Here is a 72,089-nt window from a genome sequence, read left to right on the forward strand (position 1 = left end):
AAGAGAAAGCATTTCTTTGACAAAGGTACTGGTGTCACCGCTAAGATGAACTCACAGTATGGCTCCCACTGAATAGCCCATTCAGACATCACTTCAGCTGACATCACCAACAAGTCACAGCTTTTAGTGCTCAGCTTCTACTCCCCTGGTATCAAGTAGGCAAAATAAAATGGCTGCAAAAAAAATGTTTTTCCTGGGGAGTATGAGCAAAAAGCAACAAAAACAGAGAATGAAGAACCAAGAGATACTGATTGAAGAGCAAAAGAAGCAGAAAGGCCAAAATCAGATTTGTCCTGGCGTTGCTCGTGCCACTTCAAATCATAGTCCAGATTTCCTTCACACAGAGTATCTACAGTTGTTATCTCTTACTCTGTTCCCCAAGATTATTCTCCAAGATAGCTAGGAGTATTTCAGAATAAAAACTGAAACTTGAACTCTCTCTCTTCACAAGCTAGCATTTATCCTCACAGACTGACAGATTGCCTAGAAATGTAGATGTTCTGTACAAAGCCAACTCATGTAAAAATTAACATGCTATGCATAACCCAAAGGGACATGTCATAACATCACCCATAACCAACAGTCAGAAGAATAATGCATTAGTTGTAATGTTTTATGGAAGAAGTGACTAGTAAGATACTGAGGGAGCACTGTGTATGGTAATGTAAGAATATGTATTTCAGTGCAATGTTTGGTGTAGGGAAGAAAAAAGCATGGGCGCAAAGCGACACCCTTGCATCCCTCTCACTTCAGGAAAATTCAAGTTTAAAACAATATTCTGTGTTGAATACCAAGTAGATGAGCCTCTGAACTGGAAAAACATTCTTTCTGCATATAAGATTTCAAAATAGTTATAGGAAGCAATACAGATTTTTGATGCTCATTTCACAATTTGTACTGCCAGGGCCTCGAAGGTCTTTTAGTTGTTTGTTTCTAAACTAAAAACTAATCCACTTTTTATATATAGTCAGTTTATATATATATATATATATATATATATATATATAATATATATTAAAATATATATATATTACATATATATATAATATATATAATCCACTAAATATATATAGTCAGTGAATTCTCCTCCTGACTTAAGTCAATTTCCTTTAGAGTCAGATATTATTTCCTGTAGATGTCTCTGGGAGCCAGCTGTATGCTTTAGGAAATAGCATCAGGGGTTACCTGATATCTCAAGAGACAAAGCAGCCGAGTGATAAATCTCTACAAATGGAGACAGTTGCTCTACTGCAGAAGCAAAGGCCAAGTTTAACACTAAAAATGCAGTCAGCAGCCACATTATTTTCTATTCTGCAATCCCACAGCCTTGCTATCTTTCTTCCCAAACATGTAAGACCACTGAAGAACAGAACAAAAAAGTCATGTATATCATCTTTGCAACTGCGACTTAGGGATGCTACTTTCACCTTTCTGACTTTCAATTTACTCACTTGGAAAAAAGTAGGAGAAATAAACACTTACTAAACAACCAGTTCATAACAGAAATAGACATTTATGAGAGCTTCTAAAACTGTGTGATTTTCTAACTTGAAACTTAGATCAAATTTGACCTGAACTAAGCTGAGTTACAGGCAATGCCATAAACCTACTTGTTCAGAATGCCACTGCTGCTAGTATCACTACAAGTGAAAAGATTAAAAAAAGGTTTTATTTTTTCTCCCTGGAATTAGCTCATGAGTAGCTCATGTTAGACCACAGGTCTTAGATAAAACTGAAATTAGGGCCCATGAATCAGTGAAAAGCTCTTTTGCTAAATCTTGAAAAGTAGTGTTTTCTCTATTGAAAGAAAAGCCTTTGTCATCACTACATGGTAATTTACATCCAGACAGCCTGAAATGTTAATTGCTCTAAACACTTCAATAAGAAACAAGTACTTCATGCAATGGCTTATTTAAGAAGAATTTACTTAAATTCCTCAGGCACTATAGTGCATGAACATCAGTTTCTCACCTATGGCAGTTATTTTACTTTGTTTCATTCTAATAGATGGCTGGTTTCTCCTAGAAGAAAGGTCTTTTTTGGTGTTGCTTTTTTTTCTTAATTCACTTTGGAACTATTTATCTCTCCTTTAATTCACATACAGATACTGGCCATTTCTTGAAATACAATTTATCTGATTTTGTTGAATTATCAGTAACTCATGTAGCCATCCCAGTAATCTGTGAAATGGGTGATCTTCATTGAAAATGAGGACAGCTAGGGGGAAGGGAGACTTTTACCACCTAGGTAAACAGGAAACTAGCAACGCCATGGAATCATTTTACAGTGTAGCTTTGAGTAGATTGATCTACTTTGGAAACAATAACTGTTCCTTTGTGAAGAGAGTACTGAAACTCCCTTTTGAAAAATATTACTTCCAGAGAAAATTGGACTACAATGCTTACAGTGAAATATTTTATGAATGGGTCAAAAAAAATTCTTGACTTTAAAAATCAGTCCTAGAAGTACAGTTAAGTTAAAAGGGATTCTTTGGGGAGTTATTCTGAGCATTTCCCCCCCCCCCCCCAGTCATTCCAGCGTAAACATGGCATTATGAGTGGATTAGGTGAGTTTGTTTTTGCAGTTAAATAAATAAGCATAACAATGTCCAGTTGCCTTTAGACAGAAGACAAACTCTTCTGTATCAGGTTCGTACATACACAGGAAGTGATTAGGTCCCCACCTATGCCATCTTTCACCCTAAGCTCTAGCTGGTAGACCATTCTAAAGCTTGTTTATTGCAGAAAAAGGCAGTGAAGCAAATATGTGATTAACTAGATCCATAGCATGAGAGGTATCATAAGGACATACTTAAGTTACATGCTGAAAACCTAAAGAATATTGTTCATTGAAAGAAAATAAAGCATATTAAATAAAGACATTTCTAATCCATCCCTTTTTTAATAGAAACGACCAAGATTTCCAGGAAGCCAGACCTTTTCACAATGACACCAAAGCCAAAAGTCTTATATTAGTCAATAAAAGCAAGACCAGATGCAATTATGTAATTTGTAGCTGGTATGTTACACCACAGTCTGGTAACCTTTGGCTGTTACCTAAATAAAACATTGCTTTGGTTCCATGAGATTCAGGCTTCAGGGAACATCCTGTGAACAGGTCCAATATGCATAAATCTAACCAACAAGTAATACTAAACTCTAAAAAGGAGTGTCAAAACCTTAAACTATGAAATTCTAAACCTTACTTAATTCTATTGACACTATCGTTGCTATAGACTATGAATCAAATCTTTTGTGGCCACAATATTTACAAAACAGGCAACTGAATGAAAGGCTGAGGGACACCTGGAAAACAAGTTTCCTTTCTCAGTTGAAGGGAAAAATCCTTACAACAGATGTTGTGCCTTTTAATACTGGCCAGTGAAATAAAGTGTAAAATATTGTATGCACCAAAATATTTTCAACATTTGTGGCATGATACTAACAAAAATACAACTTAATATTTCATAGAAGACATTTTCTAAAGATTTGAGCTACAACTTCTTACAGGATCAGAATAATGGTTCAGGACTAGGCTGATTGCAAAAAAAATGACTCCAACTATTTTAGAAGCCGTTTGGGATACATTCTGTATCTATAAAAGAAAGCTAAGGAGATTCACACATCTTACATCAAGTGTGTGTTCATGTCGAACCAGAGCAAATAAACAGATGCCTCCCTTAATTTAATCCACTTTAAGAAGCATGTGGTATGGTAGGGGCTGTGTTTTTTCCCCCATAACTACTTCAGTTACAATATTTGAATAAGTAATGTATTGCTCCTGCTCTAGCATAACAATTGCCTTTAGTTTTGTGTCAGTATTTATCAAACATATCTTTTGGTGATCTAACTATATTGATGGATTCAAACCAAGTGGGTAAATTTAAAACCTGGATGATGTCCCAGTGTGGTGTTCTTTGGTGTTGTCCATGTCCTTTATCAGCATTGAGGCATATACTTCTACATCTTTCTCATGTACTCTCATGTTAACTAATAATAATGATTTTCTCCTTAGGTAATCCACTGAGGTAACCTGATATAGCAAATCATTTTTCCATCCCTTTAAACTGAACAAGAATTTGAGGAGGAAGAGAAACAAACCCTAAAACCATCATCAACATTATCATTACCAACTCCCACCTACATCTGACTTTGACCTTGCACCTTATCTTCCTGTGGGCAGATAAGGATCACCAAGACTTTTTGTGAGCTCCTTTACATGCAAGCTCTAAATCTTCCTCTATAACATCCTTAAAACCATTCTGGAATATTTCTATATTCTGTAAGCACAAATTCTGAAGTCACACAGCTATGAGGATAATATACTAAAGTATATCGTTTCCTCAGTAGGCAAGCCCCATTGACCTCATTGTTCCCTATCTCCTTTTGAATCCTTCAATCTGAGGATAGGTCTGTCAGTGCTACTGAAATCTGGAACTATTTCTGCTCAACACAAAGTTAAATGAGACCATTCCCTGGGTGAATGAAAATATGCTTCACATAATAAAGTTCTTGGGTAAACTGAAAACCCTTGTTACAAATCAATTAAGAAACACCAAACACTTGGGGCTACTGAGTGTAGGGGCATATACACGTTATTGCTAAGCCCAGATTTAAAACTCTAATAATATTAATAAAATAATTTTGTTTCTTCTGCAAAATAAGAATATATGACTAAAAACAAATAGACCTGAAGGCATTATCCTATTTTAGATGTCTGATAGTCCTAAATAATTGTGTCCCTTGCAATATTATTGTGTGGCAGTAAAATGCAAAAAATAAAATCAGTGAAAGTGGGAGACACTACAGATTGCTAATGTTCAGGATTAAAGGAATCCTGCTGTAATAAATGCATCCCCATATTCAATGAGTAACAAGCACAACAGAGTTAAAACTGCCCTACGTTGATTCTACCCTGAAGATAAACCAACTACATTGCAATGCTATAAATGCCTGCCTGGAAACAATTGCTGTCTGGAAGCCAAAGCCACTGTATTCTAGGGACTAGAATTCAGTTTAGCTTGAAGAGACAAAGGCTGAATACAAATTTTACGCTGCTGGAGATCAGTACTGAGTAGAGACAGCCATGTGCACTTTCGTTAATACAAAAAGAGGAGGGAGGAACTGTGAAGGCTTGTAGAAAACCTTACATCTATTACAGGATATACAACATGAAAAGAAAAAAAATCCGTAAGCCACCACATGATATTTGTCAGTTGAAAATAAAAATCCTGGACTTGTTTTGATATTTGCCCAGAAACATGATGTCTTAGGTGACCTAAAACATCTGTGTATTCTGTATCTTCCCTATGCCAAATTGCCCCAGATTATCACTGTCTTGTCTCTTCAAAACCCAACAACGTGGGAAATGAACTTTTGTGCACTACCTGGGATTTATTGAGGGGAGGTGCACTGTGTCCCTTTAAAAAGGGAATGGACATGAGGCTCTGTCCACTTTCTGAGTCACAACCCAGAAAGCTGCATTTCGCATTCCAAATTACTTTGGGGCGGATTTCACAATACCTTCACTGCCTGCTGGGGGAACCGACTCCACAAGTTTTTCCAGCTGCTGCCTGCAGCCACAGAGCCATGCCAGAAAAGTCGGACCCTCTGTCCACGAGTTCCAGCTGCTGCCACAGTTCCAGCTGCCTGCCATTCTTGCCAAGGAAAGCTTGGACCTGCAACTTGCTGGGAAGTCTCTTCCAGCAATATCAGCAGCATTGGAGCCTTTTGGAGTTTTTCCCCGGTTTTGTTTTGTCCCTATCCCCCACTGGTTGTTGCTTGCAGGAGGAGAGGGTCATGTAACCCGAAAGGCTCAGCTGCTGTGTTGTTTTTCCTTTCTCTCTCTCTACCACATGGTCCAGAGAAGGGGCTTCTCTGCCATATTGTGTTTGTCTTCTGGTCCACGCAGTCTGCTATGGCTGCTGCCATGCTGGGAGGAGGGAGCTTCTGCGCCATGTCGTTTTCTTTGGTCCCAGGGTGACCACAGGACTCCTTGGGATCTAATTGTGATTTTAAACAGAAATCAGACCCCTGTCTAAAGGAGTTTTCTTGTGGCTCAGATAGTATATTATCATATCATATCAATGGTCCTTCTCTGCAGAACTGCTCTCCAGTAGGTCAGTACCCAGCCTGTGCCGATATTTGGGGTTATTCCTCCCCATGTGCAGTACCCTGCACTTGCCTTTGTTGAACTCCGTTAGGTTTCTCTCTGCCCAACTCTCCAGCCGAAATATATCAGTGCAAATTTCTGTATCTATATCAACATTCTTACTCTCAATTCAGCAGATCTTAAACTGAGCTAATCTGATATGATGATAGAAATGCTTCCAGATGGAATTGCCCACACACCTTTAAGACTGTAACTGCATCAGCAGAGTAGTACCAGTCCATTTCCAGAGGAGACAAACAATAACATCTGTTAAACAAATCTAGGTCCATGGAATGTCTCAAGAATGAGACTTTAATCTTAATCTTGTCAAGCCTGCTGAGGGGCTGTGTAGGGCTTTCCTTCACTGCTGTAGACTTCTGGGAAGACAGTCAAGTTCCTATTTTCTTAACAAGAAAAAAACCCCCCAGAGGATACTGTGTTTTCTACATGCACTTTACTCTTCATTTATCTTTCCAGAAGATAATCGTATCTTTGTCTTGTTTTGGAATGGGAATTAAAACAAATATCAGATGTTTATCTTAGAAGAGTATCTTTTAAAAAAGTTAGATTTGAAGTACTAGTGATATCCCAGCAAAATATTATTACAAAGGTAATAAGGTATGTTATAGTTATAGTACATTAAGTTACAGTATTATTTAAATAAATCAAATATATTTTTCATTGGACATATGGCATGTATATTGTTGAATAAGAAACAGTTCTTCACCTGGGGAGCTATTCAGCAAATCAGAAAGTTTCAGCTTTTTTTTAATCCAGTTTTAGATAATATATGTGCATGCCTGCTGAAAGGAACTAAATCATAAATGGTTCCTCCAAGGTAGAGGGTTTTTTCTGTAAATTGCCTGTATTTTCTAAAATTCCCCATTAGTTTCCATTGTTTTGGTAAACCACTTAGGACACAAGTCTGCAAATAGAAAGTCAAACATAAAATTTTAAATAATGTAGTGTCTGCATTACATGCAGACTTAAACAGCATTAATACCACCAATCTCGTTAGAATATTTAAAGCAATTTGTAGCAATAAAAATTAAAGTGAGAAAGAAATTAACCAGCTTAGCAGTGAGTTCTGTAAGAAGGAATAATATTGCAACAATAATCTCTTCAAGATAAAGGTTAAATATTAATAACAATAGCTACCCCAATGACTATGTATTTCCTCATTAGTACAGTATGAAGGTAGCTGCCAAATTCCAAAACTAGAAGCTTCACATGGGATTTGGCAGGTGAATCTTGACAGAATGTCACATTTAATGCTAATCAATAAACATTTGCTTTCAAATTTAACCATTAAGGACCACTTAAAAGCTCAAGAACTTTGAAATCAACATTACTAGAGGTTTCAATTAATGACACCAAAAAGAATTCTGCAATAAACATTGCCAATGCAGAAGAAGAAAGTCTTCAAATATTTAAATTATTTTCAGGTTCTGAAATCTCAAACAGTAGAGGAAGTAGAGATCAGAGTATTTTACTGATCTGAAAAAAAATCTGACATAATAAAAACATAATCTTCTGCCTTAAGGTCCAAAGTCAATTCATGTCACTGGCAGCTTTCCCTTATGATTTTGGGGATCTTTGGAACAGATCTGAATGAGGCTAAATCCTTCTTTTTCTAACATCATCTATGGAGACCACCACAACACAAAGCTAACTGGACACAGAGGACATTATGTGAGTGTAAATGATGAATATACAACAGTTAAAAAAAAAAAAAAAGTTTTAACCTAAATGAAAGTTTGGAGCAATCTTCCTAGAACAGCTCTAAGCAGTTTTACTTCAGGAAAAGAAGGTACCAGCATATGCTGTAAAAATAGGAAAGAACAAAAAATAGGAAGGCAGAAAATAAAAAGAAGAGGCACATGTTTCTGTGAATGTATTTGGGTGAAAGAGGTGGCACTGCACAGTATGTATTTGTAGATTAGGTTATTAGAAGCATATGAAATATTTAGAAGCAATGAATTTAAATGCTATTTCTATATTAGGGCAAATTAAATGTTGAATTTTTGAGACAGTTTAATGAAGTTGTATCTAGTTCTTTGTCATATTCATTTTTCAGAATACTTTTTTCTCATCTCCTTGCAGTCTAGATGTTATGCTGAATGAACACTGTCCTGACCAAAGAAATTAGCTATAAAATTTAGTTATGAATCACAGGTATCAATTACCACTGTGCTCAAACCCAGCAGCTAGCTCACTTTTATCATACTGCAAAAATTCCTACAGTGCCAGGAATGTCATATGTTTATTATCCTAATGATGAACTATTAACAAGATTATTCACATCATCTAATATTTTATGTGAGGTTCCTAACTTAATCAAAATACCCACATAGTCTTCCAAGATTAATTCTCTCATTATTGCAGAAATAATCCAGCTTGGGTACCCTGGACAAGCTGATTTTCACTTCCAACTTGGGAGAGCCAAGACAACACATTCATCTGTTTTTGTGTTGGGTGGAGTGACTCCCATCCACTAGCCCAGATCTGATGTTCCATTTATAAATTGAAACACCAGAGTGTGAATGAGGCATACATATCAGCAGCTAGAAGTGAAATTCACTTTGTTGAGCCAGAACAAAGCCTTTAAGAACTTGACTCTGGTTCCAAACAAGTGTTTTATTAACAAGTAACTGATCACAGCATTGTGCTTGTCTTCTGCATATCAAGCTGACTTCTTACTGTTGTGTCAATAAGTATTTTAGAGTCACTGTAAAAGAGATTTTTCATTTGTCCAAAATCAATTTCTTATTATTAAGCAGTGCCTTTTGCAGGCTTACTGGTAAGTGTTAGTTAACATCCTTTTACTCTAGGGAAAGATGCTAAATTACTTTTCAATTAGAAGCTATGACTTACTCCTTATACCAATGTCAGGTGAGAGCTCAGAGATCCTGTGCCAGAATTCTTCCTCTCATTTTGCTTGATAAATATGTCTCAATCCTTGTTGAAAATGGCTGACTGAAGAGTCCTTCTCCAATTCTAGTGAGGACTATTGTATGGCTATATTGACAGTGCTAGTGCTGCCTTGCTTATTAAAGGCTCATCCTGAAAAACCCAAGACAGTCTGCACCATACTGGACGTCAACAGAAGCTGAGAGAGACGTATCTTGGAGCAGAAGTTATAGAAATGACCCTCAAACAAGGTCCAAGGTTGGTATTGCATTTGAAAGCATGAGTAACTTCAATCAGTGAAGAAAGTTTGCAGGATTACGCAAATAGGGACATGGGATGAAATACCTGGAGCAGCTGATATATAGTCAATGTGATGTTTATGAAATCACTCTTTCATTGTTCAAAGAAAAGCATATGTGCCGAAAAAGCTTCCTGAGCTGGTTTCCAGAACAGACCATTTCACTACTTACACAAGTGAAGGCTACAGCATATAACAAAGCACACTTTTACACAGTATATGTCACTTCTCCAAAAGGGATGGAAGTACCGTACACTGCATAAGATTGAATCAACTGTAAAATAGTATCTATATACAACTTTGCATTTTCAGAAATCAAATTGTTTAACGAATTCTTCAATAAATATGTATTGTCTCCAAGGTGTTTAAAATGATATCAAAACTTGTCTCTTTGGGGAAGAAGTGTCAAGAGTTCTTAAAAAGAAAACCACAACAGAAAAATAACATTTTTAAAGAAGAAGAATGGGGGACTCTACACTCTACAACCCTAAGCCATGCTGCATCATGTTTTTTGAACTTCTTATTTTCCCCTGCTTCCATGTGCCTTTAATTTTATGTCCCTTACACGTGGTTTTGAATAATCCAAAATATCAGGCCCAGACTATGAGCAAACTTTTCCAATGCCAAGAGGGAAAGAACTATTCTCTGGTTTCAGCTGAATTCAAAACAAACAAAAACACACACTAAAAATCTATCTTGATTTGTCAAAAAAAAAAAAAGTCAACTAAAAAAGGAGAAAAGCAAGATTACTTTGGATCCATAAATGAAGATGTCTGAGCTCTTAAAAAGATTCCTCAAGTTTACTAAGACTTGGATTCAGAGATGAGTCATGTCAGGTTTGATTTTTAAAACAAACTATCAAATATATGGTTCTATAAAATACAGCAATTTTTCCAAAGCAATTTCACCTTAGCTTTGGGGTTGTTCAGCCTGAAGAAGAGAAGGCTCAAGGGAAACCTTATAGCAACATTCCAATACCTAAAGACGGCCTAAAAGAAAGCTGGAGAGGGACTTTTCAGAAGGACATCTAGCAATAGGACAAGTTGGAATGGCTTTAGACAGTAAGAGGATAGGTTTGGATTACATATTAGGAAGAAATTCTTTCATGTGAGGGGGGTGGGACACAGTAACAAGTTTCTCAGAGAAGCTGTGGATGCACCATCCCTGGTAGCATTCAACGACAGGTTAGATGGGGGCTTGAGCAACCTGCTCCAGTGGAAAGTGTCCCTGACCACGGCTGGGGGCTTGAAGCTAGGTAATCCTTGAGGCACCTTCCAACCCAAATCATTCTATGATCCTGTGAAGTAAAAGTGAAGAAAAGAATGAATACATTTCTGTATGGCACACTAACAAAATTTCCAATGACTCAAGACATTTACATTTAATATCTTCCCCACTGCATAAGTCAAAAGAACAGAATTATAGAACCACATACATATGTGACACGTGACAATTTGCAAAATAAGATTTTATCTTACTTTCAGTAGATGCACTACACAAATTCAAAGGAGAGTCAACACACGCACATTCAAGAAAAAGCCGGAAACACATTGACTCATTTTAACATATTGTCTTTTTGAGAATGTTATTAGTAGTGAAGACTCAACTGCTGGTGATGATCCTGGAACACAGGATCCACATACGTTATAACATATTGGACAAGGGTGCTACTAGTTAATCAGATGGAGATTCACTAATAAATTAGTTCATGCTGTTGCTTATTGTTTATGATTAAAGTGATTATAGTTGCACTTCTTAAAGATAAATACAAATAAGCTGCATGAACATTGTATATAGTTACAAGGTCCCAGCAAAAATGTTTCTTTTATTCTTAGGTTTCTAATACCCAATAAGCTCGAGTTCAGTATTGTTCTGCAGCTATTGTAAGAGATTATCACATCTTCTGTTCAATTATCGACACTTTTATTGTTTTGTTCACTAAACCAACTTGTCCTGCACATACTTCTTTGGAGTCAGATCCCCAGAAGGCATTCCTGCATTAATGGGACTATCACAGTCTACAAACCTGCAAAAGATTCTGCCTTTCCTATATAAATTAAATCTGCTCGTCCACTCTCCACCATAATAGTCATAGATATTCCATACCAGACCTATAGTTGCCTTCCATTTAAACTGAAAAAGGGTGAAAGTGACAAATTTTAAATACCTATCCTACACTGACAGCCTTTAGAGCAAATTCTCCGCAGAGCTTTAAGAGGCTACTCAGTAAACTCTTCTGCAAGAAAAAAAAGAAAAAAAAAAATTGTTCCCTGTGATGGATTTCCTTCCCCCTCCTCTACTGTAATTCTAGTGGAAGTGAGATGTGAGTAGAGTTTACTCACACCTTTTCTTTCATTAAAATACAATGTTGCATTTCCTACAGAAGAAATGTGTCCTTGGTCTCTTTTCATTTCATGTATATGCCATGGGCACCGCTTTTATTAAAAGTTTAAAAAAACAAAACAACCCCAAATATGCAAAATTGCATCATGTTTCCTACTGAAGCAGCCTACTGAAGTAAGCCACTCCTCATTGGAAAGATATAAGTTCAGCTAGAAATAGTTAAAGTTAGGTATTTATTAGCTGGGTGAGTTACCAATTGTGTCTCAATTTTGTGTTAAAATTTACTTCTGCAGAACTGTTAAGATCAGCCATGGTAAAAAAAGTACCTTTGGACTTTCTGGGACCATAAACATATCTGAAAACACCATGGATTTTTCTTTTATTGTCCCTTAACTTTGAAGAATGCCTTCTTTGTGATGACAGCATTATGTGCAGAATTCAGGAGAGGAAGTTGGAGTGGGGCATCTTTCAGTGCTTTTTTTCATTGCATCAGGGAACTGCTACTCACTCTTTCCTATGGACTCCATCCTTTTTCTCAACACAAGCTGATTTTTACTCACAAGCTGATTTTTAGTAGCTCATTAGCTATTTCAAGAATGAAGGCAATCAGCCAATCATTCAGAGTATTTAATCTCTCCAACAAGCTGTACTATACTACCACAGACATTTCATGTACTAGTGTTTCATAAATCAAACTTCCTGGATATGAAAGCTGTCAGTAAGAACTTTATTTACATCATAACTGTGACAGAGCAGTGCCATATTACATAACTTAAAATATATATTAAAAAATTCATAAAATATAAAGCTTCTTGGTTACCAAAGTTACCATTTTATATTTCTAATTACTTTAGAGACATTATATTACAGGCAAAGATTTCCCACCCAGTTGTCATCTTTACCTTTTTAAAGCCTACACAATGGAAAAGTGTGCTTGCATCTTGCTGCAATTTTTGCTGGAATTTACTAATTTTCTTTAGCTTACCCATTCAATTGGGGTAATCCAACCATTGGATAAACCAAAATAATTGATAATGCTTTATGCCAGAAATTCTCTTGAATACTCTCTTCTTTTTATATCCACTGATTCCCAGTTGACTACTGTAGATGATGTTAAGTGTCACTAGTTCACTTACTGAAATTCAGTATACGCTTGGGGATCTGTGGCCCTAATACTTCCAGTACTTGCTTTCAGCCCCAGGGGAAATTAACTGTTCTTTGGCTGTTCCTCAAACTTTCCCCATTGGCAAGTGTTCCTTCCTATATGTTCTTATCTGTTTCTTGTCTGTTATACTGATAAATATTCATCTCAAAACTCTGCATTAGCACTGATTTTATATTACTAATTTTAAATCTCTCTTTTGTTATTTTAAGAAATACTTGGACTTTAAAATACTGTTGCATTTAGCAAATACTTTGGACACCTTACCTAATCATTGCATCATTACTTTTTGAGATCTGCAGAGGGTAGCAACATGCAAAAAAATACAGAAGCATCCCGTTCTCTTCTTTCATCCTCTCCCCTCTGCAGTTTAGTTTATTTCCTATAATGGGCGTAATCAGCAGAGATTCGATACTTCAGATATTCTGACTGCCCTTCCACTGCTGGTACTACAAGCATATTTCCTCATTTCTCGTTCTGTGGCAATACCAAACACTACCAGAGAGAAACATAGTCGAGTTTCATTTCAGTGAGGGCCCACATTGAGCTATTCTGCTCCATGATTCTCCTTCCATATTTACACATGGCCATGATTATTAAAATCTTAGCAAAATCTCTGCAAATCCAGACACCTGGCACAGGATCCACAATGTTGGCTGTGAAATTGCATTTCTAGACTTACAAACTTTTTTACAATGAGGGAGCTAAAATACTGGACCAGGTTTCCTAGTGAGGTGACAGATGTCACATCCTGGAAACATTCAAGGTCAGACTGGAGGGGGCTCTGAGCTACCTGACCTAGTTGAAGATGTCCCTGCTCATTGCAGAGCGGTTGGATTAGATGACATTTTTAGGTGTCCTCCAACCCAAAATATTTTATGGTTCTAAGAAGCTCACCTTCTGTCTTCTTCTGTGAAGGTTCCTCACGCAGCTACCTTTTCCATTAAGAAGTTGTTGTACATAATTGATTCTTCCTTTAAGTTTTGCCCACATTGTCCCAGCCTTTTTTCCCATCAGCAAGAAAGAAATGGTCAACATGGACTTTTTCAATTCTACAGTCCAGTAGTTCAGCAATAAAACCATTGTCATCATGTTGATGAGATTTCAGATAAGGGAGCCAGCATGTGAAAGTAGAAGTGGAAGAAAAGATGTACAACAGTGAGTAGGAAGAAATGTAAATATTTATATTAGCACAATAATTATTTTTATTTCTTGCTTCCCACCAACCCTAGCATTAAAAAAAAAAAAAAAAAAGGAAAAAAAAATCTAAAACCTCCCAAGCCTTTTCATTTGAAAAAGTTGCCAAGCAAAGAGCAGACCTCATTTGGTTCCATTTTGAGAAGTTGTATTTAACCCTGCCCCCAGGTTGCCTCAGGCTTGGCCATGCTGTTTCTCAGATGGCTTCTTTGAGGCCCTTCACACCCACACATGGATTCTGAGTCACTGTCAGCACACAATTCATCCATTTGCCCCAAAACACTGAGGTCTTCCCCACCACCATCCCTGCCTCTGCAAAAGAGACACCGGTGGCCTGATAGTTCTTATAGCTCTGCTCTGGAATCCAGCCATCTTGCTTGCTTGTGTGACACTTACTGGTTATCCAAGTCTTTGAGCCGCCGCATAAAAATGGCTCAGAATGGACACGTTTTTCTGGTCTTAATATTAAGGCAGGCATTTTTACATACTTGGCTGTTTAGATGGCTAGGTTTCTATCATGTCTTAGCTTTTCAAATACTGACAAACATATTCCATCAAAGCCTTCCTTGACTTCCAGATACTAGCATTGGGCAGCTATTAGGTAAGAATAGAAGAAAGACGAGACTAACATCACGAGTGAGAATCATTCAGGTTACAACTCTGTCTAGGTGAATGGAGACACACATTCTGGAGATGGAAAACTAGAAAAAAAAAAAAAGAAGAAAAAGAAATCTATTACTCTCCAAATCTGGCACTTCTGTGTCTGAAACTATGATGTAATACCAAAAGTTGAATTAAAAGACACAGCACTCAGAAGAAAATATAAACTATTTCCATTACTACATACCCCACAAGATACATAAGCATTTACATTTGAATAATAATGTTAATATTAGGACAACTATAGCATAATCAGTTGTGCTTCATTGCACAATTTTATTGTAGCTGCAGCAGTATTTCTTTTTGATACAACTACAGAGACTCTTAGCACTTTGAAGCAACAAAACAATTTTTCAGTTTATGTGCAAAACCATTTTTTAATTCCTTGTTGGCCATGCTATTGCAAATATTAAATCTCAAACCAGTCATGTACAGTAAAAGATCTGAGCAAGACAATTAAAAAACCCATTTTAAACATCTGTCCATAGAACAGTATTCAATAATTCAATTTTTTTAACAACTCAAGGTTAATAAGTGGGCACTGTTGAACAGACCAAACTTCCCTAGAAACACACTTCACACTAATATATATTCGATCATAAAATGCCCTGAATTGGAAGGGATGCACAAGGATCATTGAAGTCAAACTCCTAAGGTCAATCATGCTTATGAAAGCGAATTTATTAGCAGTATCACAAATACTTTCATACTCATTTTGTCCTTCAGTAAAGCAATATGACAATTCTCAGAGATATTCTGGCTCCCGTATAGTCCACAGAGAAGGTTGGTTGGGGTTTACTTTTGTTTTTTGTTGGTTTGGGGGGTTTTTTTGGCCTTTTTTTTTCTCTTTGTTTGAGTCTAGATGCACCTAAAAAACCAACAAACCAAAGCCAAACACAAATATAAATTTTTCCCTACCACCCTCAACATTGATCTTCCCTTTGTAACTCCTTTCCTATTGAATAAACACAAGATTAGTTTATTAAGCTAAAACTAGCCTCTGTGACTACTTTGCAGTTTTTTGTATTTCTTAAATGTCGTATTTTGAAGTTCCTTATATACAAAACCATGTGAAATTTTCAGGAATAATTTTCAAAAATTGACTTATAATGAACAAATATAAAAATAGCACAGATGTAGATTTTCAAAAGGTGCAGATACCTCCTTGACTGTTTTCAGTTGCCTTAGAAAAAATGCCTTTTTGGCTAAATTTTATCTGAGAAGAATATTTTTTGTCCCCTATTATTTACCGATTGTATCAACATCAGAAGTTTTACGCTGGTGAAAATTATTATATAGGGTGCAAATAAAACCCACATGTTGTTACAATGGACTTCTTGGAAAGAGCAAATTTTAAGAAATAGAATTGGCAAAAGTAGCATTTTGTGCTCTTTGGTGAATATACTTTCCCAAATTTAACTTGAACTTGAGCCACCATTCTGGATATACTGACTGATGGTGTACAAATAGAAACAGGACACGTGTGCTGCAGAAAGGAGGCCTTCTGTCTTTAATCTTGCATTAGTAGGAGCTGCTGTGATGCAGTTGCCACTGAGAAGTCTCAGTTCAAAAGCAGGGAAGAGGCAGGGGACTGGAAGAAAAGCACTTTGTGAATATCTCTCCTGCCAGGACCAATCATCCATCCTTTATTTTATAGAACATGTCATACGGTGATGAGAAGAGTATGTCCTGTGTCAAATCAATGAAGCAAGGACTTTGTCCTGTGCTTCAGCAACCATCATGAAAGATTAATGTGCACAGCACGTTCCCACACTTCAGTACAATTATATACCCTGGGAGCAGATTCTTGATTGCCTCAACTCCAGGCAGCGCAGACAGGGGGCACCTCCAGGCAAGCTAGGGACAGCTGGGATGCTGTAGCTCCAAACAGAGTTCAAAACAAGGCTTACCGACTATCCCACCTTCACACAGAATTCTACAATGTCTCAACAGGTTTATTCTTTGAGAAATTGTAGTATTAGTTAGGCCTTCAAAACCGAATTAAATAGCTATTATTGTAAACATTCCTAATTGTTCTTGCTACATTTGTCTACAAAGTATTCATTAGTGGTGAAGGTGTGGTACAGGTATCAATTCACAATTATGTCATCTTCAGCCACTTACTATGACAGTTGAATGTATTTTTTTTAATAAAATTGATTTACTAGATAATTGCACAGTACCTTTTCCATCAAGTATGTGACGTGCAAATTCAGAGGTTGATAGCACATAAAATTGGTATTTCATTGTTTTTGAAGGGGACAGAAGACACAGTTTTCTAGTCTGGACTTAGAATCAGTGCTTGAAAAAATAGAAAGAAACTTTGAACGCTTCTACTTACCTTCTCTGTTTCTTTATATATTAGTTTTCAAATCCAAAGAAAACTGCAGTATTTTAAATTTTGTTTCAGTGGTGAAATCTAATAAGCTATTTTCCTCCCAATGCTTCATTAACCACTGGAATTTAAAGGGCAGAAAGTTATAAAATCTTAATTTAGGTGTCAAAAATAGTCTTGGGCAGAAAAATGATGGTTCACATAAGCAACTTGGAGAGAACACTGCAAAATAAAACAGTATATCTATAATCTGTTTGCATTCTACTGTCTATCAGATGTGGTTTGGGTTGTCTATATACTCACCATATCCATTTGTAATGAGCTGCCCATTACTGACAGCTAATGACTGCTGCTAGAGCAGTAAAGTGTCACTGTACAAAGCCTGCTCCTAAACTATACTACTGTATATTTTCTGATGATGTTAATGTATTTATATATTAGCATGATATATAGTTTGCATATTTACAATACATATTTACAATACCATATTTACAATACCATAATAATAATAATAATATAATACAATACAATAACAGTAATACCATACTCGAGGTTAGCATTATATACAGTTTGTAGTTTTTCTCTCGTAATCTTCACATCCAGGGTAAACCTGATCCTCATTAATATGAGCTATCTGCCTCCTTGATTTCTCCAACTGCTCTGCTACTGTCAACTTTGGATTGCTTTTCTAGCACTACAGGGAAAGATAAGATGCCAATGCTTTTATAAAACTTACTCAAAGTATTTGAGGAGTAAGAAATAAAAAGGTATACAATGTGTGTTAACAACTGATTGTTGATTCTGAAAATTTAATGAGGCAAGTGTGAGATTGCTTATTAAATCTTTCAGGGAAATTGACCAAATCTCTGGATTTTTTGGACCATGTTATTTAAAATGTTCATCTACCTTCTATGCTTGGTTGAATTATTCTGTACTTCGTTCCATTTCTTTTGTCATCTTTCCTTAAAATGCATTACCTTGCCACACTGTAATCCTATGTGAAGACTCTAAATGCTTGCTAAAATAGCTGACTAGCAAAGATGGGACCCTTCAGGTAAGTCTCCAGTTTGTCTCTGACCTTCCAAAGAGAAACACCAACAAAACCTAGGTGAGAATAATTCTGTTTCATGACTTCAAAACCACCAAAGCCCATTACTTCAGTGAAATATGTTCATCTGTTATTGTAGCATGCCAGGGTTAATTCTGGTGAGGGCCCATTTCAGAAACAATAAGTGGAATGGAAATTTGGGTTCTTTTCATTGAATGTACATGAGATGCTGTGCATAATTGGAGAACCAAATAAAACAGCTGGGGCTGAATCCTTCCGTGTATTTACAACTTTAATTAGAGGTGATATTCCAAAAGATCTTCACTTTAATGTTCGAATTATCACTAATAAAGGAAGACAACAGTGTAATGCAAACTGTTCATTTACAGAAACTTCTAGTCAGGTTAGAGTGGAACTTGCATTAATTAGCATTTTCATCAAAAAAGAATGTTGGATCCTGTCTGTATACAAATCTGTGTTCACCATCGCTCCTTCCAGGAATAAGACTCTCACTTCTGGAGATACTCCCACAAGTGGAAACCAAACCAGCTGTTTTGCAGACAGAGATACAACACTGTTTATGCATGTAGCCATCATCAGGTCAGCATTTATATGCTATATACGTGAGTTCTACTACCCCTCCAAAGCATATGCAATTATAGTTCTCTTGACTGGGACACATAAAGCAAAGATATTGTTGCTCAGTACCACAAACTCCAGATGGTTGTTATCAAAGGGCTTCTGCTTAGTTCATAAATGATGACAAAATAATAAGGCCGCACCATGTTTTGAATATTTTTTTTGTTCTGAAAGATTCTCAGGGCACAGCTCCTCTTCTACATATAAGTAAGAACTACCTACCAAAACTCGTATGAAAAAATCAACAAGAGAATATTCTAGAAATGACAGAAAGCCGTCAGCATATAATCTAGGAGTTCAACTACTGCTAGCAGTTCATCCAAGGCAAACTGATGAGTGCTCACACTACTACTCTCTTGCTCTGAGGGTACTTACACAACAGCTGCTTTGTTGTCTCCCTCTGTCTCCCTCATTACTTGTGGTTGCGTCTCTGAATACACCCAAGTTTGACTGCTGCATGCCTATTGATAAGCAGATCCAGGCTCATTTAAGTCCACATTTAAGTGGACTTACATTTAAATACAACTTTAAATAAAATTTTTTTTAAAAGTCTCTTCACTTCCTAATTCCTCAATGGAGTCAAAACAGTACCAAAGACAGAGCAGAACAGATCTCCACAGCCACAGAAAGCCAGAGGGGAAATTACAGACACAGGGTCACCACCTACGTTTAACTTCCTTCCTGAAAAGGCTTGAGTGCAAATCAGACAGAACAAGTAAAACTGTTATTTTATGACACTCTTCTGGAACCAGTCACCTGCAAAAGAGGTTTCTAAGTTATAACTTTCAACTACCAGAACCATATGCTTGCCTACAAACTCTGAGTAAAACAGAAGAGGGCTGAAGATTACCCAGTACTGCAGCCCTTGTGATTAGATGGGTCTGCTACAGGTGACCCACGGGTTCCAGGTCCTTTCTGTCACCTCACCTTCCTGAGTGAGCAGTTCCTCCTTTAATTTCTGTTAACCTCTTTATCAAAAGGAAACCTTTTCTATTTAGTGCTGTAGCATGGCTGCAATCTTAATCTTCCTGGAAAAACTAGCTATTCCATTCCTGCAGCAGCTACCGAATACTTATTTTTACACCTCCTGGCACTGCTTCCTGGCAGGAACTGCTGACTTTAGCAATATAATCTGAAGCCAGAAGTGGGGTCGGAAAAGAGCAGAAATCTAGTGTCTCCAGTTGTGATGCTAATTAGAAAACAGAAAGAATTGTCTTTCTTTGTAGGCCATGCCATATTTTAGACTCAAATGTAGCAAGCTGATGGATGTGAGCAGATCCCCCTGTGACTTCCCAGAACTATAGGAAAAAAAAGGAAACAACTGTGCAGAACAGTTTGAGTAATTAGGGGCCTTAATTAGAAAGTGGAACTATGCTTCTGGCATCCATAAAATTTTGCCTGGTTTCCAGTAGGAAATGTGTCTTCTAGTTTTTCCTCCAAGTAGTCTTCCAACAAAGCTTTCTGCTTTTGAATATGACTATTAAATTAAATTGCTGTGTATTTAAGACTTAAAGCTTAATTCAATACATTATTTAAGTATGTGTTAATTCTAATCACATGGCTTGTCTCGTTTGAAAATGCATTAATGGCATATTTCACCTGGTCACAGTTAAATTCTCTTTAAGTGCTTACCTTAAACCTTCAGGTCAGGCATAAGATGAGACCCAATCCTTATGTCTTCTCATCATATTTTTGTTTCATTTTCTCTCTTTACCTCAGAAAAAAAAAAATACAGTAGCAGTAGCTCATTGGCTGTCAAAAAATTCCTATTCCCGTTTCTTTTTAGATCCTTTTTATTTCTATTTCCCTCTGATTATTTGCATGCCCTTTTTTAAAATTCTTTTAAAAATTATTTTTCATTCAAAACATAGCAATGAGTTATAAATACACATTTTAAAATAATTGTCTGGGTAGGTAGGGTATTTACAAACTCTTGTGACATAATAACATACCCCCTTAAGGTCAATATAAGACATTTACTAAAGGAAATGGATATGTGCTAAGCTCTTGCTGTGCATTTGCCTATGTTCTGATTCTTTAATGTCTGAAAAGCAGGAGAAAATAAAACAAGCACTCTGAGATAACCTCCTGATCTACTGAAACTGCTGTGTATTTGTTGTGATACTCCAGTGATAGAAATGTCCAGAGTCCTTTCATTAATTGAGATAATTGTAAAAATATCCTGTTTGCTTCTTTCTTGAATTTGAACAGTGACATCTATCACTGAAAAAAGTTTGCTGGTTGTACATAAGGAAGCTATCTGAAAATTAAGCTAGTAAATATTTTATGCTGTAGCTTCGAGTGCCTTTCAAATTCTCAGACAAGCACAAAATCAAAGTAACAACCTATCCAAATGGGAGCAAAATATGTTTTTAAGCATTGCTCATACTTTCAGAAAGAGCATTGCTCAAGGCTGTTTCTGAATCTATGTTCACACACATACACACACACCTCTACCACGGGTCATGCAAGAACTCCAACTGGATGGAGTTAAAGCAGCTTAAATTAATCTGGCTAAGAAAACTTCTGCGAATAACTAGTGGCTTTAATGATGCTTTATTTTAAGGTGAGCATTGCCAATACATCTGTGGGATAAGAAAAAAATCCCTTCATGAATACTTTCTCTTACTTTAGAAAACTATTAAATGTGAAATCTTTCACTGAATCAGAAAAACGATAAGACTCATGTAATTGCTAAAAGGATTGTCACCTAAAGCTACTTTAAAAGAGCTGGATGAAATTAAAACAGAATAAGATACCGTTTCCTATAACCTAAAGTCTCCTTTGAAAAATCTGGAGCATTTCTTTTTCAAATTGTGTTTAGGCCTAAATCCTGATTTTCTGTCTTCTATGTTGCTGAGAATAAAAGATGGAAAAAAGATAAAATAGTGACTTTAAGAACCTGCAGATAATGTTGACTCAAGAGTTTCAGTATCTGAAGTGTCCTATTTTTAACTAATGGTGTTCATGGAAAAGAAAAAAAAGATAGAAAATAACTGTCCATAGCAACCGATGTTAATTAAACAGAGTGACTATAGTACTCTGTCAAAAGCTTTTATATTTAAAAAGAGTTTGATAATTTACTGTAGACTGGAAGTCAATACCACAACCAAAAAAATCTTTTTCTTCATCTCTACATGAAAATTGGCCTCTCAAGAAAAACTATGTTTCTCAATACTATAATTTCTCAATACAATGTAAAGTGAAGCAAAAAAACCAGATCATACTAAAACTCGGCCTATGATATATACACATATACTTTATGTATTGCATCAGAATAGTCATTATCTTTCCTTCTATTGGAACATTTATGTTTTGAAATATGCCCAGTAAGTTTAGAAACACTTTCCCCCTAATGCATTATTGACACACCAGTACTGGTAATTAGTTAGTGATAGGATTTGTGTTGGAAATAAGACAAATAAAAAACCTCTAATGTAGTAACAAACTGGGATGCAGAGTCTAAGAAATGAATACTTAATAGTAGTTATATTGCAGTGGGAAAGGAAGAATTTATTTTGAGGCTACAATGTTTGCTTGCAACTCTTCTCTATCTCCATCTAGCATGTTGACAAGTAAAAGCAACTTTTTGCATTTTGTCACTGCATCACCACTAAGGCTTAGTCCATAGACAGTGGACCACACAGAAGTAACATTCTTTGCAATCTTCCAAGAGTGCAAATTACCCTGAAGCTGCTAGGAAGAGCAACCAGTGTGTATTTTGCACCTTCCCAAGCCAGCAGAGATACTGAGTTGTGAAGCAGGAACCTTTACTCTGTCTTATATGAAGTGTTTTATATAAATGATAAAACAGAGGCACATGGGAAGCAAACCCTTGGTGTTCTCCTTCAAGTTCATATTAATGAAAACTAATGATTGAAGTATAGCTTGAAACTTCCACCACTTAAATGTTACTATGTCAGCTGAGCCAGAGAGTTTTTTGTTCTGCCACTAGGGCAAAGCCTGGTAAGACTTAGCTCGACTGCCTTTTGTCACAGGGCACAACAAGTGCCATTACCCTCAATTTCCCCTGAGCTAAGAATGCAGTTACTGTGGCCCAGTTGATGCATGGTAACTAACTGAAAGCAGCAGCTTGAATATGAACTTGACCTATCAGAATTTCCTTTTAATGCCCTTCTTCACAGTTATTGCTCTGGGATTATTTTAGTTTTCTGCAGGGGAGAAGAAGAGTTGTGCCATTTTCTTGTTTCTATTTTCACAGTAATAAAAATGCACAGCTATTCTGTACAGCAGCTGTGACATATGTGCCACACTATTTTAACTAGCAGCAGAAGGACTGTTACTTTAGAGGGGAGAATATGTTCACACTGTGCACTGGATTCAGAAGAAATGCAGCACAGGACTCTTGGGTCTGCAGGCTTAGAGAGGATATGTCCCAGATTTTCTTATCCAGACAAAATAGCAGGCAGTGCTGGGGAAGTGCCATGTGCAGGGCTCTAGTGAGGGCAGCCCTCAGGCTCTGCTTTCTCCTACCTCCTTTCTCCAACCTCAGCTCCACGTGTGATTCTTCACCACAAAGAAGAGGTAGGTCAGCCTGCAGAACTCGGATGCCCACTCTGTCTGCCCTGTCAGAACAGCAAAATTTATGAGCCCTGAAGGCTGTTCTGTAAAAGGTCATGGCTGTCTGATGTGGAGCCAGACCATTCTGCACACCTGTGCCTGCCGTTTGCATTGTGGTTTTTTTCTCACTAATGCATAAGACAGAGGGGACAGCTACATAGCTTGGATGGAAAGGAATTTCATGTGACATGTCAAAACAACCCAAAGGGTTGTGGCCATCACTGGAAAAGGTGGAGGAACTTAGAAATCAAAGAAGTCTGTTGTAGGGGAAAATACCACACAACTTCAGTGCATGGTCACCATCCATTATGAGGACCATTAATGTAAAAATTTTCAGTAGATCTCAGGTACTTTAGCTTTGAAAGTGCTCATCTCACCTTAAAAAACAGAGATTATATGTCATTTCCTTCAATGACACAATGATTTGTTTGTCTTCAGTATTATTCTTCAGGCACTGTTGTCTTTCCTTATCATATTCAATTTTCAATAAAAAAAGAGAAAAATAATGTTGGATGGCTGATATGGCTAGAAGTTATTATTTTCTGAAAATGAAAGGTAATTTAATTTTAAAACTCATTGTGGCATTTACCCCAAAGCTATTGAAATGTGTGGAAGGGGGGAGGGGGTAAAATTATATTTGTAGCTTTATAGTTCCATTACTATAAGTTTCAAGAAAAATAAATAAACTTTAACAGCTTTTTACTATGGAAACAGGACATTTAGTCTCTGTGGGTATCCTGCATTTTAAATTTGACTTTTTTTTTTTTTTTTTTTTAATGGGCCTGTGGGGGAAAATGATCAGGATGAAAAGATAAGTCTGGAACTTTAGAATCATTTTAACAGCAGTTGCCTAACTTTTGAAGCCTCCATGAAACACAGCCTATTGAGGCTCTAGCGTTGCTGGCTAAAATGAAAAGAATTACAGATAAACAACTAAGATAACTGTAACCCTGCAGAAAATGTGATGATAATGTTATTAATAGAATATAAAGAGCAAGGAGAAAAAAAAGTCTAAGTTTTATTAAAGATTTGGAGAACACTTTACACTTTTCTAAAATTTATGATTGATGGAAGAGCTTTAGGTAAAACTTCTTTGTCCATGAAAGAAAAACACTAGGCATATCCTAAGGCTTTTGAACTAAGAGAAGGGTAAAAAGTGCTATAGCAATGGAAAAGCTTTCATGCAGTGTAACTGCAAGCCCATGATACATGAGACAGTCAATGAAGTTAGCCCTTCAGCAAGGCAAGGGCAATCCAGGGCATTATTTCCCTTCTCCTGGTAAACTTTGGACTGCTTGGCAGAAGCCACAAGCTTTGTCTGTCACAGTTTTGAAGTGAAAACCATGTTTCTTCTGCAAGTCAAAGTATCTTCAAGCTGGGGCTTTGAGAAAAAAAGTCTTAAATGTTGCAAACATTAATCTGAAAAAGATAAACACAGAAACCATCAGAAGCATGTCAAGTTTCATTAAAACTGAGCAACTCCAAATGTTCTTCTATCATAGGCAAATTGTCCAGTTGAATTCTTTTTCAAACAATATATGTCTGCCTGTAAAAATTCTCAATATAGCTGCAGAAATACGTAAGTATTCTTTAATTTCTTCACTTTTGTTTTTCTTTATATTCTACCAAGAAGCAAAAATAATCAGAGAATCACAGAATGAGAGGACAGCTCAGGTTGAAAGGGTCCTCCAGACATCATCTGGTCCAGAGATCACCTAGTTCCTTTAATGGGAAAGAGAACCTAGATGAAGTTACCTGGCACTCTGTCCAATCACATTGTGAATACCTCCAGTGCTGGGGGCTCCAAAAATCTCATACTGAGATGAAACCTCCCAGTGAATCTTGTGCCTGTTGCCACTTCTCTTCTCTGTGTGGCTCCTTGTGAAGAAAGAGCCTCCATCCTCCTTGTAGCAACCCTTTAATTACAGCAATACTATGGTGAAGTCCCCCCCAAGCCTTCTCTTCTCCAGAGATAAAAGGCTGTAATGCACAGGATGCACATGTTACTTTTACACATGGTGTGAACATGTTACTCAAATGCACAGTATTTAAAGATGGGGGAAAAAAAAGAATAATTTTCTGCAGCAGTTGGCTACAGCTAGAGACTAAATAGTAAATAATAAGTACGAATTCATATCTGGGTGTTTTAGGCCGTTCCTTCTCCATCTCCCCTCTCCAACCCAGCCAGGCTGACTGCACAGCACTCTACACCAGTCAACCACTGGCTGTCAGACCCCTCTTTTGCAGGACAAACACATCCTGTCCTTTGCACCAGCTCTGAAATTAGTTTTCTTTTCAAGGCAGACTTTGCCAGCATCGAAAACTGTCTCAAAAATTATTTTTTCTGGTTAGTTTGATGGATTAGAACACTGATTCAGCTCAAAGTGTGGAGGGAGGCCCCCAGATTCATCAAACCAGGAACCATTGAACCAGCCGCCAGGCTTGTTTGTGCTGCTATGGGACTCCCATGTAATGGTCTGCCCCAAAGTGCACTTTCTGCTACCCACTCTCAAAAAAATTATTGGTATAAGGACAGAATCCCTAACCTCTGTAATTTGTGCCATTGTGAATTCATTGCAAGTTTGTGTATTTGTTTCCTGACATTCTTATTTCTTTTTCCTCTGTGTTCAAGTACAGAGGTTAATTTGGTAACACAAACCGTGCTGAAGAATCACTGCAAAACTATAACAGGGAACTGCTGGCTCTCCAAATATGTTGATGATAACAAATTTTAATTGCTTCAGAGTGCCAAACGTGTTTCAGCAGTGTTCCGGTTTGGCCAAATTTAGAAATATATACTCTGACAAGCAGTTTTCTTTAGACCATTGTTACACATTCAGTGTTTCAAATAATAATTGTAAAACTAAGGAGAGTAAGCACTCGTACTGCCGTTTCTGAAATAACAAATGGAGATATGTTTTTGAGAACAAATATTCTGGGAGTTTTGAATAACATTATACTGTCTTAAAGTCAACAGGAAGAGCACTAGGACTTTGTATCTGACATTTTATTTAAAAAATAACCTGTGCCTTAAAGGAAAAAGAAAGAGAAAGGCTGTGCTTAAATGCGTAAGTAATGACTCAGACACTTCCAATTTCTTTTCATTGACTACAGTATTAGTACCTGGTGAAGATACATTTTTTTTTTCCTCATTGTGATTATGTGTCTATAAAAGCTGAAACACAAGAAGTTTTAAAATTACATTAAGAATGCATTTCTCCTTTTCTATTCAAAATTTATTGGTATAATTGAAGTATTACTTTTAACATAAAAATGAAAGCCTCTAGCACACAACAGAGGTGCCTGGGCTAGATCAGATACTGGAGGAAAGGTTACTCACATCAATAAAGAGCTCAGGGTGAGCTGCATAGCCTTGTTCCTGGAGTTAAATACAGTGATCTTCACAGGCCTGAATAATGGAGTCCTATCTTTACACAGTCTGCCCAAAGTCAGAAAGGGCTGAGGCAGCTACTGCGGGAACTGAGCTGATGCTTTACTGCTTCACACTACTTAGCTGGTCTAACAGGGATTTCACTGTCCCTTGCTCAGATCGTCAAGAATGAACCTGAGCTTTCCATGTCTAGTGCAGATCCCCACTTTGAGCAGCAGTCACACTCAATGGCCATACTATGAAACTGGAACGAAAAAAACATAACAGCTTCACTCAAAGTCAATGTAATCTTGGTGGTTTATATGAGCTCATCATCTCTTGATGATTCCTTTTTGTACCAATGCTGCCCCCTTTTAAGTACTTTCTTCATAAATAGTGAATTGCTGCTGAATTATTTTGCGGATTAAAAAAATCACTCTTTGTCTAGAACCTATAGTTCCACCACTAGTTAAAGACAAGATTCTTTATTTCTCCTCCTGGTCACCCCTTCCTTTAGAAAAAAAAAAACAAAACAAAACAAACCACATAAACTAAACTGACACCATACAGCATTTTAATAATGGAATAAAGTTCACAAGGGAGGAAAAATAAAGCAGAATACAGATCATAGAATGAAGATTAAGTATTAATTGACAGAGTGAGAAAGATTGTTACTCCAGAAATTGTTCTGGTCTCCTTCTGGAGCCCTAGACTGCAACTTCTTTAAGGCAAAATGTTTGCCATTGCATAAGAAAATGGATTTTTCTGTTTTTCTGCAGAAAGAGTTACTATCCTTTTCTAGCTTTCTTACCCATCCAAGGGCTAAACAGAGATCACATTTCTACAGGGCACTTTGTGCAAACAACTCTGTGTAGCACATTGTCTTAAAAGATGGACATTTGGGCTTCACTGGGAAACTTGTTGGTTCCATTCAGAAAAGTAACAACTGACAGACTTGCACAATAATAGTATTTTTGCTTCTGACTCCAATTGAAATCAGAGTATCCAGGGCAGAGTAATAAAAAATGTTTTTCTCTCAGTTATCTAAAATGTTTTGTTTCAAGTCTGGACTGAATTTTATGTTTAGAGTTTGGACTTGTTCAATCAGCGCTGGTTCTTCTGGCTGTAATCCCTTTGATTCCTATGTGTACAGGACACACAGACAAATCCCAGAAAGGTCGCTAAGAGACAAATTGGCAAAGAGAAAGTTGTTTAGCCTCTTCTCATAAAAAGGCTTTTGTTTTTCTTGTCCTTGCATCTTACAGCAATTTTTTAATACAACATTCACATGTTGTCTTCCTGTGCTATTGTCATCCAGTATTCATAAAGCTGCATATCTTCCCACTGTGTTCATTTTACAATGAAAATTGTAGTTAAAATAAATCAATACCGTATTTTAGGCAAATTCATCTCCCTGGATGAGCCAGAATGTCCCACTTAGTGTAAGAGCTAATTGACTACTAACAATGGATTAGGAATTACGAGTGAAATCAGTTTTAAAATTACATAAATTAGAAAAAGTAATATACTCCCAATGCACAAGTCTCTCACAGCTCTATTTTCCATAGCTCCTAATACAAACAAACAAAAATATATTTGACTTATCAGGCATTTAGGGACAGAAATATATTGGAAGATATCAGGTAAGTTATTAAATCTATTTTTCTCCTAAACAAGGTACCAGATTTTTTTTTTTTTTAATTCCTATGACATAAACACTGGTAGCTTCTCTTCATTTATTTTTAAATCCAGAGAAAACATCAGAAACATAGGTAATTAGTCCAGAAGGTAGAATTAGTTTTAAGAGAAAAGCATTGTAAAAATCAGTAATTAACAAATTTAAAAGAGGAACTTTACGTAACAGTTCTTTTAATAGGTTAGGAATACTTTTGTGTAGTTTTATACGTAGGTGGCAAAAATGCTACAGGAAACTCATAAACCAGTTTTATGCACAGTTTACTAATGCACTCTCTTTATGCAAGTATTGGATATTGGCTTAGCACATCTGTGACGGTTCTTCAGACTTAAGCTACAGTGATGTTTTATATGAACAAACCCAAAGTTATCCAATACTTAAATTCTGTGAAAATTGGTCAGAGGAGAGAAAATTTCTATTTGCTCATGTTGTTAAAAACATCAGTTTAACATCAGTTAAAAACTGGCTAACAAAACACTAAGTAATTTCATTGTGGATTTTATTGTAATACGTAGTATTCCAGTGTATGTAAACTTTTCTGTGTAAAAGTATAGCACATAATTCTGCAGGAAAGATACTTTTTTTTTTTTTAAATAATCTATATATATTTCTCCATTTGTCTACTGCCATTCCAGGAAGAAATTCCTGTATTTGTGAATGTTGAAGTCAGTAGTGAAGGTCCCCCTTTTGTTCCTCCAACAATTGCTGACCTATTCGCACGAGTGAAAATGTACACAGCTTTTCTTCCATCTCCTCGGGAAAAACCACATGCCTTCAGCTTTATTTAATAATTATTTAAGACTGTTGATAGAGGAACAAATACTGAAACTGGGAATGGCCACCCCCACAGAAAAAAAGTCTGTTTTTTTCCTCTCTTCCCTTGCTATACACTGCATACACTTGTGTATTTTTCTTTACTATGGCATACCAAATGAAAATAAATTGCTTGCCTAGCAGTGTCAGTATGATTTCTTGGTCACCAGCCACACATGGTGGAGAAGTGCATCCAAGACTGGGGAGACAAGACAGATGAGTTTTGTGTAATCTAGACATTTCTATCTCAATATGATGGGAAATATTTGCTGGGAAGATGACATCCCCCTCATGGAAAAGTCCAAAGCAGCAGCAGCAGCAGCAGCAGCAGCAGCAGCTGAGATCTGATTAGTCATACCAATGCAAGTTTAACCCAGTGGTGAACCAGACCTTTGTGATGCAGTATCAGAAATTGGCAAACAGGTACTGGAACCCCAGTTTGAAAATATTGCTCTGTATTTAGTGGATTAGAAAAGAGCAATGTTTATTGCATGCAATTACGGAAAGTAACTGTGAAAAGGCTTAGCACTTTTTTCCTCAAATTCAAAAAGCTATGTGGTGTGTACACAGTTCCTGTGATATTTCTGTTGCAGATGGAGTAGAGCCAGCATATCAAATACTACCAGTACTAACAAAAGGTCTTCACTGATCAAATTACTCTACATATGTTGTTCTAAAACCCTGATGAAAAATAGCAAAAATAGGTCTGCACAAAACTGCAGGCACTGCCTGTTCAAGGAATTATGACAATGTTCTCTGCTTTTCTCCAGCTCCTGAATTCTGTGGTGAGAGTCCCTGGGCTGGTTGTCACTTCTAATTATGAAGGAGCGCCTTGACAAAAATATATGCTAGCCTCTACAAAATCTGTACATAGAACAATTAACCATATCTCTAGAAACCTATTGGATATCTTTGTTTCTTTTTAGGTTATTAACACACTCTTTTTTACTTTTCCTTTTTATTTTAGGAGCTAGACAGTACACTTAGCAATATAGTTATAGATCAACAGTTATACTGAAGTATTGTTTTGAAAAATCAATTAAAAAGTACTAAATGCCTTTAAACAGACATACTTTGATTGAATGGAATGATTCAAGGAAGGTAAGTTGTTTTTTTCTTTGTGTCATAGACCATATCTGAACTTCCATTGATTTGGGATTTTTTACCTATCTAGATGTGATCAGTTCTCATAAAGAGCATTGGAAAGTACTACATTGTGGCTACCTGTTTACCCATGCTTTTTCCTATCCCAGTTTGTTCCCCACCCCTGTTCCCTGCCTTAGCCTTGGCCACTCCCTCAGGCTCTCCCTATTGGCTCCTGTACCCTAACCCCGTCCAGGGACCGCCCCTGGGCCCCTGACAAAACCCCTACGCACGCAGACCACAAGGTCTCTCTGCCTCTGGGGGTTGCCAAGCTAAGACGTGATTAAAGCCATCTCAACCCTCATGAGAGACCCTTCTGGCCTCCTTTGTCATCACTGGTAGTACCACTGATCGCTGACCAGAGCAAGATCACGGGGCTGTCTGAAATGGACTCCGGGATGCGACCGGGTCTCATTGCCCTAAGCATCTCCACTGAGCTCTCAGGGAGCTACAGCCTGCTAAGCAAAATCTAGCAGCTACAACACTACATGAAGGATTTTGAAAGGGTTGTTCAAAGTGTTTGCCCTTAAAATTGTGTTTGCCTTATCCTAGGCATAATCGGAAAGAGAACAGAAGCCAAAAGCGTGTGGTCCTGGTCCTGCCTAGTGCAGCCATTGTCAGTGCAGTCATAGCAAATTAGCACCAAGACCCTACCGCAAGAAAGCAATTGTGAATTTCTGAGTATGTCATAACACTGCTCTTCAGTTCTGTTGCTCAAAAGTCTTCCCCAGAAAATAATTTAGGCTATAATGTATCTCTTACCTGTGCTCACTTGATGGTTCTGTCAGACCAGGTACTAGTTTACAAAATTATCTGCCTAAATGTTCCTCTAGCTCCCTCTTTTCCAATCCAATTCCTCCAGCCCATGACATATATTTTGCTCTGTTCTCCAAATTTACTTTTTTTTTTCCCTAGAGGTACTTTTTTCTATGGTATTTTAATCTCACCCCTAGCCTACTGCCTCTGTTTGCAGCCACCTTTTTTTTCCCTCTTGAAGTGCATTAGGAGGGTAGAGGCTCTGTTGTGCTCTTCTCTACCTCACCCACACGTCTTTACATGTTATGTAAAAGTGGAAAAATGCTGTTCCTTCACTTTTTGCAGTTTTAATGTCACTATTTGTTTAGTCAACATGGAAGCCTGAGCCCACAGGATCTGCAAAGACCTCCTCTTCACAACTCAACCTTTATTATTTCCTGACAATATACCCATGAGATATCATGCCTGGTGTCTTACCTCAAGATACAGAACACACTCCATGCCTTTCATCTTTTAAAATAACAGAGACCACCAAGGAAGAATTATTTTGTTTTTTAAAAGCATCACCCTTGGAACAGATGTCTCTTGCTGACAGAACAGCCATGGATAAGAATGACTTTCTTGTTGTCTTCAGTACTCACTATAAATGACCATATGAGGACATTTTCCTGAATTCATCTAAATATAAAAAAACCCCAAAAGTTGATGTTCAGCTGCTTATTAAGCAGACAGATTACTCCCACTACCTGGATGAATATGCTGATAGGAAAACAACAGTGACTAGATGTGTTATGCCAAGTGATCAGTTTCATACTAATTTTTTTTAATATAATACACTTTGCTTATGAAGAACGTGAATGATCATGTTTTGGAGATGTGCCAAGGGCTATCTAGGGTGGTAGTGATTAAGAACATGACCACAAAATCCTCTGACAAGCTGCTTTCTAAATTATATACAGGCTTTACTTTTTGATCTTATAATGCAGGTGACTAACAAGTGTCTTGCATGTCCATTCCTGCTGGGGCAAGGAATTGAGCTCATCATTGAAATCCAGTTTTATTCTACAAATACAGCATTCTTCATGATATACCCCCTTGAGGACATGTGCCTCTGCAGGGGGTTTGGGGAATGCTGAGGCTTTCCACAGACTGCAGCTTCAGCCACCATTTCCATGGGTTGGAGGTGCTACAGCTTCATTAAAGGAGGGTGGTGGTTCAAGCAGTCATCTGGATCTGGGAGATCCCCAAAGAGTCAGGCATACCCTTGTCATCACCCGACCCCCTGAATCCACACAGAGCAATTCCTGCTGGGGGATGTGCTGGCTTGTTTAGGTTCTTTGCCATCAGGTGAGTTCATGTTATGTGGTAGGCCCAAGCCAGAGCTGGGGATTCAGCTCTAACTTGACTCACAGATTTTTAATATTCTCAGTCAGGAATCCTTCAGGGGTCACAGGAGCCCAAACTCAGCAAGACAGAATTAGTCACTTTTTTGACAGTCTACATCAGGGTGAAGGAAAAGCAGGGCAGCTCCACAGGGGAGGGTCTGTCAGGAGCCATGGTGGTCCAGGCATGGACTGTGTCCTCACACACGGGATGCTATCCACCAGAGCCTGAGCGAAGTGTGCTGAGCTGGGGCAGGTGATGGTCCCTACAGGAGGCAGGGATGTACCCCAGACAATGACAACAAAGGTCAGGGCTGGAGTCTGTCCCAACGTGAGCTGAAAAGAACACCATGGACCCCAAGGGAACTGTATTAATGCCTTCAGAGCCAAGAACAAACAAATTTGGACAGTTAGGAAGCTGCCTCCAAGCTGTTTGTCATTCATGTCAAGATCGCACTGCATGCAGGCATGAGGGGGAGCAGGAGGAAGAGGCAGAAGGAATAGCTTTCTCCCTTTCCCCATCTTTCCCTCCATTTCTCAGTTTAACAATACCCCAGCAGCTTCCGCACCACCACCAGCGGGGAGCTTAGTCAGCTGAGGTTAGCCCAGGACTCATCAGGACACCGGCCCAGGAGATCCTCAGGGACAGCCAGATCAGGAGTCTCACCCGACCAGGTTTCAGCAACATTTGGACAACTTACCTGATGACTTTGGAACTGTGCTCTGAGACCAGGGAGAAAAAAATTAGATGCTGCTCCACTCTGTTCTGAGGCACACGAGTCCTTTTTGGAGCTTGTCTACATCTATTTCCAGAAACAGAAATCGTGGGCAAACTAGTCAAGACATTCAGCCATCAGTAGCTCATGGAAGTGATTTCAGTGTCTTTCCTTTTCCCAAATGAAAATAATAAATGTGCATTTTCATAGACTTTCACTTTTCAAAACTATTAATAGTTCATTTTCTGTGTACTAATAATGGCTATTCGTGTAGCTGAACTCACCATGGGTAAACTAATGCAAATTGAATCCATATCCTAAGAACTAGAAAGATTGCTTTTGTACACATTATTGTACAAAACTTACATTTTGACAATTAGAGGCTAATTATTCAAGGTGGTTAAATAAGCAAAATTGGCTTTCTCTTTTCCTCAGAAAAAAATTTAAACACCTACAGTTAATTGGTTACCTCTGAACATAATTTTAGCTTTTTTCACTTATTGAAATTCACAGTCAAATAAACTCCATCTAGCAGGAAAATTAGTCATTTATAAATACATTTCACTGTTATTCTCCAGGTAACAGTGTATTTTGGTAGTGTATCATGGACCCTCACTTCACTATCAGGAGCCATTTTGTGGAATTTGTTCTGCCACTAATGTATACAAAACACAATATGAAAGTCTTTCTTTTTTTCAGTGTTCTTTGTTATACCATACCTAAAGAGAGAGTTATTTTTAAAGTTACACAGGAACTTGATTCTGAGGTCTACTCTTATAAAATGATTAAAGGGAATTTTAACACTGATGTATGCATCTAATATAAACAGCTTGGAGTTTAAATTGTAAATTCAGAATACTCTTAGCAAACAATTTCTCAGTAAAATATAGGTTGAAATATATTCACATAAAATAGCTGTTGAATAATTCCAAGGAATTAAAATATTAGAGGAAGAAGTAATCATTTGCTTACAATTAATGAACAGTAGAAACCCCTGTATTTATGAATAGATTTGTTTGCTGCAAATAATCCTCCTGCATCTAATCAAAAGATACCTATCTATTTTCAGAGTATTTCAGGTGACAGCATACAAAGACAGGACACTCTATTTCCAGGACCTTTTAAGAAAAATGATAGAGGCTTTTCAATTCAAAACAATAAGGGATTACATAAATGTCCGTGTAATCACCATTCAAGTCTAATATGACAGGAAGTTGTTTTAGCTCCCTTCTTATGAGGCACGAAGGAAGTAATAAGCTCTGTTTTGTGGAAAATAAAAAGTAAATCCAGCAATCAGGATTCAGGAGTAAGCTTCTTGCTACAGTGCCCTTTAGCTGTTATAAATTGCTCAGTGTGTTTTAAATCCATGGACTTCTAAGGGAACAAAATCAAATGTTGTCATTCCTTTTTCCTTGGCTGGCTTTATTTCCTTTGAGGTCTGTTAAGAGTCCTATGATCTTGATTCTCTTACATGGTAGGTTTCAAATTTATCAATAACCATCTGTTGCTGTTATTCTGTTTCATGGTCCAAATCTAGAATTTCCAATGCTAGTCCCTGTGTTTGCTGACATTTTTTTCATTTTCAGTTCTCACTGGGGCTGTCATCTTCAAAGATCAGGGAGAAAATAATGTCTTTGATGTTTTCAAAGGTTGGGAAGATATTTCTCCCCCCAGCATTATGAGTTTCATTTGAACACATGGAAAGAAATCTGAATTTTATAGGAGATTTATCTAAACCATGATCCACCTGAACCAAATAGGTCCAAAAATTTATAGTAAATATAACTTTTCCTGTTTTTTGAAATTATCAACCCCTTTGTACTGTGAACAGAGTTTACAAATAAATAGTAAACAACCTACAACCATCATAAATATAATACACCACTGAATTCTCTAGCCCACAGTGTATGAGTATCTATTATCTCCCCATCAAGGTAACTTAGGGAAAGGTGGGAACTCAATGGGCTTCCTGCTGGGTTACTGACTGAAAGATCCTTTACAAGAACAAGACACATTACAGCCTCTGTTCACATAAGTGTCCCAAGGCTATGTTAGATTCCTCTCCAATGCATCTTTCATGTACCTCATCTTCCTTCAACCTCATTCAGATTCAGCACTGCGACACATTTTCTGTGCATAAAAATACATTTCCTTCATGTTATGATGGCATAGGTTACCAAGAGTGATTTATTATACACCTTTTGCTATGCCTCCCTTTCCAAGACCACCACGAACATCTTTTACAGACATTTCACCCAGTTTAACATGGGCAGGTACAGCTATAGCCCCTGCACAGGCTTCACACAGACTTCTAATCACTTTTTCCCCAACACAACATATACTAATCTCTGCAAAATAGTAACTTTAGCCTAAGTTCCTATTTAACTTTTCTGCTTTCTCTGTGCTCATGCAGCTTCCAGTTTGCTCTCCTAACTATGTCTGATCAAAGTTAACCCAATCTCAGTTTATCTGGTTGAAAGAACAAATATTACTCCATAATATTAGCAGATTCTGCACTGGTCCAAAGTCCCATGATTACTTGTGCCAGATCTATCCATTACAAGAGCTGAGCAAACATGGCCTGAAGCAGAAGTGAACACAATGGTCTCATTTCATCAATTTAGCCAAAGAACACAGTGCAGAGGGGTACATTTTACAGCATTAAGATGTGTCAAGCTGAGCCTGGCCAGCAGCCAATCACCCTGAGAGTCACAGAAAAGATCCTAAACGCCTTAAAATTTGATTTGCTCTGTTTGCTCAAACTGCAGTCTTGGGGTCTTGCTTATGCCTCCAGGAAATGTTATTATCTCCTTAATGAATGACACTACAAAGTATGCACATCGTATCTTACCTCACCTTACTTCACCTTACCTCACCTTACCTCACCTCACCTCACCTCACCTTACCTCACCTTACCTTACCTTACCTTACCTCACCTTACCTTACCTTACCTTACCTCACCTCACCTCACCTTACCTCACCTTACCTTACCTTAACTTACCTCACCTTACCTTACCTTACCTTACCTCACCTTACCTTACCTCACCTCACCTCACCTTACCTCACCTTACCTTACCTTAACTTACCTCACCTTACCTTACCTTACCTTACCTCACCTTACCTTACCTTACCTTACCTTACCTCACCTCACCTTGAGTGAGGCCACACCTTGAGTGCTGTGTCCAGTTCTGGGCCCCTCAGTTCAGGAAGGACATTGAGACGTTTGAACGCATCCAAAGGAGGGCGACAAGGCTGGTGAGGGGCTTGGAACACAAGCCCTGTGAGGAACGACTGAGGGAGCTGGGGTTGTTTAGCCTAGAGAAAAGGAGACTCAGAGGTGACCTTATCACTCTCTGAAACTTCCTGAAAGGTGGCTGTAGTCAGGTGGGGGTTGGTCTCTTTCTCCCAGAAGCAACTGACAGAACAAGAGGACACAGTCTCAAGCTGCACCAAGGGAAATTTAGGTCGGATGTTAAGAATAAGTTTTTTACTGAAAGAGTGATAAAGTACTGGCATCATCTGCCCGGGGAGGTGGTGGAGTCACCATCCCTGGATGTGTTTAAAAAAAGATTGGCTGTGGCACTTGGTGCCATGGTTTAGTTGAGGTGGTGTTAGGGCATGGGTTGGACTTGGTGATCTTGGATGTCTCTTCCAACCTGGTGATTCTGTGATTCTGGCTACAGACCAGGGTCACGATTTTCACTTCAATCTATGCTGTTGGTATTTTTGGAGTTACACCTCAGGAGCAAAACTTGGGCACTTAGTTGCCACAGAGTAGTGTCAGGCACCTTCTGGTACTTGACTGCCAGCTTCTCATCCTGGCTTCTTGTTATATCCAACTTAGCCCACCAATTTTTGCTATTCAGATTCCCCATGAGCTTTGCTCCTGATACCTCTATGCCAATCCCAGTCCTTATCAAACTGAACTTCTGTGCCAGTCTACTTATTAGTTTCATCTTACTTGTGCTTTCCATGGCCATGTCAAACTGGTTTTCTCTCAAGCTATCCAAGCATAGCATGGCTTCTCTTAAAAAAGACAGATGATTTTTTCTTCAGTCTGTTTGTATATTGTCTAGAGCAGTCCAGAGCAAATATAAATAGCAACTTACTTAGGAACTTCTGCCCAGCTCTTTCTGCCTTGGTTCATACCCAGTTAATTCATGGATATATGGCTGTACAGAACGGTTATGTGTCCGAGTCATGTTAGACTGGACAATTCTTAGAGAAGATGGGTTGTTTTTTTCATCTGAAAAAAATTTAACAAGCATATAACATTTTTTTTAAGATTTAATGTTTTAACAGGAGCAATAAAATTCAGAACCCTATTGCACTGGAAATTTTTATTTCCTCCTTCAAAGAGAGTTTGTAGTGAAAGCTTGTATAAGTTGTTCTTACCACAGCCCAAGTAAGATATTTTTTCCTGATTCCATTCTCAGAATTATATGAGTAATTAGACAAAATTTACCAAAAATATCATCATGTGGCAGACACCCACTACAGAACCCAATTATCTCAAGTCTGGCAGTCATAAACATGAAGAACTGAGAACTAGAACTCCTACAAGCAGGAGTGTCAGCCAAAGTGATGACTAGAAAGCACTCTCAGTTCAGTTTCCGGGAATTACTGTTGCAATCCTTTTTACACTTACCATTCACAAGTTTGTTGTGTGAATGGAGATTCAAGTCCATTCAAAAATTTATTTTAAATACCTGCCTTCTACTCTTTCAGTTTTGAAAGCAACTTTCAGTTTAGTTAGTAGGGAAAGAGTATTGGATTTATTTATAGTTCAACAACATTTAAATCAAATGATGTCAAAAGTTTGGATTCAGTAACATGATTTAGAAAAAAAACCAAAGAACATGCTTGGGGTGAAAGGAATAATCCCAATTCAATCTAAAAGCAATCTGATTAAGCTGAAACTGTTTAAGGATTAGTGATTGGTATATACATAGGAATATTAGGTATAGGAATTAATTTACCACATTTATATTTAAATTCTATTAGTGGATTTTTTCATCAACTAGCTGTTACTGAAAAGGCTAAATTAGAAAATAAGTACATACAATTAGCTTTCCACTTGCATATTCATTTCTTGCCCTGGATGTCTTATTATAGGTTCAAACACTCAAGAAATATTAATCTCTGGAAAACACAAAGATAGTTTAACACTTCAGCATATATCAAATGCAATACTGAAAATATAATGTTGTTTACAGTTCAATTCCCATTCCACACAGATATAAAAATATAAAAGTTATACATGCACACATGAATACAACACATACTAATATAGAAAACTGAGTTACATTAGAGCGTGGCTGAAACACTGAGGTCTAGATTCTTCTTCTGAAATTGTGTGTGTCTTGGGTCATTTTGGGGGAAAAGACTCACTGAGAGAAAACAATTTAAACATGGAGGCTGAACTAAATGCAGTGTTTTAAATCCACTGAGTTGCCAGTAGCAGTTCTTTAAATGCAGTATAAGTAGCACTGATCCAAAGTAAGATAATTTTCCACGTGGTCCAAATATACTGCAGTATAATGCTGTACCTTCAGAATAGTGTAAGCTAGAGTTCATGAGCTGGCTAGAAACGATTTAAGGTACAAGAGGGGACAACTGCTAGCCTTGTGTCAAGGTTCAAAGACTCTGTTCCCTTTTGAAGGCAAGAAACCTGAAAATCAGTTGAGAGAAGAGTGATAGGCTGGGGAAAAAAGGTGAAGCAATATAATCCTACAAATTACAAAGCTTCTTCTTCTTTTAACTGTCATATGGACTCTGTATTTACTTAGATCAGGCTATAAAATTTCATTTTATAAGTAATGATCCAGCCTAATGAAAGCATAAAAATGCATGGCAAAACTGAAAAAAAAAAACAAACCAAACAAACCAAGCCAAGATTACTAAGAAATAAGTGCAAATCACTTTTGACAATAATACTCAATTTGAAAATAATCCTGTCTCAAGGACAGCAGGTAGATCTCAGTGTGCATATCGAGCATAGGGAGCAGGTTTTTAGGAGCAGAGGGCAGGCTGGGGGGGGTCGGCAGAGGTAAAGGTCAGGACATGCCCTGTGCCACACACAGCCTTTTCCAAGCTGTGGGAATAATAAAAAGGGAGGAGAGGTTCTCAGAGTGAGTCAGAGGTGTTTTAAATGTTTTTAGGTTTGAGGTTTTTTTGTTCCCCCCAACACCCTACACAGTAATTAAATATTTATGTTAATTGGCAAGAAATTAAGTTAAATTCCCCAGATTGAATCTGTTTTGTCCATAGCAATACTTGCCAAGTGATTTCCCTGCCTTTATTGCAACCCATGAGTTTTCTCACTCTTGATCTTCCTGTTCTCTCCTCCATCCTGCCTTCATGCTTGCCTGCCAGCCAGTGCCATTCCCACACAGGATGTTATTACAAATATCAGTCCTCAGAGAGAACAAGCACCACGATGCCACCCTCTACAATAAATAACTTCAATAACAGGGAAAATGGGCTCCACAAAGCATATTCCCTCACTATCTTCCAAAAACTTCAACCTGAATCTTCTTTTAGTTACATTTATTACTGTTATCAGTATTGCTTATTTTACCTTATGCCAAGGCCACTTCCCTCTGCAACTATGAAGACTATAACAGGTTTCAGGCTTTTTGAAATGTGATCTTTAATGATGAGGAAGCTGGAAAAAGAAAAAAACAGCAACCCTGATTTCACATATCTGTTGGGGAGGATGAAAGTTTGGTAAGAAAGTTTCACAGATATGTAGGCTTGGCAGAAAGATCTCTGAATGTAGAAACTGAGGATGAGGTAGAAATGGAAGCAAGTTTTGATATAGAGTAAAAGATGTTTTGCTGAAACACTGATCACTGAGTAACTGAAAAGGCAAAGGTTGGAGATGAGTTGGAAGGAGATTTTTATGAATAGGACAAAGGTATGTGACTACAAACAAAGACGTGTTTTTCACCAAGTAAATAAGTCTCAAGAAGAGCATAAGTAAATAGAAAACATGTCTTTACCAAAAAGAGAGATATGGCAGGCAAACAAGAAGTGTCGATGTAGGAAGAAAAAAAGAGGTCTGAGAATTTTCCATTGTAAGCTTAAATTGTAACTTACTTACTCTTGTGATTGGATAGTAATGACTATAATATGGTGATGGTAGTAGCTATGATAGGCTATAGGCAAATGTAAAGGTATTGTGTATGGTGCTTATTGGCTGTTATGTATTAAGATACTCTGCAAAGAAAAGTATATAATGCTTTGTAACTTGAACAGAAAGTGGCTTCAGGTATGCCTACAGCTGGAGCTGGCAGCTGTAGGGCTGGCTCTGGATACCCGCTCCCTGAACTGCTGTAACTTCGCCTATGCAATAAACAGCTTTCAAGAGAGCCGCCTGAAGTCCAGATATTCTTCATGAAACTTTCTCCTATACATATCTACTATATGTGATAACACATGGGATAAAATAAAAACACATTCATTTCTAATCCTCTCTTAAAATGTAAATTTGTAAGTATTTAAGAATAAAATTAATTTTGAATGTAAACATTTACATTATATTAAAAAGGACATATTTTAGGTATTTGAAAATCTATTTCTATATCGCTTATTACCTTCCATGTGTAAGGCATACCTACATATTTGTTTACTAATGCATAGAGTACTCATGACATTATCTGCATTTTAATAAAATAAGAACTGGTATTTGGGAACTTTTGTCAGGGACACTTCCCTGTCTGGCCACCCAGGAGTCACTCTGGCTGTCACATCCATACCACCTGAGCTGGGACTGAGGTCCCATTTCAGCTGCACACCTTACACTCACAGCCAGACTAGGTTTCCTCACTGGCTCAGCCCCAGATTTCCCATAGCAGAGTCTCAGTCAACTCAATCCTTAAAATAATTCAATCATTGTGGAATAACAAAATAACAGCCTGAGCTGGCTTTTAAAAAACCCTGGGCTTTTTTACCCTCACAGTCGAAGTGCAGAAATGTCTGGGACCATCAGCTGCTGCCGTGTCTCCGAGTGTCCAGTCCCCTGGCTGACTACAGGTCCCCGTGCCCTTTATCCAAAGGGCAGTTCATGGCCTCTTGCCTGGTGCTCACACCACCCAGAGCTCAGTCTGCAGCTCACACTACACCTGCATGCTGAGCTACCTGCACTGAATACAGTCCTTAACACTTTTACATCAAGCAACAGAGACCAGCGCGGAAATTTTAAAGAAAGCTGAGGCTGTGCCTGCTCCAGAACCAGAAGCACTATAGCTATTTCAGCACAGCTTACACCTCAGCAGGAAACTTACACTGGAGCAGAGATCCAGGCAGATGCACTGATGTAAGAACCATAACACTACCCTGCACTGCTGCATGGACTTGTGAGCTCCCGTGGTTACTTGCTGAGTTATTTCTACATAGTCACTCTCTGTTTTGCAGCATAAGCAGATCTGAGAACGCCCCTGGTGAGCAACAGGCCGGTGGAGCACCCCAACCTTTTCATCAGTACAAAGTGTAACCTTTCTGCTATCAACAGGAGATGGAAGTATTCACAGGTGCTGTACTCAGCAAAATGTAGAGCTGAACTACATAGTAAATCATCTTGAACAGAAGAATTGTCTTGTATGTTTTGGAGAGCAGTAAAGAAACCTAAAAGTCACACAACCCTATTTCTATCCAGCAGTGAATCAAATGTCTCACCTAAGCACATTTGAGTGCTGCACTGTAAGAAAATAGCTTAGACTTCATACAGGTCAAATCCAGTGTGATTAATTTACCTGCTTTTTCTTTTTCATATGGTAAACAGAGTGACATATATAGATAATATATGCCACCACAAACTGGATTATCGCCAGAAAACATTAAACAAGAATATATTTTGTGTTTTGCTTTAATAAAAATTCCCCTAGTGTCTTTCTGGAGATATCACATTTTATACAAAACAAACAGCTATGATTAAGGAACAAATGATTTCTGCTTAATTTAGTTTTAAGGCTCATCAGTTTTTTTTCTCATTAGATGAGCTTTTTTCAGCTGAAATTTGCAAGAATAATCAACAGGCGCTGTAAAAAAAGTGGTGTTTTTCTTTCTGTGGGATTATTGCTATTTATAATTTTGCATATAAGAGAAAAGTATGACTTTAACATCAGAAAAATTAGGGAAGCTCCATCTTCCTTATTTTTTAGAAAACTGTCTTGTCTCTGCACAGACTATGTATGGTAATATGAAATGTAGGCAAAAGTGATGAACCATGCCTGAATCCCAAAGTAAAACCTGTAAGTTTATCTTGCGTGATTTGAACTGAGAAAGGGCTTTGAGCTTAGCACTGGAACCCAGACATTAAGCAGAACTTCCCAGTATTTCAGTTCCACTTAGACTAAAGTCTTGACTTGGGCCTTGAGTTGAATAGACATCAGCTCCAGGCAGCGTCTATGATATCTTCCCAATAGTGAAGAGACTTGATTTTAACTTTTTTTTTATTTGGATTCTACCCGTCCTCTTTCCCCATCCTTTCCCATTATCACAGTATCTTGCTCTAAGTTTTCTGCACCAAAGAGTAGATTGAAATCAAATCACACTACTAGAAATATTGGATCAGTTACTGTCAATGCCTAACTACTCCAACAGGTTAATTTATTTGCAGTGACTTCTAGACTAAGAAACAAACCATTGATGCCATGAAGATTTTTGCCTTTTCTTTTATACCCCTGTTATACCTTTTTACAGCTTCTGTATTCCTAGTGCTTTTTGCCTACATTCTTGGACTTGTTTGTTAAGCTAAGAGACTAAACATTTTAGAAGCTTCGTAGCTAGGGATCAGTGTGCCCCAGACCCCAAGGTCCTCTCCAGAACATATTCTGTAAACCAAGATAGAACCATCCAGGGGAAGGTTCCTTGGGGAGGGGGGGCTCACTTGAACCTCTCATTGGGGAATCTTTGATAGATATGCTAATTAGTAAGGCCTATAATGTTATACCCAATGTTGGGGGGGACACACACGGGAGGAGAGACACAGAGACACAGGGAAAGACTCGGTGGGGTACATCTCGATGCATATGACCTGGACGTGTACACCTAAGGATCCTTAAGAATAAATACCAAGGTAAAATCCCTTTTCCCCTTCTAACCGTGTATGCCTCTCGATTTTAAGACCAAGAAAAGGCATCACCATGCTAATATGAAAAAGCTGCTCTTACGATGGAAAGCAATTTTTTTTCCTGATCATATCTGGATATTTCTGGAGATCAACGTTTGAGACAGAATCATGTGATATTGACTGATAAGTAACTCAGTGACCTTCAGTTACATAAAACACTTTAAATTTTAGGTATTTAGAGTGGAAGAAAACATAACACTGTAATGTTCATTTCTTATTCAATAATGAATATAGTTGGAATCCATACTTTAGCACAGTTTAAAGCTCTGGTTAAGCAATTTTTATTTATCTATCAGTGAATATTCTAGAAATAGAATTCAAATGGTAACGATGATGCTATAAACTCTCCTGATCAATAGGAACAAAGTAAATGAAAGGATTAAATCTTGAAAGTATTACACCCACCAGTGGCAAGGAGCAAGCTACATTAGCCAGGCACAAAACAACCATACTTAAGTTATGTATTTTGGTTGCTATCCAATAAAATAATGAACCACCAGAAAGGCACATTGGGAAAAAATGCTTCTATAAAAAGTAAACTAGCATCTAGAAAACAGGACTCATAAAAACAAGAACAAAAACACCCAACCCCAAAACAACAAAAAAACCCCTCAAACAAACAAAAACCCCCTACAAATAAATCCCCAAAACAGCCACCCTATTTTTTCCTATTTATCAATCTCACTTACTCATTACAATTCATAATAAATTACTAGAAAAATCCTTCTAAGTCTTTTTCATAGAGACTTCTAAATGCTTCAGAACAAAATCTAGCTGAATTCTTACCTCTTTTGTGATATTTCTGCTAATTTTCTTTGCATTGTCTGATCAGGAACATCAGGTCTTTATGAGAATAATTTCCAAGTAGAGGACTTCCAGTATGTTGCTGAAACACATATAGAAAACTCCTTTAGAGAATTATCTGTTATTGGAGATAGAAGAAAACCGTAACTCAAAGTAAATTCAAAGTGATCGCCTGCTTTAAAGTCTCCCTGTAACAATCTACAACACTCTGCTAGTTCTCTATTCTTTGAGGAGGAAGAGTCTAATCATCAGCTCCATAAATCAGCATAGTGGCAATGGAGACAATGGGACTCTGCTGATTTATACTGAGGCAGAGTCAGGCCCAAAGCTTCTATGATGTTCTGTTTTGAATCAATAGACAGAAAAATGTAAAGGAGCAGAAAGACACTTTACAATGTAATTTAGCATAAAGAACAGGACAACATTTTGAGGAGTGTTGTGTTTACTGTGTTAGTTTTCTTAATATTGGAAACAGTATATAAGTTTGATACTTACCTGGGAAAAAGGAATTTAAAATAACAGGCTCCCATCTAGCACGTAATTCACAAACGTCTTAGTCATAGTACATAAGATGAAGACAATTGAGTTACTTAAATCACATGCTGGTGTTACAGGACTCAGCTGAATTTCCATCCCAGCTATAGCCCCTTATCATCTGTTGTCATCACTCACCCATCATCAAAACTGTGGTCAGAACTGACACTGTAATCTGCAGCAAGAGAGGTGAAAGTCTGAGATGGAGCTTTCTGTAGTATAAAGGTCTATCTATTCACCTTTAAAAATATCAAAGCTGGCATAGTCTTAATATTTAGCTTTGCTTGAGAGTCCCTGTAGCATCAGAAAGGGTTTAAACAATTCTGAAAAGGAATGATTATTGACATCCATTCTTTGCATTTTGTCTCTTTAAAGTATCTGAACTGAAATGCATATTCCTGCATTTTCTACAGTCTGTTACCATCCAGATTATCTTGTTCTAGGCAAGATGCTCAGAAGACTCACATTTTGGACTTAGACTTCTGTTTCAGATTTTGTCACCTGAATTCCTCACATGAAGAAATATAGGCTATCTTCTTGAGAATTCATTTTAAGGAACTATATTCTCCATTATGTTCTTATTGCATGTTAGTTAATCAAAAACACATTAAATTTGCTAATGTTAGTAGTACTATGTTAGGGAAAGAAGCTGAGAGAAAAACTAGACCCTGTGGATAGCTCTATTTTTTTTATCTGGGTATTAGCACATACAGTCCAGTGTTAAAAAAGAGCCAATGTTATGTCATCCCTCAACACAGACTGGAAAGCATTTAGAGTGATATATAGTGCTAATTAGGGAAAGAAGGTTACAAACAGCAGGATATATTTTCTAGATAACTTCCCAAATGTGTTAAATTGTGGCCTTTTTACTGCACATAAAAACCCCAAAAAACAAAACCAAAACAAAACAAAACAAAACCCAAACCAACCCCCCCCACACCAAAAAAAACCAAAAAAACCCCAAAAAACAAACCAGTATTTCTTTTTCTGATTGAACAGTTGTTGAGCCCATTTACATCAGAATAAATGCAGATAAATTCACTCGTGTCAGAACACTTTAAAACTAGAATCTGGTTCATTTTCCATTCTTTCACAACTCAGGATGGGAACAGCTTGTTCAGAGCTCTTGCTTGCTCTGAACCCTCACTTTGTCATCTTCTCTACATTTAGAAGATTCTTGTCTTTTTCTCTTTTTTTTTTCACACTGGTTCTCCCTGCTTGGAATAGTTCCTTGTTTCTGTACAAGTCTCTTTCACTTTCTGATATTCCTTTACTTTCTGGTTTTCTACCACCAGCTTCATGTATTATTTTTGCTAGTAACATTTTTCATTAGCTGCTCTCTGGTGAAATCTTATTCTTGAGGCAGAATCTTCAGACTCTACTGAAGCTGCTTTGTTGTTAACGGTCTCTTTTAAAAAAACACAGTTCAGGGACTTAATGTCCTTAGAATTTTTTACTAGATTTTTGGCTGTTGCTATTTTGAAAGACTATTTATGGTCTTTTCCTGCCATCTTTTTCTGTCTCAGCTCTGTTTCAAAGTAACAGAATGGCTGAGGCTTTAGCACATTTTTTATCACAATTTTCTTTCCCATGTAAAGCCAAGATGTTAGTCATCAGTACATTTTTGAACAATATTTGTGGCGGTGCAGGTTGCCCCAGCCACCCTGATCACTGAGGAGAGCAGAGACAGTAAACAGTTGTGGTCAGAATCCCAACTTTAAGCACCCCACTTCTAAGTGATGGTGAGAACCCATAATCCCCTCGTTCTGTCATTTGCATGTTTTCTCCCAATTGGTTAATATTCTCCCCTCCCAATTTTATGTGTGAGGCCATGTTTATGCATTTCCCTTCATTGATATGTATAAGTTCTAGAAAGTTCTTTTTTCCTCAACATCCCATTTGTTCCTTCCTTAAGTCCCTCCTATGCAGTGTCCCTATTGGTTCTTCATTGTCAACCCCACTTACTTACCCCCATATCATTGGTTAAGATCCCTTTCCCTGCCTATTCCGTGTCCTGTATAAAATCCCTGGACCCGCCAAAAAATCTGGCTCTTCGTCCCTGTCCCTTCACGGAATAAGCGTACGTGGAACCCGAATGGAGAGTTTACTTCTTCGTCTCTGCTGGTGTGTGCCTTTTCAATCTGCTTAGAGGGAAGCCTCTTAGGGTGAGGTGATCGACTCTGACTGCCAGCTTGCTTCTGTGTGCGTTTAACTGCCGTGGGTGGTCGGGACCGTGGCTAGACCTCCAGGCGCCTTTTGGCTAGCACACAGCTCCCCGACAAATACTTTCCTGATAGTTTGATTTAATTTTATCTATTTCTTTAATTTCCCCTATTAACTTGTAGATAACAGAATGATACATATGTATTCATCTTGAGGGAAGCACCTGCATTATATAACTACAGTTTTTAGTAAAGTGTACCTATAACACTGCCGTGCAGCATATCACTGCAGTGTAGTGTAGCATAGTTTACACTCCTCTGCCTCCTTTTGATGTGTGTTTATCTATGCAAACATTCTCAAACACAAGAACAGAGCTAGTACTGCAGTGGAACTGCTTATTTCACACTGTTTAAAATGAGAACTTTTTCCTGGTTTTAGTACTAGATGGACTTTTATATCTAAAATACTACCACAGTTTTTGGGTTTTTTTTCCTATACATGTATCTCTTAATTATGCTAAATTAATCACTTGAATAGTTATTATTTTAAATGATTAAATAGTAAAAACCTTATCCTTTAGTAAGCCTCAAGTTCTCCTTCATGTCTCCCCCACAACTAGACAAAGTATCAGGGGTACATTCTGCAATTTTCCTGTGATTAATTGAAATACTCAATTACTCAAGTTTGGCTGCCTATTTTGTGTGAATTAATTACTTGGTATGTTTTCTTCTCTCCTTTTATGTTATTAAATGCAGTGACAGAGCTGACTGTGTGTCAAGAGAAAGAGCATTACCACACCTGAGGTAGTCATATAGTTAGAGTGAAAAATATAATTAGATGGTGTCAGTGAGAAACATTAGGTAGGCCAAAATATCTTTCTTTTGTCTCTGTATAATTTCTTCACATTAAATAACAGCAACTGATGATTATAGGGGTAATTTTATCAAAATTGACACTTTCTCAAAATTACAATTCTAATTCCTTGGTAAGGAGTGTAATCACGTCCTCATTTTCAAGAAATACCTACCTTTCATAGCAATGAGAACAGTTTTGGGTTTCAGTTTGTTTGAAAATCTATGTTCGCAGTACCAATACTTCTTTCTTAGCGGCCTAAGAAGGAAGAATTTCTCTCTGTAGGTTCTGCATTGGTGTCATGGTTTAGGAATGGTGCTCCCCAGTTTAGTGCTCCCACTGAAAAACTAGAAACCGTGCTCTAGTTGTTCTCTCCTCCCTCCCCCTACCCATCCGTCTGCAGTGGGATGGAGAGGAGAACTGAAGGCACATAAGGTAAAGATCATGGGTTGACATAAGAACAATTTACTGGAAACAGCAGTGAGATAAGAAATGAAGAGTGACAGTAACAGCAACAATACTAATAAAAGAGTGTACAAGAAAGATGAATGACATCCAAAAAAAGATCACCACGCAGGAACCCACAATATGCAACCCATGGCCACACCACCCCAGAAGAGATTCCCTTACCCTGCCCCTGGCATCGCTGTGAGGTGGTATAGAATAACCTCCCATGTGCCCCTCCTGGCTACTGCAAAATTTAACCCTGTACTGGCCAGAACCAGGACTATTAGCTTAGTAAAAAATACGTATTACTGAATGTTTTTTGGCTGTTCTGGGGTCAGAGTAAATCAAGCCTCACTGGTAGGACAAAAGAACTTATTTCCTTCTTTTTGAACTTTTTGGGATCTGAACATGGCATGTTTATGATCCTTGTTTGGTACATTGAATGCACTTCAGATTTTCGGATAATAACTTCTAAAGAGAAGGTGTTTTGAGATAAGGAGAATTATAGTGAAAATGTGGTTACCTGATAATGTTTTCTCCTTTCTCTCTGTCCTGTACCTCACATCCAAGAAAATTCAGATATTATTTTAGTCTAAATAGCTCGCATTACTTAAAATTATGGATGTTATTTATTTGAAAAATACATATTTCATTAATATTCATATTAATTTTGCACACAACTAAAAACATTTTCACCCCAAATAATATACTCTCTATTGCTTTTCTAAGGGATCCATGTCCAGGAAAGTATCTTGTACTCTCCTGCCAGATTTGATTTCTTTTTGAGTCTGGTATTTGGTCTATGGATTTTGGCATAATCTCATTTCAACTGCTCTCCAGAGCACTTATGATATTCATGTTGCTGAAGTTATTCCAGAAGGCCATGATCAAATCTGAATGCAGCTTTCTATAAATCACTCACTTCTATGCCACAGAATGTGGATGAGATATAAAGGTTTTAAATGCACATTGTGGAATAGATCATATCCCTTTTAAGGTAGGATTCTATCTATAATCTTTATGAGAAAAATTTGCATTGAATAAGTATGAACTCTTTCTCCCTTTGACTAATGCAGAATGCTTCAGCTTATGTATAATTCACATCTTATGGTTTGTTTCACTCTTTTTATGTTTTAGTCTTCAATGGAAAATTCAATAAAAACTTAATTAAAAAGAATAGATTTAGTATCATAAAGCTGAAAAAAAAGTGCAATTTCAGAGACACTCATATTTTATAAACTTTTATTTGTGTGATTTATAATTAAGGCAAGTAGTAGAAATATTAAAACTTTTTTTTTTTTCTAATGAAAGATTAAGTTACATGGAGAAAAATTACTTCATTAGCTCAAAAAGTGACAATGGTGAACATGAGGAGAAATAATATAAGATAATAGAAGAATTTTTGAAAAAGTAAAAATGAAGCTATCTGGGAAAGTGGAAGAAAAGAATTATTAGTTAAAAAGAGCAATTGCATAAATTATTCCAATAGTGTTCCTATAAAAGCCATCAGAGTAGTATCAGTAATATGCACATTTTATGAAGCAGGTGCTACTGAAATGATATTATAAATTGAACAGAAAGAGTCAAATCATTTGCCAAGTGATTAAAATGTTGCAATTTATTATACTTTTAATGTAATATTTTTGTGGGATATGAATAAGTTTTACAACATGTAATATAGCAATTTCACTCCTTGCGATCAATACCAACTTAGCTGTAATAGCCTGTTCTAAGATTTATTATCATATTTTGCATCTCATACATAGATAAAGGTAGTTATGAGAAGAATAATGGAATTGACTTGTTTTAAAAAATTTTAAGAGGTTCTAGTGAGGAAGGAATGCTGGTACAAGATGCTTTACATTTCTACATAAGGTCTACCTTTAGTGTTTCCTCTCTCATTCCACTCTAGTTAAATGCAAAATTAAAAATTTATTAATGTATTAATTTATACTCTGGGGTCTGATTTGTAACATTTTGGGCCCCTAGTACCATAAATATATATAGCTAAATAAATATAGAGAGGGATGTAGATGTAGATAAGAAAAGAGAAGGAAGGAAGGAAGGAAGGAAGGAAGGAAGGAAGGAAGGGAGGAAGGAAGGGAGGAAGGAAGGAAAAGAGAGAAGGGGACAGAGAGAGAAAGAGGAGAAAGAGAATAAATGAAGAAAAGAAAGACAGAAAGGAAAGAAGGGAAGGGAAGGGAAGGGAGAAAGAGCCCTGCTACCTTAACTTTCATTCTAGATCCAAATTTGTTCTGGTACTCCATATTTTGATTCTGTCTTATCTCTTCTATTCACCTTAAACAGTGTCATTGAAAACAGTATCAGTATCATTTGAAGATGTTGAATATCTCACACAATCAAGCTAAAATGTATGATTGGATTGCCACCTTCACTTCCCTGTGATTAGTATTATACTCTACAGAGAGATTTGTTGATTGATATCAGCCAATTTAATCAGAAATTGAGGATGTCATCTCAAAATAATCAGTTCTAGAAAAGTAACTTTCAGAAAGAAGGCTGGTAGAGGAAGATCATACTGAAATGCTTTATTTGGCTTTTTTTGTAATATCAAGTTTTAAAATCCAGATGTGTTTTTATTAAAGAGTTCAGCTGCCACACATGTCAGACTGAAGTTCGGCATTATCTGTGCACTCTTTCTGGTTTACAGAAAAAAAAGTCTGAGCAGTGATGTTGATTCTAATTTCATGACAGTTCTTTCAGTAAAGGTCAAAAAGGAACTTTTCAATATGATCAACAGAATGATGCTTTACACCTATTTTTAAATTATAGCAGTTTTCCAACTCTAATGAAAACATTTTATCTATGCAAATGTAAAAGCCACAGAATACATTTTCATTGTCAAATCTCTTCAGGTGGACTGCCTGTTCTCCAAGTCAACTAGTAAAACTGCCACTAGGGTTGGTTTTTTTTTTTTTACTTAGTTAAGAGCAAATATTTTGCAAAAATTGAGGTGTCAGAGAGTCCCAACTTCTAATAAGAGGCTAAGGTGCCATTTTGAACATATGTATGTTATCCCCTGCTACTCGAAAATGTACTCAGAAGTAAGTTTGCCTTGAGACTGTGAAAGGCATTAACAGCACTGTCACACACGCCTGATTTAGGAGGCTAGTCTCCGCTCCCAGTGTAGACAGCGCAGACAGATAAGTCCTTCAGGCATCATTTGGAGTGCAAACCTAAGAAAGTATTCACTGCATTCAAACTTGCTATCTGTATTAGCCACCTAATTGCTTAGACTCCCTCTGAAGGTATTGAAAAGGAGTAAGCACATGGACAGCATACATGAAGCAGCCCCACATTAAGTTGCTGCTCACAATCTCTCTGCTTGTTTGGCATATTATGAAGAAGGACCTACTACAATTCAGGCATAAGCTTCTGCAGAATTATCTTTCCTCATTTTGTTAACTTCTTAGTTAATTTAATTTGCTAGTTCTAATTCATTTGTTGTTTTTTTTTTTTTCTGAGCAACCTGGACCTAGATATATTTCACCTATGCATCACAATGTTGCTGTACTATCCTTTTTTTACTGGAAAGATATCTATTTCAGAAAAGTCATTTTGTTTTTGAAAATAAATTGTGCTGTCATATTCTACTGAGCTTAAGTACACAACTGAACAACTGAACATCCCTCAATATGAACTTTGGAACTGAACATATAAAGTTAGATTTTAGAAATAGGGGATTGAGTAGTGAATAGTACCATGCTCTTTCAGCATGCTGCCTTCCTGTGTGTGATATTTTAAGAATATTAAGACTTTCTTCCTCAAGAAAAGATAAAAAATATTAATTAGCTAAAGAATACCAGACCTGTAAATAGATTTCTTTTTTTAAGAAAGCATCACTATTTTGGCAAATGGAACTCAAAAAATGCACTAGGCATAATATAGAGAAAATAACACTTAGCTGTTATTCATCAAAACAGAATTCAAAGTGCTTTGTGGGAAAGGGAAGTCTCAAGTGTCATTATGCATACAGAGTGCAGAAATTGAGGTTTACAGACATAAGATGACAGCTTCCAAGAAAAAGTAAATGTAAATGATGCTGCAAATGCTATCTCAAATCCCTTTACAATGAACTAATGTCTACCTCTTTCCTTGATTTATATTGCCTTCTTGGTAACAAACATATGCATAAAGCATGCATATAAACCTTAGACTATGTTCCCCCTTTGCCCGTGCTTGTCTTCCCTGACTTTATTAGTGTAGCTTACAGGATAAATCACCAGAACAGCTCGAGACCTCCAAGAGGTTTTTTAGAACCCAACTCAAAGTCACAGCACCTGAAAAGAGAAAAAGCAAGGAAGAGAGAAAGAGGAGCAGGGAGACAGAGAGAGAAATAAATTTAAAAAAAAAAGTCCAAAGATCCTGATTTTGTTGAAGTTTTCTTCCATTTCCAATTTCCACACCTTAAATCAACCTCTAGTTAAATATAACCTGATGTTCCTGTTTATCTCTATGGATATATTTAATGAAATCCTTAAATATCGTACCTATTTAGGGACTCTAAGTGCCTCAGTCCCTGAGAAAATAATTTGAAAATCCATTAAGGAAAATGGACTTTTAAACATCATGTCAGGACAAAAACAACAATATTCTGCCGAGTCTGGATTTCTATACTCTCCAGTAAAAAGCACAGAGAAACCTCAAGGTATTTTGTAATCTAATAATACCAGAGAAAGATTCTTTCAGTCTTGATATTGCACTGAAGAAAGGTTTAAATCTTAATGAGCATATACATAAAGTTTTCCTTGCAATACTTCTTCAAAGAAAACTAGCTGTTGAATTCTGGATTCACAGATCCAGTGAGACCAGTCATAAAAATTTCTCCCATGGGAATATGTAGAAGAAAGTTCATGTGGTATACTCCCTTTGGGAAATATTGGTTCCAGTGAGTTTTTTCCCACTAAGAAAGTGTGAAATACTAGGAAAGACACAGTGAAGGAGAAAAATTTTTGCCTCCTTAGCCATTTTTGGTACATATTTTTTTCCACCAGTCCAACTGCAAAACTATTAAAAATGGTTTTCTGTATTTTATGGGAAGTTTTCATCTACAGTCAAACAATTATATGTCATTTTCTTTAATGTAAGGGGGCAAAAAAGTTAAAAACAGAAAATGTACTATTTCCATAGGACCTATTCTGGAGGATTTATTTTATTATATTTCTGCAAATGAAAGAATGTTTTAGGAAAAAAAACATGCTTTCATGACACACTCTCCATCCATTTAAAGTTTGCTTAAAAAATCTTGAAATCTAGAAGAAGTGACATACTTTGTGAAACTATCATTTTGCACAGGGATGAAATCACATAATAGAGTCCATCTAGATTTTACGAGGTGACTGGTTTCTTGCAAGTTACAGCAGGATGACAGTAATGTGTGAGTTTTCCTTACCCAGTGCTGTTATATGACTCTCTGACTAAACTTTCCATTTAGAAGGATGGGCACATGAGATTTGAACATTGTCCTACCAGCATTATTCTAGTTGCTGAAAAAATGCTTTTTTCTCAAAATTAATTCCTCCGAGAGCCTGCTTTTAAATGCTCACAAAAGCAGCACACTCATGATCTCTGGATTTTACCGTCCAGATGGGATTTTTACAATTCTCTATTTATAGGTGTCTCTCAGAATGCTGTCAATAAATTCTAGCTCATTTGGAATCCAACTGCTTAGGTATTCACCCAGATTAAGAAGAAAAAGACTCATATCTTTTCAACCTAGCTGCATTGCACTGGCTTCCCATTTGACAGCATATTGATTTTTATTTCTTATTAACTGTCTATTATTGTTTATTAGGTAATGTTCCATCATACCGTTCTTGGCTGATAAATACTTGCTCTCCTGCCTGTTCATAATGATCCACTTTAGTCGACCAGCTGCTGGCAATAGAATATTAGCATTTTATGGATTAAAATGCTAAGATTATTGATGGAAATGAAAACTCCCAGTTGTACCAGTTTCAAAAAGGAAAGAGAATAACCCATGGCTTATTTGTGGTTAAGCATTAAACCAGCTTATTCTAAGAAGTATTCTAGACCATGTATTTCTTAAACATTCAGTAATTTACATAGTCCTATTCCAATAAATACAGAAAACTAGGAGAAATATCATTCTTGTCAAGCACTTCTATTTCCTTTTAGATTTTATCTACTGAGGTTACTGGAGACATGTATCGTCCTTTTTTTCTCCAGCACTATAATGTGCAGGAGTAGAAATCACTGTGTGACAACCCAACCCTATGAGCACAGATGTCTTTTCTGTTAATAACTACAGTTACAGTGCTATTCCTCTGGCATTCCAGTTATAATATGACCTGGTATTAACCTTGATTTAGAAAACTGTTTGGCCAGTTATTTTTGATTGGCTGTCCGATATAGTTTACAATGAAAGTACTTAGTCACTTTGCTGGAAGGTGAAAGGAAAGCACCTGGTAGAACTTGAATCTTAGCCTTACAGATGAAACAGTAACACATTATAAAACAAAATTTACTAGTGCATGGGTTCCTACAGACAACTATGCAAGAATTCTTCTCAGTGGCATTAAAGATTTGTGTGACTTTAACGCCAAGTAAAAATTTCTAGTCTCTTATTACGTATTTAGGATCTGTATGCAATGCAATTACAGGGAATCAGAATTTATCAATGAAAAAGCTGACCATGCTGCTGAAGTTGGACAGCCCCTTATCTTTCAATTTTTTTTTTTTTTTTTGATGGCTATGCTCAATGTTTAAATCTTTGCTTGGTCTTTCCAGAGGTTTATCTTGTAGTAGTTAAATACATTATTGTTATTCTACTGTTGACTTTTGCTGGAGAATGAGAGCCTCTTCCTAGAACAAAACTAACAGAATACGTCAAGACTAGTTTTTAGAGAGAGTGATATCAGAAAAATAATTTTATAAGCCTATTTTAATATCTTTCAACATCATTCATGTAAATTTCTCAGAAAATTCAAGAAATATATTCATTAATTAACCTCCACTATCCATAGAGAATATGAAGTGACTAGTCAGGGAAAAGATCCAAACACTGTATAAAACAGCATAGTTTTTCTGAATCACTCAAGGATTCACACTAGCTAGATTACAAATATGTAGTGGATTGATTATTGGATGGTAAGAACAGAGATAGAAGATGACTTTTATTCTTCTGTTATTCCTTTACCCTATTCCACATCTATCTCACTGGTGGAGAAACAGCAAACCCTTATTTTTCTGTATTGGATTTACGCTGATTTTACACATACTCTTTTACACCCTGCAAGAGACAGAACAGGACTTGAAAAATAAGGAGAGGCACTTATAAAATCCAGACAGTTGTAGCATGCAAATGCCTGATGACATTATGTCTTAGGAAAAAGAAGTTGAAAATTTGGAAGCATAGGTTCCTGCACCCAGGGAAGAATAACCACAGGTACCAGTACCTCTGGAAAGCAGCCCTGTGGAGAAGCACCTGGGGGTCCTGGTGGACAACAAGCTGTCCATGAGCCAGCAGTGTGCCCTCATGCCAACAAGGCAAATGGGATCCTGGGTTTCATTAGGAAGAGTGTAGCCAGAACCTTGAGGAAGGTTATCAATCCTCTCCCTCCACTCAGCCCTGCTGAGGCTGCATCTGGAGTGTTGTGTCCAGTTTTGGGGTCCCCCGTTCAAGAGAAAAGAAAGGAACTAGTGAAGAGTGTCCAGCAAAGTTTTATAAAGATGATTAAGAGATTGGAACATCTCTCTTATAAGGAAAGGCTGAGAGAGTTGGGCCTGTTGAGCCTCAAGAAGAGACATCTGAGAGGGAACCTCACCAATATCTTTAAATATCTGGAGGGTGTCAAGAGAATGGAGCCAGGCTCTCCTTGGTGGTGCCCAGAAACAAGACAAGGGGCAACTGGGTACAAACTGAAACACTGAATATCAATATGAGGAAGAACTTTTTTACATTGAGAGTGGTTAAGAACTGGAACAGGCTGTCCAGAGAGGCTGTATAGTCTCTTTATCTGGAGGTATTCAAAACCTGCCTGGACACAGTCCTGTGCAATCTGTTCTGGAACCTACTTTAGCAGGGGAGTTGAACTGAATGAGTTACAGAGTATTCCCACCTTCCAAACCCCACCATATTCTGTGAAATACAGAAATAACAACCTGAATTTAGGTGATACAAAATAGCACACTTGAACCTCAGTAGAAAGACAGATTTCTCATCAAAAGTCAGTGGTTTCTCTCTAGAGATTTAAGCACTGTCTTTGTGGAAAATACTATAAAGAACTATGTAAGAAAAAGAAAAAAAATAAACACTTCATTACAATTTCTCAGCATGTCATGCAATAAATTATATAAGATATACTGGTACCCAAGACATTTTCTAACTTCCACATAACCCAGTATGGCTTGTTACTGCTTTACTGTGGCATTCACTCATCTGCTTGCAAACTGAATCTGTGTATGTCCACACAATGAGAAACCAAGGCTTTTGGAGCATGCATGCTATCCATGACATTTTCCTGGAAAAAGGAAAGATTATTTTATACCACATAAATACTATTAACATGTTTTCTATAACAAGTTGATTGCCCTTCTACTTCAACTTTCCAAAAGAGAAATTCAAAACATTTAGAAAGCTTTACATTACCTGCAGATCTGAACTAAAATGTGGATACAAACACGGTTTTGTTCTTATGGGAAAGCCTTTTATACGGAAAGCTGGTGTGCTGGAATTAGTTTCTGTAGGAAAGTGACTTTGGTTGCAACCTTTCCAGTATTCTAAGTACAGTGCACAACAGCTTTATCAGACCCTGCTTCTTCAGGCTCATGGGTAGCTCTTGATTTCCAGTAATGTATTGACTTAGTGAATCCATTCCAGAAGTAACTTCCAGAATGGGTTTGTTCCAGGTAAATTAAAAGTAGATTATTGCATTTGAGGTAAGTCAGGTGATACTGCTTTTGGCTTCCTGATGAATATAATCCAAAACTTTGCCTTGAAATCCTTTTTTGCCTGACAAAGATACACCTGTACAGTTAAAATATATCCATGAAATAATTCTTGAAGGCAAACATCATAGGGGAATAAATGTTGTTTAAACAAAAGTATTTAAAAATTCAAGTTAGTATTTAGAAATATTTTCCATTTTTCATCCAGTTCAAGTTACTATTTTTGACACTCCATTTGAAAAATTATTTACTGAAGAATCATTCTCTGATGCAATGAGTGGGAGCCATTAAACTGTTGTCCTTTAACAAAGGGGCCTTGGTGGGAGCTTGCCTGTGGTATTTTTCTCTCCATTTTTATGACCTGCTTAGAGGGAAGTTTATTTTGGCTTTTTGATATCTGTCTATATTTCATTCCTACATTATTGTTTGGCTTTTGGTTCAAGGGCCTTATGTCCTCTGCATATGACTGTTCCTGGCAAATAGCTGCCTCGGTGTCTTAGAATTATTGCCTAAAACTTAGGAACTGCTGTAATGGATTAAACAAGTCATTCATCTAAGCAGGTCAGATCTGTTGGTCTCATATTAATATTGCTGAATGAAGTAGGTATTCAGAATTCAAACATCTCTGAATTCAAGTCTGTCATGACTGATGTTTTGCATAACAAAAGAAAATAAAGAGCTTTAAACTATTGCCCTTCAGCCTCAAGATTAACCATCTACAGTATTTCTCTCAATTTCACCCTGTAAAGCAGTGAGGCTCTGTGGAATGTGCATTCATTTTTTGAGGGTTACTTCTTTACTATTTTTTCTGGTAATGAAGTTCAAGGCAGAAATGCAGACAAATCTTCAAGGTGCACCAGAGCATCCAGGGAACAGCTAGAACAGTATACATACTTATTTGCTACATTTAACAAAAGAACAGAAGAAGGGAAAGGCAAAATTACAGGAAAGCAATCTTGGAATATTCTGTTCCCTGTAAATTGAAGAAAATAGTTTTGGTTTCTTTTTTTTAATACTTTCCTTTAATACTATCTTTATTTTTTTTAATCCAAAAGGGGTGGGATAGTGCCTATCTAAACTAAGATCTGATATATTTGGCACCAAAACAAATAAAAAAAGCTGAAAAAAACCAAACCCAAAAACAAAGAACACCAAATATGTTGCACGTTGTACTGAGACACTCTGCAGTCATGACTCTTGACTTATGGCCAAAACCTTATCATTGAAAACAGTCCAATATAACATGATACAGCATATTCAGAATATTTTTTTTTCTGGTTGCCAAACTAACTGTTGGATACCAAAAAATATTTATCAGTAATTAACAGATGATGCTTCTAGTTACATTTGCTAGAGTGTTTGTTGTGCATTTTATTCTTGTATTATCAGCGGATGTTTGAACAACAGGCCTTCACACCCAGTGCACCTCCACTCTTTGATGAATATGCCATTTTTAGGAAATTATTTTGAAAGTTGTGGTGGCTTATCATCCTTTTTGGAGGAAAAAGGTTCACTGGAAGCAAAGATACTTCAAGGTTTATTACACAGTTGGGAGACAAACTGCACCCTGCCTCTCTCAGTCTCCCCATATCTCTGTTTCGCACACACCTGATCCGTTTATATTCAAAACATGACAAACAAGCCATGGATATGATTCCAACAAGGAAAAAATTATATTCTAATAAAGTGTTATCATATTCCCACTGAAGCAGTGAAGAGACTCCCACTGGCATCAATACAAATTGAGCTGGATCCCCAGAAACCTCTTCTTCCCTTATTCAGTCTCAGCAAACAATAAAGAGGGGTATGTGCAGATTAGATGCAGAAGAATAAAAAAGTTGACCATATATTTGAAGACATAATAGATACCTGATAAAGACTTCATTTTTAAAAGTCTCTGAGCTTCAGCCTTCTTGTAAAAAAAAAAGGATTATTTATTCTTATATTTCTTCTCTTATGAATAGAATCTTGAAAAAGTGATGTAGATCACTGAAGTAGCCAGTTTGGTCATCTCTACCTAATATTTATATTTTTATCTTAGAGTAACTACACCACCAGGTAAGCAGGGGTAGAGCCAGTCATGTGAACAGTAGCAGACACAGTGAGACCCTCTTAGTTTATTTAGTTTATTTAGTTTATTTAGATATCTTTCTCTGACTTGATAATAAAGAAGAAAGTACTTTTTCTGGTAAATTATGCAAACTCATACTTAAGTTCGGTGTGGACTCCTACTGTTACCATTGCATTACTACTACCAGTTTGGCATAGCTGATTTTGCTTCTACTGTTTTTACAGAGGTCTTGATGTATATCCAGAGAATTAAGTTGTACTGATTTATCTACAGGAACTGTGTATGTATCAGAAAGCCTACAACATTGCTCTGATATATTTTACAGCACTTTGCAAAGGGCAAGATAATTTTGTTCATTTTTATTCTGAGTTTTCTGAAAATGTTGGGCACTGTTTTGGAGACTTTCTTCTCCAGTTACCTTCAGTGAGAGCTAAAAGGCCTTCAGGGTATCTTAGAAAAAAAATAATAGCAGCCATGTGAAAACATTTTAAAGTTGTTTGCCCTTCCCCTTAGAACAAAATAAGGATAAATGCTTTTCTATTCCTTTATGTTGGTCATTCTCCTTCTCAATTTTTTCCCTTCCCCCTCTCCACTATATTTCCATAGTTTCTCACATTTATTCCTGCAGATATTATTTTATGTAGTCCTTCCCAGCTACTTTCAGAAAATACCTGCAAAAGACTGTAGGTTCCTGTTTGTTTCCCTGTCCTAATCATTAGTTTCAGCAAAATATGGCCTGCAGCTTGGCTCTACCACACAGCTTACAACATAATTTTTAATAAATTTGGAACAACTTCCAGCAAGCAAAAGTACATACCTTATGACATATATTAGTCACACAGAGCCTTGTCTGTGGAACACCTTCAACAATTTGTCAAGCTATTTATCTAGGGGAGATCAACCAGCACAGGATTTCATACTGACAACAATATAATTGCCTGAACTTGAAAGTTAGGATCCACTTTTTTATTTACAAACAAATTGTACATAAAATATGGAATGAATCAAAAAGCATATAATACAAAAAATATCTATGGTTAGTGCAGCCATGGACTGATGGCCACATGCACTAGGACATGAAGTTTTTAGGCTTGATGGTGGTATAAGACACCAAACCACCTAAATCAGAGATTTTCTTTTTTCAAATACATTTGCTATAACAAATGCAGTATTTTACTGTTGTTCTCATCAATGTAGTCCTTTTTTGGAGGATAGTTGTTAAAGACATGCAAATCTTTAACTCGTTGTACTCAGCTCTCTTAACCACTAATTAAGAGAGGATTGTGATGTATGCATAAACACTAAATATGCAAATTATCCTAAGTTTTCTTCATTATAATGGGAAATTTGTAACAGAGCAATTCAGATTCATTTACAGATATAACATCAAAAAAAATTCTTCCTTTGATGGTAGCAGCAGTACACCACTTCAGGCCTTGATTAGAGCTCATCTTATTGAATGTAGTACAGAACCCATGAAACATCTATTGCAAGGACCTGCTAGTTTATAAACTGAAGAACAGATCCTCGAGGAATAAAAAAAATTTACTTCTGCTGAAACAGATGTGACTTGTGGATGCTACAACAATTTTATCAAATTTCAATGAACTCCTTTTCATTAAAATGTCTATGCAGCAACAAAGTATAAACTAATTTTCTGAGAATTTATTTTAACCATTTTTCTAGTAAAATACAAGGAGGCAAGTTTTCAGTCCATTCCATGCATTTCATGTAGTAGGCTGATACTGCCTGTGAATATTTCAGTAGCAGCATCTGTAGGGTGGGGATTCCTTGATATCTTCTCCAGACTGACAGATGCTTATTATTTCAATCCCATCACATCAGTTATTAACATTTCAGAAGAACTCTGATTTAGTTATATGATAGGTTGAAGGAAAAATGGAAGTATTATCCCTCTACAGTGTCACACATCAGTAGTTTTCAAGGGAAGCAATCCACTATTGATCTAAGAAAAGGCAAGTCTTCTTTGTGAGGAACATTTTATTTTCCCACAAATAGCAGAGGTAGATAGAACTCCTCCATCTATCTATCCTATACCTTCTTAGAGTAGTCATTAGCTTCTTTGTTACTAGATTGTGTAAGAGGAGTTTCAGTTATTTTTAGTGAACTTTGAATGACAATGCTTGTACTTAGGATTTTTTGTTTGTTTTATTGATGTGTTTGAAACAGACTAGGATACAGCATAACATCCATGTATGTGCCTCATACTTTGCAGAATATGTGAATGCTCATTTTTTCCCATACTGACATTCTGCTATGTCAAATAAGATCCCTATTCAGCTTTAAAGAAATAACAGTGTTGTAAAAATCAGTTTGGAGAACTGCTCTGTTAAATAATGAGTCCTATTATATTTATGTACATTTAGCAGGGAGTATTTTACACTCACATACCTATACAAATGCATAAGTCAAATTTTGCTAAAAAATTTTGACTGAAATTTGAAAGGCGGAACAGGGTCAATATTTTTGGTTTTCCTCACCACTTTACTAGATGTAGTAATCTAACTTCTGTGGATGAAGTGAAAAAAATAATAGATATGGAGTCATGTCTACAAAAAGAAAAGAAGAAAGCAAAAACTGATCCTTACAATAAAATATCATCTCACATGAAACATATCAGAATCAGCGGGAATTTTATTTTCTGTAGTTGTCCATACCAACAATGTTCACTATGAACAGTGAGCGCTGCTCTGCACTTCTGCAAAATCATTCAGTATTTTCTGCAGAAATTTAGAAGGAATAAAAAAGAAATTCCAAATTGCAAAGAAGAGCAGTGTTGAGCTAAAAAAGTTCTGGGGTATAAAATGTGGAATTTTTCTGATTTAAAAAAGATTCCAAAATCTTTTGATGTCTGGCTAGTACACGTATGATATCTTATCTTTTCAGAGGCCTGTCCTCTCAACTTACCCATCACAACAGTGCAGCTCATACTGGCTTTTCACAAAAGCCTCCAAATATGATTGTTCCATGGACTACACCAACAGCAAATGAGCAGAATGAAACTGCAAATTTAGTCATCAAAATTAATTATTCATAAATCAGACCTAAATAAAAATAATACAGAGGCTATTCCTTTTCGATATGCTTAGAAATAAATTATAAATTTGTTTATTTATAAGTCAGTAACATTGCCAAGATCATAGTAAGGAACAGTGAAGAGAGTGACAATCCCAAATTAAAGATATTTAGATCAACTAAAATAAGCCAAATACGGAAAAAAATTTCCTTAAATATGTAACAAGGTCAGTGCCCCATTTAGTCACCTCTAAATCCCCAGGTGAACGTATAGGAAGGAGAAGCACCTCTGGGACCCAGACCACTGGAGTAGGCTGGCCCTGTCCATACTGCCTGGTCTTTTCCTGACTCTGTGTGGTACTTCCGTGGTCCTGAAACTGAATTATTACTTGAGGAATGCCATAATAAAAAGAGGACTTTTTTTTAGCCCTTCAGGGTATTACTCACAGTCTGATGTTCATTCTTCATTTCATGTGCCTGGCACAGGCACTGTGTGTAGACATGTGAGGACATGGAAGTCTTGGCAGAGGGGAGAGGGGCAAATGGGGACCCCCTTGGATGGGGCCAAATAAGGTGCAATCCTATGCCCATCTGTCCTGTGGGGATGAATATGGATTACAATGGAAGTTACCTTTTTTTTTTTTTGAACAAATGAAACTCTAGAGTAATTGTCTAATATAGATGACAGGGACAAGAAAATAAGTAGTAGATTTTAAAATAAATTTTTCAATGGTATATAAAAAATAATTATACATATATATAAGAACTGCTTGCATGCAGTGAAAATAAATTTTAGTATGTGGCCTAGATGGTCCCTTCCAGCTCTGCCTTTATCTGCTTCTGACAGTTTTTTTCTTCTTCCCTGGTATCATCTCCTTTCATTGTTCATCTGTGCCCTGAGCCTGGCTTTCAAAGGGCTTTATTTACTGAGGTGAGTTCAACTAAAAGTTTGAATGACATTTCAAAGGGATTCAAAGCAGTTGCTCTTGAATGGCTTCAGGTGAATAGTTTCACCTAGTCAATAGTTTCAATAACAGGGTTTTTTTTCTTTTCTGTAATTTTTTTATTTCTTCCCTCCCTTTCTGACTGACTTTCACTCACTACAGAAGTATAAAGAGACAACTGGTCTGAAAGGAGCACAGTGGGGAAAAGGGAAGGGTGAGGAGACAGGAAAAAGCAGGAATTCATAAGAAGTGGAAAAGAAATAATTACAATAAAATGTGGCAACAAGGTCCTTGTAGATTCCATCTCCCCAGAAAACAAAAAATTTCAATAAATAAACTTTTGTATTACTTGAAGCATGTTAATCTTTAGCCTTGGAGTAAAATGAATAATTTTCACGTGGTTAGAGTTTGCCTCAGAAAGTTTCTCCTTACTTACATTTTCCCAGCTTTGTAACTGGATCTAAAACAGTATGAGGTCACAGTAAATGATCAAATGTAGCCAGAGTAATTTTGAAGAGCATAAATCAATGCGTGGGTCTTGTCTATGAAGAAGATGATGATATGACATGGTACTCACTGACATTTCAAATTTGTAATGTATGGATTTAATAGTTGCTTACATACGTGATGAATCAGCATTGGCAGACACAATGGGTTTCTTCCATCTGTTCCTATGCATCATTGAGCCATTTATGATTAGCATTTGTGTTCAGGTTATAGCTGGATAAATAAGAGATATCAATGTCCTTCACAGAATTACCAAAGTAGTTTGGAATTGAGCTGTCCGTTTCCTTTTGAAAGTATGTGTTAATCCTTCTGTTGTAGTTAATATTTCAGAGTCAACTACTTATTTACAAAAGACCTTTCAAAGCTTCAAGTTTCCTAACCATTCTTTCACAAAACATTCAGGCCACTGATTTTAAGTCTGTGTATCTTCTGAGGAGAGGAGCTACTAAGACATCTAACAGGGGCAATACAGGAACTTTTTAACAGGTCCAGAAAATCCACAGAGAATGTTTATGGTTATAAAATGTGGTTGGTTTTAGTTTGTTGGGTTTTTTTTTCCCCCCCTAAATCACAAGGTTGCAAACTACTGAACAGCAGTACATATAGAAATGTTCCTGTTGTGTTGCTGTTCAATCAGGAAGAATAGCAAAGGCATAATAGTAAGGACCTAGTATTACTGCCTCTCAACAACTAATAACAGGGTTTATACATGAAAAGCAGTCTGCGCCATTTCATTTAAAAACTTAAAATACTTCAATATATTCTTAACATAGACTATTGACATACAACCCCTTTCTGGAAGGCCTTAGCTGCAGATAATGAAGAAGAAAACCTGACTTTTTCAAATAAAACTACTAAACCTGCCAAACTGTCGCATCCAAAGTTTTCCTCCTTCAGTCAAAGCCCTTTTGAAGAGTCAAACCAATCCCCACACAAAAAACTGTTACAGCAATTTTTGACAGGCCTGATCATAATTTGTGTTTTATACTCTGGGCTCATTTCAGAGTAGTCCAAATGCAGTCTTCAGGAACTAAAGCTGGCTGCTGTAAAAGTCTTCCTGCATGGGATGTGCACATGACACTTCATAAGGTCAAGATGGTGAACTGAGTGGCAGGTGGGAAGCACGGAGGATTAGGGGTTAACAGGCCTATGATATGAAGAATTATGGTTGCAGCACCATAACATGGATACAGAGTAAGAGCACATGACATACACTACACTAGCTACTGCTACAGTTCACAGGACTCTTCTAAATATCAAAATCTAGGAGCAGTACCCTGGCCTGTGACACTAATCATTACGTTTTTCTACAGAGCTCTTAGTAAACATCACTGATGAAGGACCCTGCATACAAAAAATACTGTGTTCACTGCAGTATTTGAAGTTGTTTGTTTCCACCAGCTTGTACTCAAATGTCTGGATTAGCAGAGGAGGGTTCAGTAAGAAAATGTGGTTTTTAACTTTGGAATGAACTTGCAGTTTAATGAAAAGAATTAATAGAATATTTGTTTTACCCATGGCAGACAAAGTCATTTTTTAAGTGAAATTTGCACACCAAGCATTTCTAAATGTGCAGCACTTGACCTAACGCAGTGTTATTTAGGGAAGTCACTGTTCCTTTTCATCTTGGGAAAGATACAATATAAGTTAAAAATGCTTTGTTAAACAGCTTTTTTTCCTAAAGATTTCTTCTGTTCATCAAGTACTGCATTGTTTGACATCTTCTATATATTCATTATTTTCTCACTGTTTTTCTTAACAGATTTTAAATGTTGTTTCAGGACTGTTGTTTTACTGACAGAAATTCTTGAAACAGAATTGTTTTTCAATGCACTGCTAAAAGATGTTCATTCAAGGTGAACAACAGCTCGGGTAGCTTCCCCTCTGGACTGATTGACAGTAATGCTGAAGAAAGGATTTGCTTTCAAGCTTACTGTTTCACAGTCAAAAAAGCTTGCCAGATCCAATAAATCTGGATTTACATCTAACTGCTTCTCACACCTTTGCTTTCTATGCTAGACACGAAATTTAGGAAAGCAAACTTGAGTTAAAAGCTCCATCAAGCTAGTCCACAGACCATTATTTTAAAAGATGCCTCCTTGTTAGACTTCAGATTTAAAATAATTTGCCCACCATCAACAATGATCCTTTGTTCTGCTTTCTAAGGTTGTGTCTCTCCACTCCACATGACCTGCTTTTTTATGTGTGATTTGTGAACAAATGGCATGAATCAAAAATGCCATACTAGTGAGGGAGAGGAGGACCCAATGACACTTTTACCTTTCTCAGAATAAAACTCTCTTTTGTATAGCTGTAGTGGTGAGTTAAAAGTCCAGGTCTTTCCGTTCCACTCAGCTGTCAATATGTGAACCAAGAAAAGGAAATTTAGAGACTAGTTCAACGCCCGTTGCATTATTGACAATGTAACCATTGTCTTCAATGTGCTTTGGAGGAGACCTGGAAGTGCTGGTTCAGGTGTTCAACAATCCACCATAGTTTAAGGTGGAGCATTCACCTTGGCTGAAGATGTGATTCAGTTCCTTGGGTTCCTGTCAAATTCCCCTATACTCTAACTGGGGAAAGCCACCATGGGAAATATTTTCTTGTATTTTCCAGTGAAACCCTTTGGAATTTATGCCTATGAAGTGCAGAATTATTTTAAAGCTAATGTTTTACCTTAGGTCAGTCCACAGCAATAACTTCACCTGAGCAAGAAATCAGACATTTCCTTTCATCAGGATGTGCAAGATGCCAGCCACACAGCAGAATTGTATAGCCACACTCTCCTCATGAACAAACCAGCAGTCAGCATAAAAGAGGAGAAAAACAAAATTTTGAGGTTATGTTCACTGAGAGAAGGGTTAGAGCTTTCACCCCAACTCTATACTATTTTTTATTACAGAAAATCAGGGAGTCCCATAGTTCTAGGTATTGCACAAATTCTTCAAACAGCATCAACTGGACGTCCTCAAAGACCTTTCAGTCAAACTTGCACAGGTTAAGACAGTAAAAGGATATAAAGCTGGGCACAGAAATCCATATAACTTTCCCTAAACTACCACTGTGTATAAGGGAAGTTAAGAGCCATCCACCAACTCTCCTCTCTCTCTGCCTGTGAAGGCCTTGTTACCTTTCCATTCCCTTTCCTAGTTGACTGGTATCAATTTTTGCAGGGTCATTTGGAACATTGCAGGGAAGTGGCAGATGAAGATCATTTTATCAGGTTTTATGGCCTACAGAAAGCACATCTCAATGTTGTTTTCATAATCAAATCCATAAAATAACACATCCAGTTCCTGTTTGAGAGAACTAGAAAACTCCTGTGTCTTGGTATTTATTTTTGCATTAAATAATTACTGGCCTTTGGTCCTGGATTCGGAAAATTTTTCAGACTGAAGTTTTTAGAGGTATTTTGAGAAGTGGAACCTGCAAGTTGTACAACTGTTATTAGTCACAAAACACTTCAGGTTATTTTTCTCCATTTCCACTTTGTGTTGCTTAAAAATTTTTCTACCTTCATCTAATCTATGAAGCATTTGCTGTACATTCAGCAGTGTGGTCATGTTGTAGAGATACCATTGTTCCTCATTTCGCTCTGTGTCAGTTTGCCTGTACCTCAGAGAATAACATTTTCTTCAGGAATAGAAACACTAGTTGATTTTAAGAAACTAGTGTAGCTGTGCACTACCTAGGCTAAAAGTTGAAGGCATTAGACTGGAATCTGATAAAGGAAATATCCCTATATCGAGGCTCTGCTTTTGCAGACACTTTGACTTTAAATTTGCTCTTGGTTTTGGGAAATTTTTTCCCCCTCAAGCAACTAAAGGGTTGAGAAAACAACAGAAAAAAGGCTTGATTTGATAGACACACATAGATCAGATTGTACTGTTTATTTATATTTTAACACAGAATGCTTTCTGATTATTATCTTTTTATTTTTAAATACAGTCCTGTTGTTCCTGAAACTACATTTTAAACCTGTTTTCCTGCCTCCAGTTCACCAATATATCTCCTGTTATATCAAATTCTAATTAGATGGCAAAAATGCCAAAAAGATAATGTTATGTCATTTAAATAAATTTAATATTTCTTGTTTCATTTTAAGCAGGTGACATTTTCAGCTGGACTCACATACTATTATCCTGTACATTCACTGTTAGAAGTGAACAAATCAATTACTCAAATAAGGCATGCTGGTGTCTTTAAAAAGACCCATATAGTTTAAACAATAACTAAAATCCAGACTTTCCTGCAAAATGTTTCAATTTCAGATTTTCTGTTATCCCTGTTAATAAACAAGGAATCCTTTAAATAATCCCTTATTATTTTTAGGCTGTTAATTTTTGTCTGCTTAACTTCTTTAAAGGAGCAATGCATAGTTGTTGTTAACCTAAAAACAGACTTGTCTCTTCCCTGTTTGGGTATCTGCTGTAGTGGAATGCTATTTACATGGAATCTATATAGTACATATACTGGTTGTAAATGATTTGCTTATACTAGCTGGATAATACAGCCAAAATTAAAACTTTTTTTTATGATAATTTCCATGCCTGCTTTGGGCTTTTTGTTTCCACTCTTTTTCTTTTTTTCCCCGCAAATGACAGCCAGAAATTTAAATCTGGGGCCATATGAACGTGTATTTCTTTCATGAGTTTGTAAGAGTTCTTGTCAGAACTGGAAAATGGAGGACTTCTGGAAAATGTCTTGGAAAGTGCTCTACTGAATTGAGGCATGGGGGAAAAATATTTACAGTGCTCAAGAACCATTACTTGCTAGTACCTCTAGCAAGGAAGTCCCATAGTTCTAGGTATGAAAGTTTAACATTACAATTATACTAGCTATAATTGAACTACAAAATTATAATCATGTAATATAATCATATATAGTCATTAAGAGAAGTTACATTTTACAGTTATTAATTGCTAAAAATGTTGCAGGCAGATATAAAATTATCCTCAATGCTATTTCTAGTGATGCAGACAAGTGGCACAATGCAGTCATGACATTTTAAATGAATTTTTGGGCTCTTTTTACCTTCAGTGAGATTTAAGAAACTCCAGAGATGCAAACTGTGTCTTTCTTATAATCAGATTTCCAAATGTATTTTACTGGCATCTTTGTAATTAGACAATGAATTATCTTCTTGTTTCAAAAACAGTTCTCTCCCATAAATACCATGAACGAGGGAGACAGAATTCCGTAAGAAGAGGTATACATTTAACAGGTACGTAAGAAGTAATGAGAAAGAATTATAGAAACCTTACCTTTTAAAATAATGTTTTAAAAGAAGTACATGAACTTTATTCCATAATTATATCAAAGGAAGAAGGCAGTTCTTAGCAAACTACTCTTGATTCATTCACTGAACATCCTTCATCTTCCTCAAATATATGCTCAGAATTGCCCAACTTTCAGTGTGAGCTGTCTGAAATGCAACCCTAAACAGGAATTTCACAAGGAGCTGTTTGTTAACTAAAATTAAGAAGTAATTTTGAAATACATTACAGATAGCATGTGTATTCCATTATAAGAGCTGCAGTGAACCTTTTCAGAGGATAGAAATAAGCTATGTGAGACACACTAGTGAAGGTAAAACACATAAATTTATCTGCATCAAATATAGCTTTCAATGTTATTATTGCTTCCAGACATATGCTTTTAAAAAAGCAATTTCTTCAGAAAAGTAAAGTTGTTTTACTTACCAAGTATCATAAATTCAGTTTTGCAGTACTGAAGTCAACATGAATGACAAGCTTCTGGGGTTTTTTTTCAAGTATGGATACTTTTGGACAATCTCATCATTAGCTTTTAAATCAAGCTATTCAGTTCATTTCGCAAGAACTCCCCTATATTTCCATGTCCATCAGGATTAAGCAGTAGGTGCTAAATGAACTGCATGAATCATGTACCTATATGATATTCTGACTGCAGCAATTGAAAAGAATTTGGAGCGAGTTTTTGCTTGTAATAGCAAATGCAGATATCTTTCAAAGCAGGGTAAAAAATAGCAGTTTGCTCTTCTTGCTGGATAATTTCTATTACTTTGCCAAACTCGAATACAGTATGTTGTTGACGATTGAATCTCAGGCCCAGACCAGCAGGGAATCTGAATCATTTATTCAAAGGAATGAGCTGGTTTTATACACTTTTCCAAGGCGCAGTATTTCTTTATATGGCGTGACCTATCCCGTGTTGCCACATCAGCAACACGCTTTCTCAATGTCCTTTTATGGGGTGGTCACTCACTGTTCACCCATCCCTCAGCTCCCGGCAGGTTCCTCTCTTTGGGGATCTGTGACATGACACCTCCTTCCCCCAGGATCCAGTGGAGACAAGTCTCTGTGTGCCGCCATGTGCTCCTTTGTGCTGCCATGTGCCTCTGCAGGCAGGTTTTACAGCCCACAACCCAATTCTCTCTTAAAATTCCCCATATATGTAATTTAAATGGGAATTTGCATGCCAGCATTTTATTAAGTCTATTCAGAAAAAGGACATGTCAAGACAAATATCAATAAAATGTCTTAATTAGTTTAAATATTAAAGGTCTATGACATGAACAGGACAACCAGTAGATCAGATCCAGCCAGTGTGGGTTTATGAAAGGCAGATCCTGCTTGACTAACCTGATCTCCTTCTATAAAAAGTTGATCTGCTCTGGATGTAGTCTGACTGGATTTCAGTAAAGCCTGTGACACTTTTTCCTCAGCATTTATGTGGGGAAATTGTCATGAATTGGACGTGTGCACTCTTCACTGGGTAGATAACTGGATGGATGGCCAGGTCTAGAGAAGGGAATGAAGTAACAAAGCTGGTGAAGGGTTTATAACACAAGTCCTGTGAGGAGCAGCTGATGGAGCTGGGGTTGTTTAGCCTGAAGAAAAGGAGGCTCAGGGGGGACCTTATCACTCTCTACAACTGCCTGAAAGGAGGCTGTAGCCAGGTGGGGTTAGTCTCTCCTCCCAGGTAACAAGTGACAGGATGAGAAGAAATGGCCTCAAGTTGCACCAGTGGAGGTTTAGATTGGATTTCTTCATGAATGGGATTATCAAGCATTGCCATGGGCTGCCCAGGGAACTGGCTGAGTCAGCACCCCTGAAGGTGTTTAAAAGATACGTAGATTCAGCACTGAGGGACATGGTTTAGTGGTGGACTTGGCAGTGTTGAGTTCATGGTTGGACTTGATGTTAAAAATTCTTTTCTGACATAAATTAAACTGCGAACCCATGAGCACATAGTGTTTCCTTAAAGGTGTTACTGAGGGTGGCATAAGCTACTGCTTACTTTTCCCTGGCACACTGTGCTCTCATGCCACAGCTGTTAAAGTCATTACCACCTCCTGTTTGAAAGAACTGGGGTTGAAGCCTCTTCCATCCTTTATGTACAATACTTGGTTAAATAGAGAAATGCAAGACAGGGAAGGTAAATACAGTGGGAGTAAATAAAGACAATGAGTTTTGGATTAAGGGTTATCTCATTTCTGCAGGGTTTCCAGAGAATGAAAAAAAAGAAGAAAATTGGAAGCTCATTTTGCCAAAAGCAAATTTGATAATTAAATGTCCCCTCGCTTTTCTTCTTCTTTTTTTTTTTAATTTTGCATTAACATTTTTTTTACTTCAATAACAAGCTGTTCTTCCAGGTCAAGTAGAGTTTCAGAATATACAGCTTTAATAGAATGCCCCTGGCTCTAAATGTGGTAAAATTTATGTAGGATTAGCCGTCTACTTCTCCCACTGGACTACAAGCAAATAGAAAGAATGTTATCATATTTAAGTTGCAGTACTGGAATGAAACAGAAAGGAGCACCATCATTAAAATGGATTCCCTTCATATACTTATTAATTAGAACAGAAAAATAAATATAAAATGGTGCATTCCTGAGACACCTATTAAATGTCCTGCTCTCAACCACCCACTATTGCAGCATTTCTCTCTCTGCTTGATTATGCAGGTCCCCAGAGAGATCAGTGTCTTAATTTAGGCATCTTGAATTACATCCTTGCATTTGAGAAGTACAAGTTTACCCTGCACTATAAATATATTTCTTCTTTTTTAGGCATAAATAAATAATTATTTACCTGACACCAAGAATCACAACAATGTAATGGTAGTATAAAACAATAAAAAGAAATTTTCCTTCTTTCTCTAGTAATGTGCTGAATACTTACTTTTAATGATTCCCTGTGCCCATTGTGCTGGTTATTGATATGTTGCAAATATTTATGTAATGTCAAAATCTGTGTTCCTGTAAGAGTGATATCTCATGTAGTGTCCAATATAAAACTCCAGCTGAACGGTATCAATCTATCATGGAAACATGGTTAGTAACAAAAAAAGTAGAATAAGTGCAACCAGATGACATTTTCTGGCTGTTTTAATAATTTATCTGATTCTTTCATCTGCAGCTTTTTCTGGAAAGCAGAACTATGAGAACGTTTCTCAGGCCTGAATTATCAACCACATATCAAT

The 72,089-nt window shown here is 37.0% G+C and overlaps 2 long non-coding RNA genes across 2 annotated transcripts; both read right to left on the minus strand.

Moving 5' to 3' along the window:
- Nucleotides 1-12,407: 12,407 nt before the first annotated feature.
- Nucleotides 12,408-20,544, minus strand: LOC125335341. The gene is made up of 5 exons (XR_007207423.1): nt 20,375-20,544; nt 19,410-19,498; nt 17,062-17,176; nt 14,690-14,761; nt 12,408-13,915 (listed from the first exon to the last, which is right to left on the minus strand). It is a non-coding gene; the product is annotated as an uncharacterized LOC125335341 (long non-coding RNA).
- A 19,225-nt stretch (nt 20,545-39,769) lies between these two features.
- On the minus strand, nt 39,770-48,708 carry LOC125329631. The gene is made up of 3 exons (XR_007205228.1): nt 48,658-48,708; nt 44,121-44,220; nt 39,770-39,866 (listed from the first exon to the last, which is right to left on the minus strand). It is a non-coding gene; the product is annotated as an uncharacterized LOC125329631 (long non-coding RNA).
- Nucleotides 48,709-72,089: the final 23,381 nt, after the last annotated feature.

The sequence above is a fragment of the Corvus hawaiiensis genome, chromosome 1, assembly GCF_020740725.1.
Source record: "Corvus hawaiiensis isolate bCorHaw1 chromosome 1, bCorHaw1.pri.cur, whole genome shotgun sequence".
In the NCBI taxonomy this organism is placed as follows: domain Eukaryota; kingdom Metazoa; phylum Chordata; class Aves; order Passeriformes; family Corvidae; genus Corvus; species Corvus hawaiiensis.